This window comes from Copidosoma floridanum, unplaced genomic scaffold (genome assembly GCF_036245765.1).
Source record: "Copidosoma floridanum isolate Cflo_tuat_1 unplaced genomic scaffold, Cflo_Japanese_pri ptg000020l, whole genome shotgun sequence".
Classification (NCBI taxonomy): Eukaryota; Metazoa; Arthropoda; class Insecta; order Hymenoptera; family Encyrtidae; genus Copidosoma; species Copidosoma floridanum.
In genome coordinates this window covers 4,012,343-4,084,431 of record NW_028321897.1, presented here as the reverse complement: position 1 = coordinate 4,084,431, position 72,089 = coordinate 4,012,343, and the positions used below count along the sequence as shown (strand labels likewise).

The following is a 72,089-nucleotide window of genomic DNA, read 5'->3' as shown; positions in this document are numbered from 1 at the left end:
GGTGGCTCAGTCGGCTAGGTCGTGGATTGGCACGCAGAAGACCGTGGTTTGGTTCCCGGCCAGTGCGAATTTTTCGGGCAAGTACCTCTGTGTATTTTCACATGTGCTTTTTCACCACGCAATGCTCCTCGAGGAGGGTTTTGGGCAACCTTCTCGCAGCAATAATTGCCTAATTTCCCCCTACCTCCTCCCAGTAATTGGGAGGCCTCCCATCCCTCTTCCTTTCCTTCTCCCAAGTGCTAAGTGCCCATAGTAGTGCCCTTATCAAAGGAGCCGGACGTAGTAGAGCACTATAATATAAAAGAAAAATATATATATATATATGGGCACTTAGCACTTTGGAGAAGGAAGGGAAGAGGGATGGGAGGCCTCCCATTACTGGGAGGGGGGTAGGGGGAAATTAGGCAATTATGCTGCGAGGAGGTCGCCTAAACCCTCCTCGAGGAGCATTGCGTGGTGAAAAAGCACATGTGAAAGACACAGAGGTACTTGCCCGAAAAGTCGCACTGGCCGGGAATCGAACCACGGTCGCCCGCGTGCCAATCCACGACATAGCCGACTGAGCCACCACGCGCTCAAAATATATATATATAGCAACTAAGATCCGTCAATATCCAGATCGGCTGTCTTGCCGTACTTGCCATGATGTATCTACTAAATGGCGAAAAACAACAGACCATCAGTTTTATGTCATCCAGTAGATATACAGCAAGTACGCTCGGACAGTTTCCGCATAGGCTGTCTGACCGTATTTGACATGAATCTACTAAATGACGTAAATCATGACAGACCATCAGTTTTATGCCATCCAGTAGATATATAGCAAGTACGCTCAGACAGTGTCCACGTTGACCGTCTGACCATTGTTGATATGTATCTACTTAATGGCGTAAGACATCACAATCAGTTTTATGACACTCAGTAGATATATAGAAAGTACGGCCAGGCAGCGTTCGCATCCACTGTCTTACACTACTTGCCATAAATCTACTAAATGGCTTAAAAATTTTTAATCTGGCGTGGTGCTTTAATAGTGCTGTTTTTGTATGAAACTATGTTTTTGATATGTCTAGCTGGAGTACTTTTAATTTTTTTTAACAATTTGAATAATATTATTGCTCGTCACTGAAGACCTGTTCGTTTCTATGAAATTTTTTATACTCTTGGTTATATATAAAGAGCAAAAACTCTAATTAAAACTAAAATTCACCAACCTCAACATTACAAAGAGTAATTTATCACTAATCGAGTTTTCAGATAACATTTTTTTTTTCTTGCCTGGCGTAGATACAAAACAAAGCATACGACGCTCGAAATGAAGAAAGTTTTTCCGCTAGCTTTTTCCATCCTTATAACGAGATTCAAATTAGTTATGCAAGCGCCAATACGTTAAGAAACACAGGATTTATAATCATAGACCAAAATATTGGTTTCAGCCAGAATATCTTGTTATCAACACGAAAAATTTTCAACTTAAGACTATAACTGGTCAGAGTTTAGAATGAAAATACGCAAATGAAAAAAGTTTGATATATGGCTGCTGTATTTAAATTACATAATATTTCGAAGAGATTGAAACTTTCTATTGATAAAAGGTATGTAATAAATTTAAATATCACATGAGATTGCTAACTCTGGACGCTGTCACGACCCGTATTGAATATTTATTGACCCCAACGATACATTTTCTTTACTCTGTAAGTTTAATGCAGAGGAATAATTTGCACGTATTTCAATAAAAAATTTTAATTTTGATATTATCTGGTTATCTCAATCACCGGCTTAGGGTTGATGGTGTTGCAATAATAGACAAATTCATAATTAGTCAGCGATGAATTACACGCACAATCGTCAACAATTGTCTATTCAAACGAAGCATTTAACTATTATATTGTATTTTCAATTAGATGCAATAATGAACCAAACCATCAAAAAGTATAGTATATTTAGAATATATATATATATATATATATATATATATATATATATATATATATATATATATAAGTTCAAATACACCATCAAACGCATTGTTGAAATCTAGCGGCTTCATCATTCAAACTCCATCCAACAAAACTATACCATACACTGTACATTGAATCCAATAAAGATTCACCTTACCATCGCCCATAACCACGCACAGTAGCACCGTTTCATTACGTATTCTCCTTGCCATCGTTCCATAACACTCAAGTGCTTGCTTGTCTACGGAAAGCCCGTGTAAAATCAGGGCAGTGCCAAATACAGATCCATGAACGCGCGCACCGACCAGCAGCCCAATGTGGTTTATAAGGTCCGTTTGGAAAGTTCGGAGGAGGAGGAGGAAGAAAAGAGCTGCTCCCTCGCTATTGCGTGACTACGTCGTTATCACTCCTGCGAACATGTAATATCGACTAATATGCGTTTGCCAGCTTTCTCGTTTACGTAAAGGCTACTGATGATAAGAGCGTTTATATATACCCACGTCACAGCTAGGACACTGCTCTAACGTCATATTTATGTCCATGCAGAGATTTACGATTTCGGAACGGACAGCAGGACCACTTGGTTCGTTTTTTTTTGTTGTTGTTTATACGGCATTCTATGTTTTCTTTTCCTTTTTCTTCGGGGATATCATTGGCTTTGACATATTTGTCACTCGTTTACGGGTGGAATCATTACCTTTTCCTGGAACAGCTGATCCCAAACAATAATTAGCTCCGCGATGATCCTAACCTACCACCGTCTCGAGAACCAAATCGGAGAAATTGGTGGGTGCAAAAGAAGATGAAGAAACACCAGCACCTGATAAAGAGATGCTCTCGATTTCTCGTTGGCACGTAACTGCTCGTCGTCGGGGTGTCTCAATTTCCTCAAGCCAGCAGGTGCTCCCGTCAATTTCTCCGTATATACTTACCAGGTCGGTGGCGTGGGCGCGATCATCGTTTTCATACACTCGACGTATGCATGCACACTTTACGTAAGCGCCCACACGCGTTTCGTGTTTACGGCCCATTATGACCACACAACCAACTGTTATGTGGAACGGTTCTGCTTGTTTCCGCGTGATCGGCTTACGTCAGTTGTGCGAATGCTCCCTCTCGCGTGCGCACACAGTCGAGAGGCGTCCTTTTTTTTCGTCGGGTGTTGTTAATTCATTGGTGTACCCAAATTACTATTAAATGCGTCTTTTGCCTCAAGTATAGATCGTTAATTACGCATAGCTGGCTGGATCGGGGTGTCAGTGGTAAGTACACGCTTTGTACAGCCACTGGATTCCGCTCTTTTCTTAACAGCCTTCGTCCCCACGATAAAAGGATAATTACCCGCGGAGCACCATCGGATGATGAAAAAAAAGGATGTGGTTTTTGTTTTTTGTTTACTATCAAAAATATATTTGCATCATTGTATAATATACATCAATATTACACCAGAGTATACATGTATGATAATGATTTCGGTAGGTACGATTGCGTATGTAAAGTGTGAGGATTAAAAAAAAGAAAAGAAAAAAAAAACAATGATCTGCTTCGTGCTGCCTATACGTGCGTGCGGAGCTCGTATACTCCGGTCGGAGTCGTTCTTGCGTACCTTTCTGCGTCTTATCCATTAGGTATACACTTACATGCCAGAAACTTCCGAATTCCCGAAGAGCTGCTGATGATAGAGAGCGACCGGGAGGATGGAGGGGGAAAAAACAGTCTTGGAGCTAAAATATAGTACACGCTAAAGAAGAAGAAGAAGGAAAAGGGGCATCATCAGCAGCCACGTGTCATCGGCGACGGCTCGTTGCACCCCACGACAGCAGAAAGCGGGAAAATCGGGCTCATGAGGATGGAAAAGGGGGACTCGGGTGTAACACGTGTGTTTGTACGTGTGCGGGGTGACGGATAAAATTACAAGAGAAGGGAGGGGGGCAGTGATTTTGCAACGACGGACTCGTCCTGTCGCGTAACGAGCGGCTAATAGCTCGTTGTCGTAGGTGCGGCCTCCCCCACCAGTCGGGCGTCTCAGTAGTGAGGATAGGCGATCTCGGGCCCGTGATGGCTGACCTTGGACAGCTCCTCGGCGTAGGCGTGGAAGTGCGCGGCCTTGGCGTGGGCGACCTCGGGGGTGTCGACTACGCGGCCGTCGTGGGCGAGGGGAGCCGGTGGGCCGTGGTAAGCGTGGTGCTCGGGCTCGGGGTGGTGGTAGCTGGCCACAGGGTGGTGAACCGGCTCGTAATGGGCCTCGGGAGCGGCCGGGCCGTGGTGGGCGGTCTTGGACAGCTCGTCGGCGTAGGCGTGGAAGTGCGCTGCTTTGGCGTGGGCGACCTCGGGGGTGTCTACCACGCGGCCGTCGTGGGCGAGAGGCGCCAGGGGGCCGTGGTACGGGGCGAAGGCGTGCACCTCCGGGCCGTGGTGGTAGCCTGGCCGGGCGAAGACGGCCACTGCGAGGGTCGAGATGACGATCTGCAAGTGGAGTGCGTTTTTGGTGTTGGTTGGATAAGAGGGTTTTTGGAGTGTATAAGAGTTGTTGGGTTACTATTTTTCATCCTGAATTCTAAGATTACGAAGATTAGCTAAGTATTTAGATGAACTCCAATGTACAAAGTTATTTGTAAAAAAAGACTGTCATTTTCTTCATATAAAACTTATTAGTCAAAATCGTGCATAGCTTGAGATTCAGAAATTCACGAATACATGAACTTGCTTTTGCTGTGCAACGAATGAACAAGTGAACTTCCTTGTTCAAATTAATTTAAAATCTACCATGACAATAGCTGATATGGTCGTAAAAAATAATAAAAGAATATAAACTGTTTTACAACAAAGTAGTTTACAATCATTATTAGGGTCATATATTGTGATTTTTAAGTTCGCGAGAAAATTGTTGTCCTTCAAGTCAATATGTCACGTAATTATAAAGGGCAACGAAAAAAAGTTGGTAGAGACTGCACTATATATAGATGCTAGATATTTTTCTTAAATATCTTTTAGTACAAGTTCAAAGCTCAACTGGCTCTATTACATCACAAATTTGTATGCCTTCTAAAGCGAAGATTTATAATTTTGTAGCTTTACATTTGAAAAAAGCAGCCCTTTGTGTCTAGCTGCCAAAAAACATTTATTACTTCTTCTTGCGATACGTATGTTTTTTAAAAAGTTTGAAGCCACTGGTTGAAAAAAAGTTTCTTTTTTCTATTAGAAAATTTATTAATATTAAATTTAAAAAAAATCTCATTTAAAAGTAAATTTCAGCACTGAGAGTTTGAGCTTTAACCATAAATCAATTATCTTTAATAAAAGATCTTACTTTTTGATCTATTACGGTAAAAAAGATATATCAGAACTACTAGATTTATATTCATGAGTAATAAGTTTTAAAGTATTCAGTTGTTAATGTCATACGTGACAACAGTTACTTTGTTCATAAAATTTGATGCAGTTCGAGAAATAAAAGTATACATGAAATAATATCGAATCCACCACTCTCATGACATAAAATTTACCATCACATTAATAATATCTGTTGCATTCCCGATGCCATAAACTGTTGGCTAAAAGAGAAAAAAAAAAAATTCTGTTTCGAGTAAAAGTGACTTTTATCGCCCTACAAAAAGGCCTACGATCATTTGTTTGCTGTAATAGCCCATTAAGCCCATTGTTAGAGCCTACGTGAGCCTGACAAAGGAGGGTCTGCTGTATATAATCTACGTTGCTCAACACTGACATTCAGTCTTCGTTTCATCCAATGGGTGTTGGTACGGGGTTCCCACCTTCTCTAGCTTTTTTATCCATATAAATGAAAAGTTCAAAAAAATTTTGACTCCAATAAAAGGGCTTGATACTCTATACCACTCGACTCGATGGAAAGTACGAATACATGCAACGTAAATTATTGAGCAACTGTACTTATTGGAAAAATAAAATGTTTCGTGATTGTAACTCGAGCTTTTTGTGGGATACACGAAAGTTTCGACGATTGTTGATTTCATACAATGAAAATTCACTTGATTCTACTTGAAAAAGTATTTCTCGTCCCAGATTGCCTTTCAATACGTTCCTTGTACCAAGCGACAAACGAATACGCGATTTTAGCGCTCAACTTTCACCAGTAAAAAAATAGTGTGACCACTAATTGAAATAAAAATATTTGCACAAAGATGCATCGAAAAATCAAAGATAACGTTGGAGAAAAATTACGGCAGAGGCTAAATTTCACACGCTACTATCAAACTGACTTATCTCTTATTACGATTTAACGCTCGTGAGCAACGTGTGCAGGTACAGGACGCCAACCGTGACTCGTGCTTCTTTACACCCACGTAATTCGATATTACGCACGCTTGCTTCAATTCGTAACACAAGAGCCCCAAATACTCTATTAATGAAAGGAATATGAAAGCAAATGATGGTGCATTATGTAATTTTCTACCTGCATTCTTAGCTTTAGGAACAACTGGTTTTCGGTCGGTTTTTTTTTCTTCTAAATTAATTTATTAATTTTTTATTACTACAGCTAAATATAACACAAGCTTCGCACATTTTTATTTCCACCTTCATTACGAAATTATTATTTATGCTTACTTGCAAGTACTTAATGAATTATTATCAATCTATAATTATTAAAATGCACTATTTAAAATATAAAAAAATCGATGTTAATTTATGCAGAAAAAAGCTCATTTCGTTTATCAAGATCTTTTCCACGATTTTCACGTACAAGTGTAAGCTATTAAAATATTTTAATAGGAGGTGCCAACTTCATCTCACGAACATTTTCATTGGAGATTGAAAGAAAAAACGTTGGATTTTTATTTCATAAATCTCTATACTTTTAATCTTCCACCGAATAGAATTTTTATTTTTCAATGCTTAAATTATTTAATGATAAAACAAAAAATTTAATAAAGAAAGTTTATAATAAAACAAATATGTACACTGAAAAAAAGTATATAAGATTTAAGAAATTAAATATTTACTACAATAGTTTCAAGTGAATAATATCTTGAAAAAAAATAATATTATCTTGCTTGCAGGAAATATCCATTAAATGATGAAATTTTCTTCACGTAAAAAAGTATAATTTTATCTTAATAAAATATTTACTTAAACTTTATCTAGTCAATATATGAGCAAGCAATTTCTTTGAAACGAAAAAATTATACGTTCAATATTTTTTTTATTAAAAAAAATAATTTGTAAAAAATGATATTACATTTTTTTATGTAGCTATTAAAAGAAACTTTTCTTATTTTATTAAAAACATTAATTTTATGGAATAAAATATATTTTTTAATTAACTTAAATTTCTTTTTTTGAAAAAAAAATATTGAACGGAATAAGGGTAAAAAATTATTTTCTTGTTTCAAACTAATCAAGTGCTTATTGATACTTTCTTGATTCTAAAAAATGTTTTTTTCAATGTAAAAGATGCTTCATTAACTTGGAAAAATTTTTTTTTTTAAATTACAAGTTAAATAACTTTTAAGCGCTGCATAATAATTTTTCAAGGAAAACAAAAATTCTTCAAATTTGACGAAACTTTCCCAAATTACAAGCACTCGTAAATTGTGCTAAATTAAGAAAATTATTTTTTTCCAAATTACAACTGAGTTTCACTATACCTATCATCATCCCAAAACATCATACACGATCAAACAACTGAGACCAACGATAAGTAATACGTATACCGTCCAAACGCACGCTAGAGCCCCAGATCAGACGCCAAAACGCACGTGGCGCTGAGTTGAGGAAAAACAAAAAAATAAATAAAATAAAGTAAAAAAAATGCACACCCAACACTCAACGAACGAAGATATGATAAAAAGGTACTCACGAGGAGCCTCATGTTTACTGTTTCTCGTTCAAAAGCTACGGGCTTCCGTTTGCTAGTGCTGCAGTACCTGCGTTTGTCCCAGCTGTCTCGGACCCAGCCTTATATAGTCCAGCAAACAATAAGTCCTCGCTAAACCCCCCCATGTTACGAAGCGCGAGCGCGCGCAACCTACTCCTTGCATGCACGTGCACACAACCTGTGCCTTTCCCTCCTCCTCCTCTCCTTCCACCTCCTCCCGGCCCCCTTCGCAACACCCTGCTAAACGTCCGCGAAAGGTTTGCGGTTGTTGTTCTCTTATCGCGGCCCTCTCTTTCACTCCGAGCGAAAGAGGGACCGCCAATAAGGCCCCTCCGCTGCACTTGCACTGATTTTGTAGATCCCTCTGCGTTGGATCATTCGACACGTGGTCCTTATGCGGGGGCGCCCTCCACTTATTTTGAGCTCTTCTCTGGGTGCTATTATGTACACAGAGGCTCTGGAAAATCGGGTAACAGGGATATTAGAGCTGCAGATCTTGTGTGTCCGATCAACTGTGATTAGAAGGAGGACGAGTGTAGCTCATTGTTTTACGTGCGCCTAGAGAGTCGTGAGGATATTTTTTTTTTTTTTTCTTTTCATGTCATTGTCGTGCATAAGGTCTATTTTGAACGAAATTTTTTCCCCCTCGAGTGTGATGAGCCTAGTCTGTAATTGTTACGTTGCTTCGAGGAAAATAGAGAAATTTGTTCTTTGATCGTATATTTTTACAATTCGACGGAGAAAAAGGAGCATTGCGTATCGAAATTGGTGCACCATTGGGAAAGTCCTTGCGCAAAACGAGCTGTGGTTGCGCCCACAGAGACACCGGGAGTTTGGACTTGCGTGTACAATCGTGCGTTAGCGAGGGGGAGTGTGAGGGAGGTGTGAAAATGAGGCGAATGGGGGTCGGAAATTTAGAGCAAAAACCAATGAAAAACGTATGTGTAAGTGTATTGCGCGATAAAAATTTATACGTTTAGGAAACGTCCGAGACTTTTTTAGAAATATCAATGGCAAAGGACCATTTATCGTTAAAACTAGTCAAACAATAAAGGAAAATCTTGCGCACTTTTTGACCTTAGATACAAATTGGGAGTAACCATATTTTTTTGGCGTCCACTTTTGAAACTTGGGGTTGAAATAAATTTAAGCGACTAGAGTGAATTTATTAGTTTTGCGTGACCTGGATCACTCATACGTGACCCACAAGCTATTGAAACATTATCAATGATTTAGAATTTGTACAAAACAAAAAAAAGCATATAGTTAAATGTTTACCTTGAGATGAATTATGTTCTTGTTATGTAGAACGCACGAGTGGGTTTTTCAAATCCATAAATCTTATTCTCAGTGGAGTCAGAAATTGACTGCAGATGAATGTTTGCCCTAAAGAAATCCTTGCATCCATTAAATTGTCGGTCAAAACGGAACAAACCGTCCACACCCTTGTTAAGTCTGAAATTCCTCGGATTTTGATATTATTTGCGATTTGTTAGTATAAGACATGTTTCATTAGTCCAAATTTGGACTAATTCAACTGGATTTTGTTCATCTAAACGCAACATTCGCATCCGATCGATATCTCGTGTATAACAACAAAGTACAAAATTAGTCGTGTAACAGGTACTGTTAACCACCTCATTCCAAACGCGGATTTGTAAAATAATGGATTGCGAAACACATTTTCCTCGAATGCATGGGCACAATCGAGTCCCGTATAATAGGAGCTAATGTGAAAGAATGTAGATTTTGTTATTCGCCATCAGGAATAAATTATTTTTTAACTGTACATAAAACTGCCATCAATTTGATCGAGTCCGTATAATCCTTTGATTATAGTGTAAAACGCATTTCACCGAGACGAGTGCAAGCAAATCAATGCTCGCAGTGATAATTGTTGAAGGACAAACATTTTTATTGCTCCATCACAACTCTGAGCATTTAAAACTCATTGGTATTATTAGACAATAAATGTTACCATATTTTCAATGAGATGTTTCACCGGATTGGCTGGGGTGTCTATGAAGATTTTCTCCTCCCCGCTCCATCAAAACAAAAAAAAAAAAAAAAAAAAAGTTTCACCACATGTGTCGAAACGCCAAAAAGCCAATAGGTTCTTCCATTAGAAGAATTACTCGCCCACCTTGGATCTATACGAATATTACATCCAAATTAGAGGGATAGGAAAAAAAAGGTGTCCACAAGCAGGTGAAATTGGCGGTTCGTCATGTGATGCAAAAATAGTCAGATCGACACAAAAAAAGGACCTGAAACAGCCTTGCCTCTTAATCTGGAATCGCGCGCGGGTATATCTATAATAATACACAAAGCAGCAGGTCGCGGAATTACATCGCGGGCGGTATATGTCCAGTAAAGTGGCCAACGGGGCTTGTTAATGTGTGTATATTTCGTGCGCGTGGGCATGATTTTCAAACTATGTGGAGTATGTAACAGCAAGGAAATACGTATGTAGCCAAGTGGAATGTCGAGATGTAGGAAAAAAAGGGGTGCGTGTGCGCGAGCCAAGAGAGTGTGGGAGTGACTTTTTTTTATTGTTTTATACTGACAAAAAAGTTCGATAGTTGCGCGACGTCGTTTTGTGGTTCCTTTTTTTTTTTTTTATTATGTCTTTATGCGTACGCGGTGTATTACGCGCGTGAAATTTTTTTGGCGGTGTGTCATGATTGTACTGGCGATTTTTACCAACTGTTGTTCCAATTGAGACATACTTTCGTTGAGAAATTTTCCCCCTTTTTTTTCGCTATTTCTAATTTGTTCTAGGGGTAGTGGGTTTCAAGTACAATAATTGAATGGGTAAACAATACAAAAATATTGAGAAAATACAGTTTGTTGGAAAAAAATTTGATCAAAAAATTCACTGGAATAATAAGAGAACTTTGAATGATGTAAAATTGATTTTATTAAAAAGTAATACAACTGTATAATTAAGGTGACTTAAGGATACTTGAAATAAATTTTTGTTAAAGTAGCCAAAATTTATAATATTTAGGTGTCCATATAAAAATCCATGCCTTTGAGAGCAGCATCTCGTTTTGAAGTTGTGTAATTTATGTTCTTTAATAAGCTTTGGATTGCTGTCACTTAATGTTTGGATACTGAATATTGGTAAAAAAAAAGAAAAACATGTAATTTTTGGTACGAAATTTCTCAAAGTTTTATTATCTTTTTGTTATTTTCGGTTTAAAATATTCCTACTTGAGAACTAGAGAAGTTAACAGAACTCATAATTTGGTCTAAGTTACAAGTTACTGTCACATAATTAAAATATCCATTAATATAACTCATATGAACAAATTTTAATATCCTTAATTTCTAAAGATATTTAAAATACCTAAAAATATCTTTTATCAATGGAACAGCAAGGGATGAAATAACGCGAAAATGATATATAGTGACTAGTGTAAAACATATCTACATATTTTGAGTTTCCAATTGCACTTTAACTACCTCAATATAGTTGTTCAGGCTGTAACTCTTCAAGAATAATAGAAGAGTATTTTAATTCATCTGTACCATGTAAGTAAGTAATTGCAAAAAAAATTTCTTTTGTTGAACAGAAAAATCATTAGTAAAAAATTAAAACAAAAATTTTACAAGTAAACGTAAGTTTTTTTTATTTTTGAGCCACGATAAATAAGCAAGAGCTACCACTTCTTAGACTTACTAATGTTCAAACAAAATTTTTTTATGTTCTTCATCATAAGACACAGAATTTATAACAAAACTGGATTAATTGACCTTTATGAGAAAACAGCTATTACACGCTATAAAAGAGCACTCGGTAGATCATCTCAAACTCGAAAACTAAGCGTCAACCTTTATTACGTCACGGATACAACCAAACCCATTAATTAAAGTCCCAAGCTAATTGTCCACAAAAGTTTTTGCGATAACTTGTTAATGACCTATATTTAAAAAAACATTGACACAGAAAAAACGTGTCATTACGAGGAAACGCCAGTAAACATATCCATCACCAAGTGTTCTGTAAGACACCCATTGCGTTACGTACCACGGAAGTTTGTGTCACCGACCTGATGTGCGAATGATAAAAATTGAACAGCTAATAAAATCTTTTCTCACCCAAGCAAAGTACAGTTATTTTTTACCTATATCGAATTGGAAAAAAAAATCTCGTAAGGTTCTCGTGTAATGTCGATTTTTCATAGAACATACATATATACACACAGAGGCACATGTAACGGAACGTGCGGATAACAGGGAGATGGTGCGCAAAAATTCCAGAACTGAGGCACGCTATTAGCAAATTATCGATTCCTTCGTATACGCTTATTATACATACCAAGTGCCAAACTGCGTTTATTATTATTTTTTTCCCCTGCACAAGTACCTGCATATATATATACTTGCGCTGGTGCAATTAACTAAAAAGTTTATATAACCGGGATCGCGAGGGCCATTAAATTCACGTCGATGGTCTAGAAATGCCTTTACCAACGCCGTGCGTATGTAATACGTAATACGCGCGGGCTCGCGGGTGCGTGTGTACGTACACACATTGTACGCACCGAGAGAGAAGCAACATTAATTTCCCTCTCGATAAACTGTAATGAAGCCGTAAGAGGTTCTGCTCTTGAAAGTGAAACTTGAATGGTTTTTTCGATACGTGTCAAGTTTAAGCTCGCACGGGTTGCCCCCCCCCCTGCTTTTCTCTTTTTTTTCTTCCTTCTTTGATTAATTTTATTATCCAACGCAAATATGTTAATTGCGCCCGGGAGTATTATAGAGGTACGCGTTGTCCATCGATGAATGGGAAAAAAGTGGGCTTGGGCCTCTCTGTGCTGTGTGTGGCAATTACGCGAGCAATTAGTTGGGCTGAATCTTTGGAATGGTTTGGTAGACATGTACGGTACAAAAAAATAATCGAGTCGCTATTTTTAGGAGGTAATTATTATCATGGGAGCACGAAAATGTTTTTGTCTGTTGATAAACTGTATCAGGCGCCTTTCGAGCTTTTTTTTATGACAATAATAAAGATGAATGCTGTTTTATTTTGAACATCATCCCAACCAAATTCAGTGCTAATTGTATAAATTTTAGAATATTAATTGGTGCACTCGTGAATCATGAGTAGCACTAATGTCAAAGTAATGAAACTGCAGAATATTTTTTTATCTTGGTTTTTTTTTTTTTATGCTCCACTAGAATCATCTATCGGTATAAACCTAACAACCTCTATTCTACCGTTTTTTTTATAACTAGTGTATTAACAAAAAATTTAATTCGTTTGTTACTCAGCTAATAATATTTCTTGATAATGTCGTGAAGTATTTCTACAAAAGGAATAAACAAATTTAATGTGCTAGCTTGTAATTTTAGATTAATTCAGTAAAATTTTATGTTCAAAATACAATGTTTAAATTGAGTTACACTTATTAAAACTCAAGCTGATAAGTTATCAATTTAAATATTAATCGTTCTTACGAGTGTTCTTGCATTTTAATATTTTTTAACAGCAATACTCTAATTTTGGACAATGTGTAATGTTTACAAAATATTTATCTCTTGTTTTTTATCAACGAATTTTGACATTTTCACGGTTCAGTTATTGAAATTTAACACTCACACTGACATTCTAAAAAATGATGAGTTAGCAGTTCATACAACATAAAGAATGTAAATTGTATTTAAAAAAAGGGTATCGGAATTATAATATTTGGGTAGGGTCCAAGCCTACACGAGACAACTCTACACACCACACTTTTTTTATATCCGTATACAACATGGGCGTCTAGAGTTTTCACGTGTAGATTTGGGCCCTCCCCACGATATTTCTGTTTAAAATGTATATCTTCAAGCAGTACTTATTGAACTTAATGTTTATGAATGTTAACGAGCGTTAGAACAATTTAATTTTCAGTTAAGGTTCGTTAATTTTATCACATGATTTCGTTAAGTATTGTAAGCGTCTCTATAAAATTTATAGTTTTATGCATTAAATTATTTGTAAGTAACTAAGTTATGAAACTTGAGGTACAAGTGTCTCTTAAATATCTTTCAAAATTAAGAATTTTTTTAACAGTGATACCTTCTGAATAATACTATTAAACGACAACATTTTTATGCTGTACTAAAAAAAAAAAATAGTAATAACTTTATTTATTAGCGTATACATTTTTAAAAATTCTTATTCAAACTCTTGTTTCCTTATTTAATTAACAAAAGCCAATCAAGCAATCCGATTAATTTTTAATAAAGTAAATTTGATGCGTAATCCACTTATTGATTGTATAGTATTAGAAGCTTTGGTTTTCACACGTACAGCAAAAAAAAAAAAAAAAAAAAACAAAAAGAACATTCATTAACAATAAGCTGCATTTTTTTTAACAGAGGTAAGAATCCCCAGCGCAGCAGACGAATCTCTTATAACCGCTCACTTATTCGCCAAATGACATTACGTTCATAAGTAAGTGCCGCTGCTGCTGTTTGAGCCCCCACTGGCCGCATAGACACAGACAGAGTTGCGCAACCGTGTCCGCACCAAAACCAAAAGGAAGCCCACGAGCCGCACTCGACCCCTGCCATTATCGAGATAACGTTTAGAATGTCTGGACGCGGTGCGCCCGAGTCTCTTTTATTCTCTTTCTCTCTCTCCCGATAGGCCGGCCCGTGATTTTAATTCATTTAAATAAATCTTTGGGCAACAGCTCGTTATCCTGTATATGCGTATACTAAATTTAATTACGTCACGTTATGAACGTATACCCCACACATACGTAATGATTAACATCCGGCGCAGGACACACACAATCATAACAGGAGTTGTTGTTGTTGTTGTTGGTAAAATTAATCGTTTCGCATGGAGGTTGTTTGAGGTGTTACTAGTAGTGAATTCGCAATGCGTTTAAGAGTGGCAAATTGCTCGATGACAAATTCAATGTGGGCTAATGAGCGCGAAATACACACAGATGTATGGTGAACGGGGACTTGATGTGTGAGAAAAAAAGCTGGGCCATTGTGTGTACGATTCCCTCGTAATTCACGGCACTGATTCGCATCTAATTAGTCGGGGGATATGGGAGGGAATAAAATGTGAGTTGATCTTGTTCTCTCCTTCCTTAGAAAGAGCGTGTACTCACGTACGAGTGCATACTTGTTGAGATTAATAGTTTCTTTGACTGTCTAGAAGTGCGTATATTATTAGGTGTCTGTTGTTTGGAAGGCAGCTTTAATATTTTGTTTTAAAAACTTCGTTTTCATGTACTTGTTTCAGGTTGTTTTCTTTCATATAAAAACAATGCAAAGTAGAGAAAAAACAGAACTATTGAACCCTGAAATTTATCAAAAGTGTGTGGCTATTTATAGGATGTTGTTTTAAATTTCTAGGATGATATTGATTACGTCTTGGGTTACAGTGCCATTTTCCTTTTTTTCTGCTTTTAGATGATTTGATTTTTGATGTAAAAGCCAATTGGTAAAAAAAAGTACTAAAATAGATGGTATTCCAGTGAGAATATGCATTTTGATATTTTTCAATGGGGGGAGGAATCATTCTTACATTGAGAATATAAAATTATTAATTAAAAATTACTTTGCTAAAATCGTCATTTACGGACTTTTTATGAAGTAAAAATTATAGTCAAGCAATAAAAAGGGCACAAACTAGGTTGCCAAGCGTAAAAAGTTACCAGACGACGGAATGATACTAGATTATCATTCTAGAACAGGAATTCGTCCAATTTTTTTTCTCAGTGTGTATATTATATCTGCAGATATAGACATGTATTTTATAAGAACGCAATTTTTTTATCATCACCTCACTTTATTTGATACATGTATTTTACTGTTATTTTGATTAAAGAATAATGGCTTGTCCTTATCGAGTCTACGATACTTGATTTAAAAACGTATATTTAAATTGATTGACTTGGAGAGAAAAATTTGAAAAATCTTGCATTTGCTGTCTTTGGACGTTTGATCCTAAGTGTTTTAATGGTCTTTAAGTAGTCAAGCATACAAATAAGTCTCTCTCATTTAATTACAAGGCATAGATAGAAGGTAGCTACTGCTTCTACGATGACGTTAAACAAATAGTAACTAGTTCCTTTCATGTCTATTTTGATAATCTCAAAAGCTTCTTTAGAGCTACTAGTGATACTAATAGGAAGTTTGGTCCAAATTTCTTTCATTGTTATTTTTCTTTTTAATATCATTGTTATATTTCTTTCATCCTACTGTATTGGTACGTAATGAAGTTATATCTTTCCCAGTGCATACGAATTGACCGTAATGTTTCCTTGTGCTAGTCGTATCTTTAAGAGTACTTTGCTGGAAACTTGAGTAAACTATCCAACACAACTCCGAGGGGCTGCGCACTCTTGAAGTCATTAAAAAAAACTTCGTAAGTCATTCTAAGTCTTTTGAAGATCTCGGAAGTCTCTAAAAGACTTCAGGCTTTTTACCAAGACTTTAAGAGTGCATATAGCTTAGAGTCATTAAAATAGACTTCAAGTCATCAAAAGCTCCTCGCACAACTCCTACTTGTTTTATACTCACAGGCACTACTCCTAACACGATCACAGGATCTCAGTATTTATAGTATTTGACAAGTAAAGTAGCTGTAGCTCCATCACTGGCATTAGGGTTATAGTTATTTATCTGTGGTTATTAGCCCACAGCTTCTTATTTCCCGGGGTCCCGCTTCATAATCTCTTTTCTCTTGCTATTTCGCACATGTATCTCACTCCAACTCTGCCCCTCGCTCTCTCTTTTTATCTCCATCATTTTTTCTCACTCTTAGGTGTTCCCCTGCTCTCTTATACATTCAGAAACATCTCATCTCTCATTGTCCCTTTATCTCTTTGTTCTGCTCTTCTCTCATCAACTCTCCCTCTTTTTACTCTGTGGACGACTTTATAATCGTATTCGTGTTGTTTGACTTTCCAACACGTGACTTGCCAAGTTGCACCTTATTGGCTGTGTATGGAGGCCGACTATCAGTTGTTAGGGCAAACTTTTTCTTTTTTTACAAATGAGGTCGTAAATTGCAAGGATCACAGATAATATTTCCTTTTCCATGGTTGTGCATCTCGTTCAAGGGAATTTCAACCACATAAAGTGAGGATGACAGATAAATCATTACCAAGTTTTTCGATGGCGACATTAACGGTGCTTGTCGTTGTTAAGGACATTGTAAAGGCAAAACACAAAGTTATCTGAAGTTGAAAAAATGAGTAACTTTTCATGTTTGACTTTGAAATAATTTTACAACCTGATGTATTCGGGCACCCCAGGACATCAAAGTGAAATCTCATCTATGAGGACGATCCAACTGAGCAAGCGCATTGGTAAACGTGCATTGTGAGCCTCTTGCCCAATACGTTCTAAAAAAACGCAGCCTCTCGCTCTATAGATCCAGCTAAGCCATTGAGTTGATCTAAGCGTTTATTCAGCCCGTAAATGTAGTCAATAGTTAGAAAAAATACATTATTAGCGAAATAAGTAAGCTTCTTTTTCGACTCGAGATGAGCTGGTTCTTTCATTTTTTTAAATTTTTTATGTGCATTCTCATTAATTACATCAGGTGCGTCGAAGATGGCATGATTGAGCGATCCATTATGTCTAAATCATATGTGGAAGCGTCGTTTGATTTGCGTTTTAGCGATTGAAAAGACAAGCAATGGAAATAAATTTTTCGGTATTTCACACTCTGCGCAAGCCGACAATCCATTTCATAATAAATAGCCACTCGCACTCGCGTATCGTTTCGTTCGTTAATTTTAAATGAACTCAATTTTTTTTTTTTTTTTTTTTTGTACTCATCGACACGACACGTATTGCATCGAAATACTCCACTCGTTGGGCTACCGAGCGAGTTGGGGGGAGAAAAAAAAGCTGCTTACATAATATTACAATTGAAGAAAAACACGTGAAGAAATTACCACGAGCGCGCTCATTCTTCTCTACTTTCGAGCCCGTTACTTTGAGAAGGACTCGAAGGATTTCGTCAATGTCCGGGTTAATGAAGCGCGACTCAATTTTGCAAAAACCTTGGCTCTTACGGCGATACCCCGGTACAATGGAAACCGTTGCGGGCAGCGTCCGTTCGCTTCAAAAATAGAAATTGGAATTCTCGGGGAAAAAGTGCCTCTGACTCAATACGAGAGCGCATAGTTGATCGACACGCGAAAAAAAAGTTTTACTCCAGCTCCTCGACGATATTGAAGTTAATTCAACGAGAAATCGATAACGATGAGACTCACACTCAGCGATAAACTACGCGGCTTTGCACAAAAAAACTAAAGATGAGTCGGTCGGTCATATCTGCTGCGTAATATTATTAAATTTCACCTTCGCATTTATCCACATGATTTTCCGTACTAGTGTAAAAAAAAGCATCACCTACAATCACTGGAATATCGCATTTAGAGCATGACGTGCTCGATTTCCCGGGAGTCTTTGCGAAATAAAGAAGCACCTGAGGCTCACGCGTCGTGTGGTTAAAGTGCGTCGAAACGCACCCCTGTGCTCGAGCCTCAATTTATTGAGCAAGGCCGCGAGAGCCTAGGACGCTTTTTGCCGTCGACGCCCCACTTGTTCATTTAATCACTACTTCTGCGTACAAGGCACTTCTTTTTTTCACTGCTATTACATGTGTATCGTAACGCGATCTGTTTCGGCGCTGATTTGTTTTGACGAAATTTCGATGATAAGTGTACAAAGAGCTACTTAGAAAGTTTTTCCGAGAGTTATTAATCGTGCAACTGCATCGCTGGATTGGATTCAACACTTTCCGCGTTTTCACGGGAAAGTGGGTTAGCTCATGTGAGTTGGTAATCATCACGATCATCGCACATCGGTATACTGACCATTTTTTAAATATTATTGGCTATTTTAAAAAATATGTACTTCGAGATGATACCAAACAAAAAATTTTTCTTAAAGTGTATACGATATTTCATTTAATGCCATGAATGTCGGTATTTACAAACTCTGTGAAAAAAATTCTTTCTTCAGATCCCACAATCAACTTTCGAACACCACAATTGAACCATCTCGTATCATGGAGTAGTCAAGTACATTTTTAGTTTTTTTGAAAACTAAAATTCAAATATAACTAAAATATAGCCAAAAAAAAATCGTCGTCAATAAGGTCTTACCCGGGAACTTTACATAATCGATTCCATTTTTGCAACTCAATGGCGTTACCAAATACTCATTTGAGTCTCTAGAACTGCCATTTTTATAACCGTGTGACCCTCGTTTGAAGCATATTGAAAAATAAGCTTGACTTAACATGAACTTCTTGAAAATGGCACGAGACCAAATGGTACCAAAGTTCGGACCTCTGATAAATTGCAGGAAAAATTCTACTTTATACTTAAAAATACTGCATTATTCGCGAAACGATCCATCCGTATGCAAAAGTTAAATGCAAAACACAGTTACGATCTCAAACGATCAGCATCATGTTCGTCAAAACCACAGCCCATAACGGACCAACTGGTTTATCTACAAATATCTCGTATACCCCATTGACCCATGCACTGCACGGCTAGCACCGTGGGTAGGGACCGTTCGCTACCCGAACAATCGATATACGTGCGACCCTCGATGCATTTTTTTCTCGTTTTATTTGTTAATTATTTCTTTTCCATCAAACCCCGTTTCAGCAACCATCAACTCATGCACGAGATAAATGGCCCTGCGATCATTACCCACGTAGCGTTATTAAACGGAAAGATAAGAGACCTCCGGATCAGGAGATCGGCAATACACGTGGGTTGGATATCGTTATGCCGGCTCGATCGTTGCGCAATATCGTGTCTTGGTCGCGTGCCCGCGTTACATTGGCTCCATCAGGAGAAAGAGAGAGGGATCGCGTAAAAAAGGCTTTTGCGTACGGACAGACATCTACAGCGGTTGTTTGGTCAGGACAATCTTTCGTGAATTATGAATGAAGTCCCACAACCAAAACCTGGGAAAAAGGTTAACGTGCCGATTTCGCGAGGAAAAAAATACGACATCCAGTCAACCGTGCACCCTTAGAGTGCCTTTACATATCCTCTCGTGGTGTCAAAAAAACTGTGAACGTTACCACCCACTTACAGCACTCGGAGAAGCGTGAAGAATTAACGACGGTCCCACAGCAAGACTGCGAAATCCCGGCTAATTCTGTGGCGCACCATTGTTGTAAAAGGCTATCCGGTCCATTGGGCTGACGTGGGGGACCGAAGAGACAACGAAGGGGCCATTGGGCAACGGCTGCACATGGATTTATATATAAAGCCGATGTTCGACGCTATTCCGACACACCGAGTTTTGACAGCTGGACAAGTCTCGTGCGCCATATCCGATCGGTCATCGATTATGGAGTTTTTCGTGAGTGACTTTCCTTGTTTGGGAGACTTTTTTTCGTTTTGGTACTTAGGGTTTTGCTTTTTTTTTTTTTCTTTTTTTTTTTTTAATTTGGAGTGCGTTTCGAGTACCACTGCGTGTGATCGGTAATGCGATCTTACTCACCAGGGAATCGGTTGCTCGTGGTATGCAGATACGTTTGTGTATCAGTTCGCTCAATTAGACATTCGCGTTGAGGTATACAAACACGCAATTGAAACCCATACGCTTCGCGGGTTGTGTGACGTTGATTCTACGCGCGCTGGTATAAAATGTTGTTTGCGCGTGTAAATCCACTGCTTCCAAGTGACGCTGACGGACAACAAAATGATTTTTGCACTTGTTTACGGCTTACAGATCACTTTGAATCTCTTAAAGTTGAAAATGGCAATTCTTGTACTATTGGTGCGGATGCGGTTATTAAGAATTAAATATCAGACATGAAAAATAAAACGTATGATGTTATATATTCACGAAAAAAAATAATTTGAAATGAACAGCTTTTCTAGTAGTATTAATATTGACACACTTTATATAAATGTATGTTTTCAATATTTTTGATAAATTAACTAGACCATGTTTATGAATTTGAACAAATTCGTGCTTAAATCCTTGTAATGTTTTATCATTCCTTAAAAATAGAAGAAGGATCTTTCTCAAGTGGCAGCCACGTAGTAAAGTTGCCAAACAATCTTACCAACAGTTTACAACTTTTACAATTATTTGGAAACCTTAGAAAAATTCTTTCACGAAGGCAATGGTTGCATTTGGAAATTCACACCTAATTACAAAATCCAACCGAGAAAACAGACACTGAATTTCACGAATTGCGTGTACCCAAAGTGTTGTATTACGTCCGATTGGCCGCAAAAATTTTAGCGTGAAAAAGCTGTTCTACTGATTCAATGATTCGATAACCATGACTCGATGTTTTCCGATAAGGGGAAGTTGCAGGCCAAAAAAAACTAAAATTATAAAAACGAAAATCTCAGGGGTCTAAAATTGTTTTTATATTTTAAATTTCATCTCGTTTGACATTTTTTTTCCGAACTGGAAAGAAAAATTCGTAAAATGATATTTTGGTATTCTTAGGTATAATTATCAAATTTATCAGCCCACTTAATTGATTAAAATCTTAAAATAAATATACCTACTTATCATATTGTCCATTATCAAAAATTTAAAATTAGCAGCAAATAACTTTATTAGTATTTTTTATGATTTCAATTTAACATGAGAAATAAAAAGCATAGATTTGTATTAAAAAAATATTTTTCATCTGAACCCAAACTATGGTAAAACTTCCAGCTACTGGTACTGTCGGCGCTGCCACTCTGGGCCGCAGCTACGCCGGTAAGACACAATGCTCAGACCAAGGCCACACATCTCACGGGCTTTTCGGGGTCTCCGACGCAGCATTACCCTAACGCAGCTCTCAACACTGCAGCCGAAGTCCAGGGGCCCGTGGGTGCTTACTCCAATCCAGGCTTTTACAGCAGCAGCGTCCAACACGGGCCTTACGGGTATCATGGCCCACCTGCTCCTCTGGCTCACGATGTAAGATAACGCCTTTGTTGTGCTTTTTGGTGTAGGTGTATATAGGCTGTTTTGGTATAGTCTATTGATTTTCGTGTAATGTATCTGGTATGGGGTGATCGTTCGATAATGTGGCAAATACTTTGCATTAAATCTTTTTTTTTTTTTTAACACATAATTCTTCTAACTGAGTAGTGCATTATATTTTGAACAAAAATTGAGAAGAAAAAGTGTCAAGATGTTGGAAAAAAATTTTTCGAAAACTTTTACGTAAACTTTATTCTCTCTTTAAATGCATTGTCTTATTTTTATCAACAAAAATATTTAATTATAAGTAATATTTAACACAATTTGTCGGTTTAAACAATAAATTACATTTTTGTCGGAATTTATTTTTAAACTTTTAAAAATTTACTAAATAATTGATGTGTCAAATCTGGGGGTAGAGTATACGTAGCTAGTACACCATCACTCGAATACTAATAAAAAAAAAATGGATATCACAATTAAATTTATTCACGTGTACAGTAAAATAGACAATTTTATTACAGCAAGGAACTCTCATTTATTAAATGGCAGCGGCGTATCTGTAATAAATATGCAACGATCTAATGAATTCAGTGAGATACGCCCAGAATTTTTTGTGCCATTAGCAATTCGTCAACGCGTAAATTTATTCACCCACCAAAATCGGATCAGTGAACTTTCGGGAGCACTTGATATAATGTATGTGCATACGTACGCGAAATGATTGTCTAATCTGAAGAAGTATTTTTTTTTTTTTTTTTTCTTAACTTTTCGTTGCCTGAAAAATGTGATAATGGTAAAACGCAACTAGATAGAGCACAAATTTTAATGGACTGCAAAAACAGGACCGCCACTTGATTTATGTCCGTAACAATTTTGCTTCGCGCACGAGAACAGATTACATTTCACGCTACTTAATTGCCGGTGTTACACTTTTTTTCGTTAAAAATACTTGCAAGGAATAAAGGAGCTAGAAACCAGGCATGTCGATTTTGCATGGAATTCACTGACCACAGACAGAGTTGGGCCCAGTTGTTACAGATTTTTAAATACTCTAAATGAATTTTTTTTTTTTAATTTAGCAAAGTCATGTTAACTAAAAAAAATTTTATTTCATCACAACGTAGAATATAAAAGTCCACACATTTTTTTTTACTTATAGATAGAAAGAGAATTATTATTATAGATAAAGTTGATTAACAAACAACTTCATACCCTAACAAAAACCTTGTGATAATTGTTCTTACTCTGAACGTTGAATCTATCATTTGGGCTATTCAAAATTTTTGTAAGGTCACGCGTTGTAAGTAATAATTTAAAAAAATTCCCTGTCTCAAGTATAATGTATTGTATTATTAAAAAACAATTACAATGCATGAAAAATTATCCATCCACGACAAAGTTCAACCACGAAAGTACTACCTAAAAAGTAATTGTTTATTAAAATCTCAAACTCATAAAGGTTCAACGTATTGCAAAAAAAAAAATCTACGCTGGAGAGCAACGAAAGACCACATCGTAGATAACAAGTCCAAATGAATCAATTAAACATACCTGTGTTTAGTGCACACGTGTACACACAATATGCGTACTTCTTCCTACCGAATATAATAACACCTTTTCATTTTGCTACTTTTCGCCGTGCGATGGTGCAATTTAAATATATAATCTCCTCCCCCACCATTGCGTAACTGCGGTAATTCTACACCTTTTTTTTATGTAATTATTACCACGATACTACGTACTTGAGGCGAGAAACGATATCAACGCTTTCATAACTCATCGCGTGAGAAAAACGATTATCCAATTCATTTTACAACAATTGAAAGTTTTTCATTTTTTCGAGGAAAGCGACCCTCGTATAGTCTTGTCACTCGAGAATATTTCTCGTCGCGAACATCGAGGTCCCTCACCTTCTTTTTTTTCCTTCACGACACACCGGAGCTATTACTAAATCGACGGAGCAAAAAAAAAGTACAACATTGGCGTTATAGGCTTCGCTTTGAGTTATGCGCGAGCCGAGTTATGTGTTTTTTTCTACATGACCAATGGCGCGGAAATTAAATTGCTGTACGGCCACTCTTACTCTGCTCAAGCTTTATAAATCCATTGTTTTTCACACGTTAATATTGTTGAAAAAAAAAAAAAAAAAAATTTGTATTTTCAACTGCAATCGCCACATACCTTGAATAATATTGTACAAAGCCACGCGTGCATAACGGAGTAGCGAGAAATGAGCCGCCGTATCCACTTGTAGCTCCTAGATTATGAGCCGCGCTCACTTTTCACTAAATCACTCGCGAATTATCAGATTGGCACTTAACGAGACCAAAGCCGCGTACTTGAATTTCCTATGTGTACGTGTAGGTATATAAACTGTACTCAGGGGGGTAACGTGCCTTTTTTCTCCTCATCGTCGTCGTTGTCGACATGCCCAAGTCGAGCATTTGTCGTTACTGCGGAGCGCAAAAACTGTTGTTACTCAATACGTAACACATGGCTTGAAACTTGCGCTGCGTGATAAAATGACGCGGGGGCGCGCATTCTCTTCGGGACAGTACATAAGCACGGCTAAATATCCGCCGTTTACGTTTCAACTGTACTTGTTTGCTCTCGATTGTTTGTTTTCACACCAATTTCATGCTATTTTTTTTTCATTTTCATCGCTGTTCTGTTTACACGAGACAAATTGATGTATGTCCTTTTTCTGCATCGCGTCTGTGTTTTTATTGGTTTTCGAGTAAACGGTGTGCAACGCTGCACCACGACGATGGTGTTTTTTTTATGGAATCGTTAATGATCCCTTAAACGCTTGAGTGGGGTTTTTGCGAGTGTAAATTTAATGGCCTCCCTGAAAGACCATTATCCGTTGGAATGGGCTATTTGGTCGAGAAACGATACGTTGTTTATCTTTATGACATTATGTATATCACTACTGTTAGACTTAAACACGATTATTTTGTGTATTTTTAAACATTTAAAAAGAAAATTTGTTTTTCTGAGTAAAGTACATTTTTTTCGTTTGACATAATTTTTTTTTCACTACTACAACAATACAGTAATGAGAAGAAAAAAATTTTTTTTCCAAAGAAGTTAACTACGTTTCAATTGCAATTAAACATTTCAACACATTTTTAAATAATGTAACTTTTTTTTCTTATTGTAATTCATTGTATTGCGGGAGAATTTAGTTATAAACAGTATTTTAGAAAAATTCTTGCATTGCTCTTTTAGAAAAAAATTACAAAGCCAAAACAAAATTTGAAAAGCAACGAGATAATCAAAAATTATTTCACTCTTAAACACTGCGTTACACCTTTTGCTGATTGTTCTAAGCGATTTGTGATTAGATATAAGTTTTCTTGTAAATACAAATCGAAAAAGCCGCAACTAAAGTCATTAGCCATTCTTGTATTTTCCAATACTTACCTTGAAACGGCATTGCATTCCGAATGTTTCATGGTACATTGAGAACACAAATATTTCGCTAAACACGCGCCCACCACAACCGTAGAGGGTAACCCACACATTACTCCTCGTGACAGCATTTTCTTTTGTTCCCTTCATCTCCGACACTCGCATTCCCCGTTCGTCAAATGATATGTATAAATAACAGCAGCGTCCTGTCACGCAATTACTCACCCGATGAATCAATCACCGCGCCATACTTACTTATGCAAAAACACCCGTAGTGACATTTATAAATACGAACGAACACACAAATTAACACCTATAGAACAATAAACTTGCCGTCTTGGCGAAAGTCATTCAATAATACAGCTTGCAAATGTAATGCATCATCCTCTGGCATATGTAATGAATTGTGTTACCCACACCGTAACGCGGTAGCCGAGTCTGGCGTATACGCGTCAATAGGTGCATATAATTCAAAAGACGTGAGTATACACGCAGTCAAAGGTGGCCAATAAATCATATTTATGCAACGCGTACATGGGTCATTTCACAAAAACTGCGATATTTTCACGCCCTAGCCGAGATTTTTTAATGTTCAGAATTGTTTCATTCTTTTTTCAAAGTTATGTGAGGTCCAAAAAAGTTGAAAACTTTTGGATCTGACGTTACGGTCATTTTTTGACAACCTATGTTATTTTTATTGTAATTTTTTTTTTTTAATTTAAAAGAGTGCTACTTTTTTTTGCAATAGTGAACTCCAAGGAGAAAATTTTCAACGAAACTTAGTTAGCCAGATCTGCTCTTCAGAAACCTTCGTACACTATAGTTATCTAGTCATTCTAATCCCTTCGAGATAAGGGACGTTGCGGTAATGATCACTTGTTTTACTGGAAAAAACGTTCTGCATTTGAGAAGACATTACAAATAGCCATATTCAGATGTGGGTCTGAAAAAAAATTGACAATATTCTCGTATAGTCAAAGTGCAAAATGTTCAATTTTCAGTCTCTATAAATTAATCATTTCGCCAAATTAAATAATTTGTAGCGCGTAATTCAAAAGTGTCAAAAGTAGGCTTCACAAATAAAACGTCCCGTACTTGAAATCAAAATTGTTTTCGGTTCTAAAACTTTTTAATTATATAAATCTTTAAAAAATTGAAAAATTAACGTCGAGGCACCAGAAGCCGCAAAAAATAAAATTTTTAAATTCTTCGCGTTACGGTAATGACATTTTGGACCATTTTTTCAATCTTACGGCCACGCAAAAAATTCTTTCAACTCGATCTCGAAAACGTATTTAGGAAACATTAATTAACACCGTTCAAAAAAAGTTCCAACTTGAAACGATTAAATCCGTCATATTTAAACGTAGGCTCCATGAAATATGGCACTTTTTGAGAAATGACCCATACTTATGCACTACTGTATTTTTTTAAGGGCCGAGTGCTGGAAACCCCTGAAGTAGCCCAGGCCAGAGCAGCGCACTTGGCTGCCTTCAACAAAGCGGCGTCCCGATCCAATGTCTACGATGCTCCGTCTGTAAACACGTACGGCAGCAACAGCGCGAGTGCCGAGGGCGACGACGACAGCGAGTACCACCCGTACTCATCCGACGACGAAGATGACAGCGGTAGTGCCGAAGGGTACGATGACAACCAACAGTACCAGGGACCATTCGCGCCACTAGCCGAGGACGGGAGAGTCATCGATACACCGGATGTCGCGAGGGCCAAGGCGGCGCATTTGGCTGCCGTCGAGAGGGCTAGCCAAGGGCGGTATCAGCACCAACCGCACTCGGGGGGGTATTATCGAGATTATTAAGACTACGCGTAGTCACTTAGTTTGTGTGCGTTATTTTTTTTAATTACTATCATTGTATCGGCATGTGGATGATTGGAGGTTCGTCAAGTGCTTTGTTTTGGTGTCTTTCAAAAATTAAAAGTAAAAGAGACGTTGAAGGATGATTTTCAACCGGAAGCTTGAAGTCATGAATAAGCTTTTTACTTTGATAAATGAAATATACTTCGTACGTGATGAGAAGACTTGTTTCTTTAGGGATAAACATTGGCTGTTTATCTTTATAAGTAACTAAAAATTTACAATAAACAATGTTATTTTTAATAAAACAAATTAATACCCAAATTTGTATTAAAGTTAATTATGTATCTACCCATTATGTACGGTTGATTAAGGGGGGCTGGTGAATAGCTCCCCACAGTTCCCTACGCCCCCCATTCAATAAGGAAAAATATGTTTTATGCCTCTGTTGCTAAAGCCAATAAAATTTGGATTAACAGCCCCCCTCCCCTCCGCTCACTAATGTATGTATATATATATATATATTGTTTAGTATTATTACGGACAAAAAATTAAACATCCATAAAACAAGTGATAAACACATTTTTTTTAATGCAGGGTCGAAGATCACGTAGACTACTTACTCTGGTGAAAATGTCTAACTGTGAATGTGTAGTTGTAATCACTTGTATTTTTATTTATAAAGCTTTCTTTTTGTTGCAAGATCCGTTAAAAAAATGAGTAGCTTTGTTTTATTATCTTAAAAAACTTTATTTTATTGACTTTTCAATATTAATTTTTTTGAAAAAAATTTATTTTTATGCTATTAAATAGTGTTTTAGCACTATTGAGTATCAAAAATCTGAAATATTCACAAATTTTTACAAAATAACGTAATAAGATAAAAACACAAAAATCTTGAGCGAGTATGTGTTTATAAATAGTTATATCTCAGAATTTTCTCAAGGAGGTTCTGGCAAAAAATGTAAAAAGTTGAATAACCCTGAAAAAAAAATTACGTTCTTTTTAAGAATATTATGTGTGCGTACAAGTTTTTAAAGATTATTTTCTTCCAGACGCATTTAAAAAAGAAATTTAATTCTACTATTTAACATACACTTTTATGGGGGTCAGTAATTAAATTGTATTCTAACTACTATTTTAACCGATTAAAATTTTTTATAAATTTTTCCTCGTTAAAAATAAGTTAATAAAAAATGAATTTAACTGTCTTATAAAAAGGAAAAAAACAAATGAAAAAAAAAATTATATGAAAACTCATGAAAAATTGTTTCTAATGAAATTCAATTAGTGATCCCTATTAGAGCCTATACTATAAAATGAAATGTTTTTTTTTTTTTTTTTTTTTTTTTAAATAAATATGGAAAAAAATATTTAAAAAATTCATACTCACGTATGAAGTTTTTAAGAAGAATGTAATTTTTTTTTCAGCGTCACCTAATAATTTTTATTTTTTGTCGAAACTAGCTTTTAAAACATTTTTTAAATATTTTATCTACATCATCCTCATTCTAAGACCCTTATCCATTGACAATTAACTTAAACTCACTGTCCTTACAATTAATAAACTAAATAATTTTTGCTTATAAAGAAACGGAAATACGAAATAATCGATTTTTTCATAAATTTTTATGATTAAGTAGAGTCAACTTTTTGGCAGTCACCCACATAAGCAAATCGTGACAAATTATGAATGAAGTAGATTTGATCTTGTCAGAATCTCAAACACTCAAAATCTCCTGTCAGTTGTTTTATATATAATTATGTCAGTGAAAATTTTTTAACCTCTTTCTTAGAAAGTTCTGCAATGATAAAATAAAGATAGAGAAGTTGATCAAAAACTCTTTATTTATTTTTTTTTGTATGCTATAAGCCAACCAAACATAATGTTATATTCATTATCACGATCGCACTATCAATTTCCGGGTACAAGCTCCACCGGGTCATAATTAATTATCCATGTGGAATTTTCTCGATTATTAAATCTATTTTTTACCCAATGTACCCACTCTATTTACTTTTCCACAAAAACGTCATCAAAAGCAATTGATATCCACAGATCACGCGTGTGCGGGTACAGATAAATCTCAAAAAACTATAGCACCTGCAGCTGCCCCGCTACAGGTAATTACTCTCATGGAAACAACAAACAAGCACTACCTACCCAACAACACACCAAATATCCCGCGCAGGACACCTTCGAACACACGTACAAATAAATCGATCTCCTACTCGACTCGTTACGCGCCCACCTATAATGGATAGCTTTTATCGATATCTCTGTGCCATTTTTCCTGAAAAAAAAAAAAAAAAAAAAAAAATACACTTGCCCACCAACGAGCTTTCCTTCCTTTTCACCGTCTCTATCTCCCAACCTTACCATATATAACGCCCATACCAATTCCAACTGATCCTTACGACTTCCGCCCTGAACACACATGCACATATTCACCAGACGCTCGAGCTATTTTTCACTCCCAGCCCTCTTTTCACGTAATACTCCACAAGAGTATAGACACGCGTGTTACATGACATTCGCGGACCTACGTAAGTACACGCGTGGTACACCTATGCATGAGAAATTACACCACCACACGTTCCAGATAAGCATCTGCATAGGACAATTAGCCACAGGCTGGACCTACATGATTCTCATTGTACTGCGTACTGTAGCATTCAAGTGGAGGTTTGATACGAGACATGGGAGTGCGAGGAGTGATGGGTGTATCCCGCACATACCTACGATACACGCGTATGCATGCAAATTAATGTTTACTTGCGTCATCGTCGACGCCTATCGGGCTCTCTTTGCCTCGCAAGATGTGGCATAATGCCAATTGTATCCATGCACGGGTAACGTGCGCAATGGACGCTTTTATGGCAGTCTTTTGGGATGGGAATTCAAAGTTTTAGCCCAACATTGCTCTTTTTTTCAATCCGCACTTTGGCGTTGGCTGTACTAAAAATAAATGAGGACCAGCCTGATGGGAACGTGAGTGAGAATTGAAAAACGAGTGTCAATTTTTCTTGTACATAGTATCGGTGGAAGGGTTGGTCATCTTTTCACGAGTACCTATACATCTGCGCGAACGGTGGTTAGGAAATTGGCGTGAGTTTTATCATTTCTGCCGTGCGTCGGGGAATGTGCCTTACTGGTGAAAGTACTTAGTAGGTGTTAGCTTGAATTTTTTACCACTGATTTTTTTTACGAGTCAGTGCGACTTTTTTTATTATGCGATATATTTTAATTTTCTTAGGAAAATTTTAAATTGTCTCTTTTATCAGGTGATCATAAATTATGGTGGCGGATGGTTTTACGTTGCAGCGTACATTGAACATGATCTAGGTATTTCTGAAATTATTCAGCTGGAATCGATAGATCCATCGAGGCGCAATGAACTACTTTACCTCTTAATTGGAAATAAGTAGTTCTGATATTTTTTATCCCTTTTGAGCTGGAATCGACAAATTAAATTTTCCTGACGCGCCAGTTTCTTTACCCCAGTATTTATTTTCCTCAACGATTAACAGCACACCTCAAATACATTGTATTAATATTACCTTGTATCCTTATTTGGTATAACAGGAAGCCATTTACAGCCAATCTGTAACTCGAAACGCAATTTACGTAAGTCTATAATGAACAGTGTCGTGCAACTTTTTGACTTGACTGTCAATCGGTTATTATCACAGCTCAGTTTTATCGTCGACGACCTCGAGTTCCGGATGTTGGACGGTTGTGAGAGATTTTTCCCTCAGTATTTCTTCCTTTATCCAATTGTGGAAGGTTTGCTCTTTGCACTGCTATTTCATACGCTGGAGTAGTAAATCCAGACCAAGTGAATGCCATTTTACTGGAAAGAAATACTTTCAATGTTTCTGGAGACATAGAAAACACACTTGAATAGAAAAGCAAAAACAATCGGTGCTGCAAGTACGTCACAATTGTTTGGGTACAGCCGTAACTATATGTAACATAGCTCCGGCTCGGGTGGTACTTTTCCTGCGCGCATTGGAAATACGTGTCCGTGTATGCAGACACGACCGAGTGTATATCAATTATTCAAAAAAGGCAAGTGTACACGCGCGCCGAAGGGAGACGTGGGTCATATATGCGCGAGCAAAATAAGAGAGAAGAAAAGAGCTGCACCGAATGTCATTACGCGATTACAGGAGAGCAATACATAATCTCTTTCTCTCTCTCTCTCTGTGTGTGTCCTGTTGGGTGTTGGGACGTTGTGGAAAATGCGGTACGATCGGTCAGTGGTATAATTATGATAAACTGATTTGACCATAATCGATGCATTCTTTTTTTTTGTATTAAAATATTTATCAGCTCTTTGCGGATGGAAAAAAGTTTACATGATTATTGCGCAACAGTGTATTTGCTCTATAATTTTAGAAAAAATTGTTTTCTCTAATTACAAATAGAAGCAAACTACGTTTTTTATTCGTCTCAATATTTTGTTTAAACATCCCTCAGATGAAATCTGAACTTTGAAAAAAAATTATTAGAATTTAGTTTAATTATTATATTTGTTTAAAAATTAATTTATGGTTGAAATATTTTTATCATTAAAATTCAAAACCTCGTCCCAACGTTTCGTGTCGTTTCATATCTAATATAAAGAAATGGATTGCATATCTTGTAAGAGATATTTAGTTTGTTTACCAGCTAATTTACTTTTAAAATATTTTTATCATTAAAATTTAATACCTTTTGACCCAAACCTCGCCCCAACGTTTCGTGTCGTTTAATATCTAATACAGAAAAATTGATGCATATCTAGTAAAAGATATTTAATTAACTATGAGTTTATTTACTTAAAAAAAAGTTTTGAATTATAATTATTTAATTATTTATTTTGAATGATATTTGTATATTAATATTAATCTTTATTATTATTAAATTTAACAACAACAATATTTATGTAATAATTATATTATTATATTTCATTATTTAATTTTAATTAATTTTGTAAAAATATTAAAAATTATTACATTAAATTTATTATAAATTTAAAATTAAACTTTAATAAATTGTTTTTCAAAAAATCAATTCACTTATTAAATTTTTAATTTATAGTTAAAAATTTTTATTTCTATTCTATTTAACATAATTAATTATACATTAATTTATTAATTAAAATAATTTGTTTGGATATAGTTTAGTAAATTCCCGATAAATATTATAAATGTAAATTTATCATTAATAAAATATTTATTTATTTAGAATAAATGTTAAATATTAAAAATTCATAAATCTAAAAAAATAGTAATTAAATATCTATTGCTAAAAAAATATTTAATATATTTTAAACACTTAAATTTTTAATTATGTATATATATATAAACTAATGTTTTTACGCCTGAGATTTTTTTTTACTTCCATTTTACTGCTTATTTCAAGAGCGCTACAATATTTGTCGTAAACCTGTTGATTTTTAATTATAGTCTTATGAATTACGTGCATGAATAATCTATAAATCGTTTAAGTAGTTAATGAGTATGAGAAAATATAACGTTTATACAGCAGAAAAATTTAAGTATACGATCAGTTTTTTTTTTTTTTCGTAAAAATTAGTGTAGGAAGTAACATGTAACTGTAAACAACGGTTTTTTTTAAAGTAAAAGTTATAATTTCCAACAAAAGTTCTACAAACATTTAATATTGTAAGATTTTTAAAGCTCAACATGATTATATTTATGTTTTTGTTAATTGGAAAACCCAACTGGACCAAATAAAATAAATATGCCAAAAAACAAACAAACAATTTTAATAAAACGCATACCAAGTGCTACAAAAATAATATTACTTATTATTGTGGACTACAAACTGTAGTGAGTCTAATGCACGATAAATTATTGCGTGTTTACATGGGTAATATCTTAAAAAAAATACAAAAACAAACCTCCGTTTCACTATTACTTTTATCAAGAGTATGTCGATCTGAAGGATCGAGTTTCTTTGTTCTTGAACTGAAAAAAAAAGTTTTTTAGATCGCACATCAACCTTCGGATGATAAAAGAAAATTCGCCGTTGTAAGACTTACGTAACGAGGAGCGATAGTATCTTTTCTCTTCAGGAAATGTAAAGTAAAAATTTTAATGCAAAAGTATTTTAGCCGCAATATTTTCAGTCAACGAGTCCGGTTTACTATCTAGTTATGCCAATATCGAACTGTAAAGATGAATACGTAATAGATTTTATCCGACGGATCAAGTGCACTATTTTTCACGGATAAAAAAGAAAAAGAAATAAATAAATTAAAAATAACAATTAATGGTGCCCGTGTGATTAAAATAAGGTAAATGTCCGAATTATTGCTCACTCGAACAGACGAAATGTCCCAAATATTGGTCACTTTCTAATTTTTTTTTTTTTTACAGGCTTCATATATATTTTCAATGAATAACAATGTGGATTTGCATAAAAAAAATGATTTTTTGGCACCTCTATAATAATTTGTTCATGTTTGAAAAAGTTTATTTTAACATACAAAGAAAAATGATCATTAATTGGTACATTCACCTTACGGGTAAGAATCGTGGTACTTCTTTTACGAATAAATTTTTCTTGCCAACAAGCGTCGCGTACACTTCATAAGGAAGATGTATAAAAAAAAAAACATAAGTTCTCCCAAAAATAGGGAGAATTAAATTTGGAATCCAAGGTATGCACTCAATCAGCGTCATCGCGATAAATCAGTTTCACGCCCGTAACAATCAGGTCCAAACGATCGTATAGGTATGTCAACGCAAACACCGCGCGCTTGCACCGGCTCTTGATCCTATTCCTTCCACCCGCTGGAAAAAGAGTACAGTGACATAATCGTCTTTGACAAAGAGAAGAGAAAGAATGGCACCGTCCAAGTATCGACGGGAAAATAAAAGATCAAAGGCCCCCTGTGCTCGGCGCAAAGAGAACGAATCAACGAGGGAGCTATTTTCGCAACGACCGCGAAAGGCCGTGCCGATAATAAATCGCGCGACATGGCTATTTCTCGCGCCCCGCGAGCCAGCCAGGGGGAGGGGGGAGGGAATAATCTCTTTGGGTACTTTTTTCCCTTCTCCTTTTGTTGAGAGCGCGGCAGCGGCATTTGTTCGACAAGATAAGTGCGGCCGGGAGTTCCAGCTGTATAATGTTTTGGGATATTATGCAGCGAGTCGACCACGGGATCTGGCTGGGACTCGAATTTGGAGTTTACGAGAGATTAGCTCGTTGGTGTGGTTAGTCGGGGAATGTTTGTAATTTCTTTCCTGTGAAAAACTATCTTTCTAAAAAGTACTCCAAAAGCAAAGTCAATACAAGGAATTTGTCATTGCATTCGGATAATTTTTTAAAATTTTATCGATTCTCGCAGTATTGAAGAAAGTTACCAATGTTTTTGTATACATGTATTTTTAGTTTTATATTACAATATTATTTGTGAATCAATGTCACATTGTTCCGATTACATTACTGACAATATCTTCATTTAAGGTATTGTAAAAATTGCATAACTTTAATGATTAGTGAAGATTTTTTTTTTTTTTTATGTACTTAAACGCTATAGTCAGCTGATTTCCAGTGAAAATGCGCTATGATAAATTTGTTTGATTCCTTGAACTCTGTTGCAGAATAGATGATTAATTAATTTCAAACGAACGCATGAATACGAGAATGTGTACATGCATATACTCACATACATATTTCGTTGTGTCTGAAAGAAAAAAATAGATGCAATTATCAACATTGCGTGTAGAGGGCCTCTGATACAAACATAATAATTTTTTCTTTGACATTACAGTTATTGAGAATTAATTGAAAAAAAATTTTTTTTTACTGTCAATTGAGTGTGATTAAAACAACCAGTCAAAATTTTAACACTTACTCACACATGTTTTACAAGAGTATTCGAATCTAAATTAAAAGTCATTTTTGTTCTCGTAATAAAGAAAACTCACCCATTTATTATAAACTAAATTTTTTTCTGTATCTTTTTTTATTTTGAGATTATGATACTTTTTCTTTAATACACGTGAATATATCAACTACTGATCAATGCGTGGTTTATTTTGTTTAATCCTCGTACATAACTCGTTAAAAAATTGAATCATTTCTGTTGGCAATTTTTTTGGCTTACATTTTTGCCACCCCACGAATACAAGTTGTATTTCGTATGCAATAATACAGCCACAGTATTACGTATAGATAACTATTTTTATTGCAATTCATACTTCAAATTTTTTGTCGTACGCAAATCATACGTACATTTGCCAAAAGTTGTTTTGTTGATGCACACCTCATTTGAATGAATCAGAGATACTTTTACCTTTTAAGAACCTGCAGAAATAATCTGTAAGTTTTATGACTGGAAATCCAAACTATACTATCCTTCGAACGGCGTTGTTTTCAAAGTTAGCACGTCAACCACGGTGCTAACGACCGCTCTTTTTATATAACACGTTTATACTTTTGGCCGATTATCGACATCTGGCAGTGCTTAAAATTAAATTAGGTTTCATTATAGAATGCTTTGGAAATTTGGAAAAAAAACTCTTACTAATATACAATCAATTTTTTTATGATATCATAAACTATTGTAATCGATACCTATTAACTTCCCACGCTTGACAGTTATATTACACCTGAAACTCTCTCACGTGCATTGTAAACTGTAGTTACAACGTCTGTTATTACCAATACGTACACACATAAGAAAAACACACGTAAGAATTATGTCATTTAGCCATTGTAACGCCACAAAAGAGTAATGGAATAGCACCATAACATGAATACAAATGAGCCGAGGTGTCTTGAATATTTAATGCGCAGCAGTACAGCGACAAAGGAAACCATGGTAATGTCTTTTTTTTTTTTTTTTTTTTCTTGTTTATTATCAATCATAAGTGAATTTTTTCCGTCACGAATGAAAAAATCAGCAGTTCACGAGAAGATAAAATTGTGGAAAATTATGTACACAGATCCCATAAATATCCCAGATAATCGTATTTTCACGTTCAAAGGGATCAGTGAAAGAGCAGTTTTGATAGAATAATCACTTACGAGAACTCCCCGTGTTTCAGGAATCAATGATTTTCTATCACGGATATCGGGAGACATACTAAAGGAGAGGAAAAAAAAATAGCTCTCTGGCACGCAGCTCAAAAAAAAAAATAAGCTTCGATCTCATTACAGCCGCCTTCTGTTGAGGGAAAATAATAATCAAGCGAAATTCCACGTAAGCCGGGGCAAAGCAAACGCCCGACCCTCTCTCCTTTTCTCTCTTTTTTATCATAGAGCGCGTATCTAGCGTCCGCAAATTGCCGGCCAGCTGCATTAACCTAAATTTAAATGATGCCCGTGTAACGACTGAGAAAACAATAAGAAATTTAATTGTGCAGCACCGGGTATGCAAATGCAAGGGTATATATACTGCCGCTGTTGGTCTCGCGGACAAAAGATGGACTGCCAAGAGAGAGAGAGAAAGGAGAGATGAAAAATGCGCGATAAAATCGATCGAGAATCTAAAAAAAATCATCAAGAGCCGAGGTGTGTGCGCGGGGGATGTCTTCCGTTCACCATTGTTCGGCAAAAGAGTGTGTGTATATCAATTAGCGTTGATCTATTGTTGGAGAGAAGAAAAAGAAACAAAAAAAGTCTACAAAAATCAACGGGATACCCAGTCGTTGCGATAATAATAATGTTGTACGTGGTATAAAAGCGTTTGAAAAGTGCGTGTCAATGTATATACACCTATACGCGCGTGTGCACAGCCAAGAGGGTCGTTTTTTTATAGTGCACTCGCACGCGCGCGCACAACAGCCCTGGAATTCGATGGTTTCTAATGGAGTTATTATGTTTTGCTTGGACAAAGATAAATTGCTGCGCGCCCCGGCAGTTACGTAATGGCAGTGCTTTTCGGCCGATAAATCGGTCCGTGTTGTGGTACGTGTAGCCGGTACACCTTTTCTCCGCGTCCTTCGGAAATATTCGACGTAATAATAAACTTTCAGCAAAGCGCTCGAGTTCTCGCCATTGATGCTGGTCCCACTCGGTGTGGTTGACTTTTATTGGATAATACATTGTAATGCTCTTATTGTTTTTGCTTAAATAGTTATACGTATACGGGCTTTGGGAAAATATATATGGATACACACGGATTCCCATCGGAACTTTCATTTGGATTTCGATTTAGTATCCGAAGTATAGTAAAAAGAACACAAGTTTGGAAAAAAAGTTCTGTGTACGTGGCACCAAACCTCCAGGAGTAGTAAAAATAATATCATTTTCTGTTGTTTTTTTTCTTTTTTTAACATAAGCTGAAAAAGTATATTGTTGAGTTATTTGGTGTAGCTTAGTTTTTGTCCAGACCCCCCACGCTCCCCACAAGCCCCCAGTGACCCCCACCGCCCTCCACTTAATTTTTCCGAACAAAACTATTTTACTCGAGCTGTAACCAACTTCAAGTGGTAAGACCTACCCTACATCGTTTTGTGGAAGTTATCCTGGACCAAAATCGCAAGATTGCAACAAACTACAGCAACCTTAGCATCAAAACATTGACGATTTCCAATCGAGTCAGGAGACACAACGCACTGGTAAGTTTTGAGTCTAGTAGATTTAAATCCAAGTGATAGTACTCATTGTATTGTTTTCTATTTTCAGTTGTCGGCCAATGCACAATGGGAGTTGAACTTCAAATTACTTTGGGAAAATTTTTGGACCAAGTTTTTCCCTACGGAAGCCAAACCAATCATCGAACAATCTTAAACGACCAGCTTTTTAAGCTCCGTAAGTAAAGTTTCACTATTCATATTTTTTATTAAGTACACCCTCAGGGAGATATATTTATAAAATCATACATTTGTACTTATGTACCATTGTCACGGTGATCTTGTACGGTGTGAGCATTTTTTGTATGAATTTAATCCGCCGTTGCATCCTCCGACTTCAAGGAGAAATAATGCAAGAAATACTTTTGTGCTTGTATAATTTTATTTTGACACGATGTACTTCCCTCATGGTATAGTTGACGTATTTTAAACCACATTTGTATGTTGGTATCATTTTGAAACTCTCAACGGACGTTCTTTCAATCAAGGATATCTGAAAATCCCGCAAAAAGGCCGAAACTTTCCTCCATTCGCACTTTTGTTTGGTCGAACCAGTCTCTACTTCTTCTTCTTCTACTTCCTCTACTTCTACTTGTTTAAAAATTCATAAATCTAAGTTCCTGTTGCCGATTGTTCTCTTCAGCTCGGGACACTCACACGTCGGATTAATTTCATAGTTTATTTAAACATCTTTTACGTTTAGGACTGGTCATGGTAACGTAGCATCTGAGGTGTTTCCGCTTTATGAAATTAGTCATATAGTAATAAATCAGTATTAAATAGTATTATAAGTATTAAAATAGTCGGTAAAATGGCACACCACTAAACAACCCACAGAAAACCCACAAAATTGAAAAAAAGAGCATTGCAACAATAAGCCTCAAAAACGCACGGATTTTCTTGTTCATTCGCAAAGATAAGAAAAAAAAAAAAAAAACATACCCAACAGACAGTTCATGCCGAGCGCAATTATATTACTGCGTTCGGTGACGCAATGCCAACGATACGATTTTTCGCGATGAGAAAGGCTCGCATTTTCATACCGCAGTGGCCATGCCTATAATATCGCAATAGCGCCATATAACAGCGAAGGCGCGCGTGCGTGACATTATGACGTTGCGTGATGCCCCGGTGCTGATAAGCGCACTCTTTCAGGTAAGGTCCGCATGCTGCTGTTGGGAAAAGTGGTCATGTGTACAGTGTGCAATGAAAATGGCCCATACTTGTGAGTGCAAGTGTGTTTTTTAGGATCTTTTGTATCTGACGGAAGAAATGCCAATGTACAGATACTTTTTTTACAAGTCGAGTATTTCGGATCGATGGTTTGACACAATGTAGCTTCGATGTTTGATTAAGCAAACGAGTACTTGTTTCATTTTGTTTTTTTTCATGTTTTCAATTCAACTTTTTGCCCGTTTGGCAAAAATTTTTAAGAGATACTTTCTCTTTTTCTATAAAAAACAGTCCATCATAATTATAACTCTGCAACTGAACCAAACAAATGAATACATGTTATTAGGTAAACATCACAACAGTTACTTGGTTTAATAAAAAAATTTAATTATTTATTCTACTAATACCACAAATTAATGCAATAATATAACGGAAGTTGACTTTTTAATTTATGGGCTGGATATACTATGATTTCTTTGAGAAATAGAGATAAAGAATATCATCTATTTATATTATTTTACATTTTCCAACGTTTTTCAATAAAAAGTTCAGTTCTGTAAGAAAATTTCGCAGTTTCCAACAGTAAAACTTGCACTATAGTTTTGCCAGATCTTTCAATTATACATTAAAAAACACCACATGCTATTTATATTGCTCAAACTATCAATGTACACCCATCGTCAAACAATTAAAAAATGCGCCATTTAAACCAAATATTGTTATAGTGATGCGTACGCACTAATACGTATCAACCTGGAAAAAAAACTATCCTTATATACCCTTCAAATTATTATCCATAATTGCAAGACACAGAAATAAAAAAATTATTAAATCATCATCGCACGTACACGTGAGACGGTCAAAATGAGTGTGGAGAGTTTGCCCGAAAAAAAAAGTAATCGACCCTCCTTTCAATTAACCCCGCGAGAACCGACCAAACGAGCAGGTGGATTGTATACATGCTGCCTTGCGCAAGTTAAGCGCGAAGAGGCGAAACAACGGCGGCCACGCTTCCCCAACCACGATCACTCGATCGATGCATACCTACATACCGATTCGGAGATGCTTTTCTCTTTCGCTGGCCCGAACAAAAGTCCCGCTACTTACATGCGTTCACCTGCGCTATTGTTGATCGGTATGTACGTGTTAAAACTTCTGCCGATACAAGCGAGTCCTGCGCGAAAGTGTTGCCGCTGTAGAGATCGGCAATCGTGAGCCGATCGGTAATTCACGGTTGTTTGCTTACCGGCTGCTTTGGAGTGGTTTTTTTATGCTTTGTTAGATTCAAGAGAGAATCCTAAATCAGTGGGTTCGTTTACTGCTCACTTGCTGTGCCAACTTCCAAATTTTCATAGTGCCCGTTTTTTTTTTTTTTTTTTTTTTTTTTTTTTTTAATGCATGATTTTTGGAATCAAATAAAACATAGGGCGATATTGTAGGACAAAAAAATTTTTATTGTTATATTGTTGAGTCTAAAAATAAACAATTCCTTGTAATGTCTCACCATCTCGTATCATTTTTAGACTCACTCAATTTTATAATACTATTCGTAGTATCATAATTTTCTCAACCAATCTGTGCGACTCCAAATAAAAAATCTTCAATCACGTAACAATTAATCTTACATTAAAGATTATTATTCGAGGTACTTTGAAGGGTGTTACTGATCTTTAGAAATATTTTTTTCTAATAGCAGTTTTTTATTTCTGCCACTAATATTGGAATACTTTCCATAGGTTGAAAAAAATAGAAAATGACAGTTCTTGATGAGAAATGATGATGAAAATTCAATTTGAAACATTTTCTCCCTATTTTTTGAAATTGTTCCTTATATTTCAAAAACTAAAAAGTAACACGAATATTTCTAGTTTTCTAGTGATCAGGGCTTATGATGTAGTAATAAAGAGCATGATAAATTTTTCACCTCCTCCAATTCAAAATCAGTATACTATGAGATCATTGTTATTGAGGTGTAGTGAGTCTCAAGTTGAAATGAAATTCTCACCGCTACTTACAAAATACAATGCAATGCTACCAGTTCGCAATGTTCTAGCCCAAAATTACTTTGAACTTTATGACTTTACAGTCAATAACAATACACTTTCTAATCTTAAAAATTTTTGAGTTTCGGGCAGTTTATCATATTTGTGTTATGCTATTACTAAACATTTTTCATGTACCGTAAACGTCACGATAAAATTTCAACTCCTTTACTATTTTATTATTTTTAGCTTTGAGCATTAAAACACCCGTATCGTCTTGATCAATGTCTAATACAGTCAATCGGCTCATCGTTTCGTTACGGAAAATTCTTACGTCTGTCGAGTAGGGACGGATTGTGTATACACGGGACAGGTTATAACCTCGAGGGTGAGTCCTGAAATTTTAATATTTTTCAATAAAACTGCAAGAGAATAAATAAATTTATTATGCACATCAATGCAATAAAAAGGACTGAAAATATATTAATTACCACTCCAAAGTTGGTATTGGACATGCATCAACAAGAGCCAAGAAAGTCACCGATTTACCATCCTGTGAGTGTATTTTCAAACTGTTTGATGTTAAATTGATGTATGATTCGTTGGATTCTATAAATAAAAATTTGTCAGAATATTCAGTGCTCGTTTTTTGACGTACTGCCGATTGAAAAAAAATAGGGAACGTGTATTGATGACTTACTAAATAAGCAAACGTAAGTACGAAGACTTTCCTCTTCATAGATCGAAGATCTCAGTTTACAAGTGTAATTGCCTTTGTCTTCGTTTGTAACATTATTTATAATGAGCTCAGAAGTTATAATATTAACTAAGCCACGTTCTCCTTTATCTTTTTCTTGAATTGTATTTAAAACTTTTCTAGAAGTCTAATTAACATTCGCACTTTAGTAGTGAAGCATCGCATTAATACAACAAATGACACATATATAAAGAAATTATAAAAAAAAAAAAAACCAATATTAAGGTAGCATTAATGTTGAATATTACCACGGTACTTGGAGTCGCCCAGGAGATAGTGTAAAGAGCTTCTCTTCTAACTTCAGCTCTGCATTAAAGATTCAGTTTCGAACCTACGGGGACGGTTTTTTCACTCACTATTTTCAAAATACTCATACATGGAAGCAGCTCAGGGCTCTGAGCCGTTATTTGTATGAATTTAAAAAGTTTTTTTCATTAACTATGCAAGTAAATACACTTTTCCAATATCAATGAGCTTCTTTTATAATAAAACCAATTTTTGGATCAAAAGTTATCTTTTCACTGATTTTGAGTACCTAAAATACATGGAAATGTATGGAAAATTTTTAATATTTTACGAATATGCATGTAATTGAATAAAAATGTATTACATTTCCGTTTCTCTTAAGAGTTACTTTGAATTCAGGAGATGTCGTCTAGCATGGTAATGAAGTATGCTGATAACGAATGGAAGCCAGTAAATGATTGCCATTTTCAGTTGTATGTACAAATGGTCTTTTATAAGCTGCACATATAAATAAATTTTTTTTTTTTTTCATAGAGATAAGATTTTTAAATAAAAATATCGTAGTTTTGAAATAAAATTCAGTTTATAAAAAAGAAAGAGCTAAAACGTGTAATGTTCTTACATTTTACATAAACGTACGTCCAACTGATCCTCGGATCATTAAAGTTTTTGTAAGTCATGTTGGTTATTTTTTTTTTTTTTTCATCAGCACAACCATACCAGCCAGTGTCACCAAAAACAGTTGAGGATCTTATAAATGTCTTATTGGTGCTTCTGCCTTTTGGTATTATGTCGGATTGAGAGGTCGTCTTTTTTTAAATGCAAAAATTAGTGGCAACCATTTATTTGACAGTTTTTTTCTGCTGCAACCAATACGCACGAGTGTACATACACACACACACACAAAGTAGTAGTCATTCTACTTACCCAACTCCTGGTATTACTGTTGGGATAATAAAAATTAACGTAGGCTTTGCTTATGCACGTAATGTTTAGAGTCCCTCCTTCATTTATTTCTAACTTAGTCACATTTGGATACAGTTAAGGCTTAAATCCATGGCAACCTATAAATTTTAAAATTGAACCCATTACAAGAAGTGAAATAACTCAAGTAAGAGGTAGATTAAGAGGTGTTGGCTGTGATTTTTATCAGCACTAATCCTCCTGATGCAGTACCATCAATTATTCTACTACAAACTGAGTTTTTTGACATATTGCGTTACCGAACGGTTTTATTTTTCTACCAGCACATAGAGTAACTCTGATCAGAACGTAATCACTGATGTACTTCGATTTTTTTTTAAGTGAAAACTTCTTATGGCGCGTTAAGCATTCTTGTGGGTGAGCATTTTCAGCCGTTCTCGCGACAGACGAGATTTTACACAGATATACGCCGCGTGTATATGTATAATACATGTATACTATACGAGCTCTTTGCATGGGCATTTGTTCGTGCTCTTGCGACAGACGAGATTACATACGTATATGTATGCTCAGAGTGTATAGGTATGCGAGAGCGCTGCATGCTATATGCAGCAGCGTATTATTCCCATAGAGATAAATCTCTATGATTATTCCACACTCACAGTTCATGCTTGATCGCACATAGCGCTGCTGCCTGGATCTTACCGCGAACTACTTGGCGCGAAAATTCAGATTCAAAATTGTATGATTTTTTCAGCAGACAGTAGGCGCAGAAATTCAAATTCGAAATCTTTGTATGTATTGGCTAATTAATGCCTAAAAATATTGGATAATGTTGTATGATTACATACATAAATAGTATACCAAGAATGTGAGCGTGGAATAATGCTCAGACCAACGCTGATACTCAGTCTTTGCATGGGCATTCGTTCGTGCCCTCGTGACAGAGGAGATTGAGAGTTTTTTATATTTATTTTATAAATGAATATTAAACGGAAGATGTATTTATTTAAATATTTCATTTTACTCGTGTTGCTGCTATGGTATTGTGTTAAAAAAATTGATAAATTTTGTATTTACTATTTACTAATATTTACTCATTTAAATAAAATCACTTCCTTCGAATATATTTTCTATATTAGTATACTTCATGTCCATTCAAAAAGTGCCCACATTGCTTTGATAAACTTGATTTTTTATGTACAATTTCTCATGTCGCGAGCGCACCTAAAAATGCTTACCCAAAAAAGTGCCCAACGCGCCATAAGTTAGAGTTTTCACTTCTGCCTGCACTCCCGGAGTGCTACTTGTACTTGGTTTTTTGTAAGGAATAAGAAAATTCAAACATTGGTATAAAACATTAGTCAGCGAATCCAATCAATAGAAGCAGTGAAAAACTTACATGGAACTTCAATAATTTGTGAAAAAAGCCAGGATGTAGCTCATCAATGTTATTCGATTGCTGAAAGATTTGAGGTGGCTTCAGGGTTCGGAGCCATATGAGGTTAAGAACATTGCACTGCATAGTATTAAATTCAACTTATTTAGACTTGCATTGTTCTTAATACATCATTACCAAAAAATCATGAACCATTATAACTTTTACTTGCAAAAACTGTATCGATTTAATAATCAGAAGTGTATTGCAAATTATTAAAAAAATCAAATTTATTCATAAGTTATTGTACCTCTTGATCATGTCTATTCAAAATGTTCGATTAAAATATTGGGTAGAAAATGTAAAAATATACATGCCTGAAAGTGCAACTAAAAAAAACAGTAGCTTTGAATACTGAAAATAAGGTGGCGGATCCGTCCAACCTCGAGTGCTCGACATCATTAACTGTAGATATGTTCGAGTAGTTGCGATTAAAGTAAATAATTGAGGCTAAAAAAATGTAGACTTTGGTCCAATTATTTTTGAAAGTATATCGATGCAAGTAACGTCTGAAAAATACATGACTAGAAAATGTACGGCTTATTAAAGTAGAGCCTTTGTACCTCACTGCAGTGGTCAAACGTAAAATGGGAAAGCGATACACTTATTTGACAGAGAAGGGAGGTGACTACGTCTTATCAAAAATGTTGACGCTTTAAGTCAATCGAATTATTGACTATCATACGTGGAGCAACTGACACAAATTTTGCCATGGTTGATAGTAAAGAAAAGGAAAACAAAATCAACAGCAAGAACAATTTTCTTAACTGATGAAAAGAAGTTGACTTTATTTGTTTTACCTTTCGAAAGGTCGCGAATAATGTAGTTGCCTGGCTGCTCGCAAAACACACCCCTTCTATCTCTTCTTAGTGAGTTTACAAAATACCTGCGCTGTGTCACTAATCTCGCTCGCAAATGTTGAGGTGAGACGAAGGCCTTGTATTGACGAAGAAAAAAACGATGTATTTGTCGGTACCTCCAAAAGGCTGCTCGTTGCTGATGAAGTCCACGGCAATTGATAAGTTGTAGATTTGTAGCTCTCTCGAATCTCCAAGTTTGAAAAAGAGTCGACTCCGTGGCTGCCCAGTCGCTTGCTCCGGCCGAACAGACCAAAAAACTGAACTCGAATAAGCCTCGCACCATCGACTACCTCAAGAAATTTTCCACCACGCATAAGGAAAAGCGAGCTATCCTTGTCTAGTTAATACCTAACAACAAACAGACTCACACAGAGAGAGCATACCTACAACTCAAATTACAAACTTACTCTCTACTCTTACAGCTCTCTCTCTCTCTATCTTTCTCATACATTCGAAGACCCATTGTTCACAGCTGTGTCGTTGTGATTAGTTACAGCAATTAGGCTAATTCTCGCTTTCAATCACCTGTCTTTGTCTTAATTGAAAACTTCTTTTGCAGCCTCCCTTTCCTCCTGTTACTAAGCTTAACCTTTTGACATTTTGGAACCTTAATTACTGTGCGTTTAAGTATTTAATGACGTTTGTAATAATTTTAAAAATGTACTGCTGTTAATAAAACTAAGTTAGCAGACTTAGGATAGCCCTCTACAACAAAATAGGACAAGTAATTAAGCAAATTAGCTGTTTTTTTTTGTTATCATTTGCTTTCTGAAGAGTTGCTGTGTAGTCGTGCAAAAATCCTACCAACATTAAAATGCCTTCCATAGGTTAAGAGAATGACAATTCTTCATAAAAAGTGACATTAAAAACATAATTTTTTAACATTTACATTTTTCATTAGTTGTATCTTGTTTTTAAAAGAATAACTAAAAAAAAATTTTAATGCTTCTAATTTCTCAGTAACCAGATTTCATGATGTAATAAAAAAGGGCACAATCAATTGCTCGCCTTTTTACACTCTAAACTAGAATTGTGAGATAATCATTATTCAACTGCCGAGAGTCTGGAGTTGAAATGAAACTTTCACCGTGACTTGCAAAGTACAAAATAATGCTATATCTACTATTTCTACTAAAAATAATCAACTTTCCTTACTCTTGAATTTTTGCATCTCGTTTGGTTTAAAATATTTATGTCATGCGAATACACAATAGTTTTCATGTACTGTGTGAGCTTCACATATATTTTTAGCTCTTTTACTATTCTATCATTTTCAACTTTAACAGTCAAAACCGCAAACCATTTGTATCCCTATTTGATATAGTCAATCGGCTTATCGTTCTCTTTTAAAAAATATCATGCCTGTTCAATGAGGACAAATAATATAATTCAAGAAAAAATCCAGAAATATAAAAAATTTTACAAAAAAACCTAGAAAAAAAAATACTTTCTGTGTAGCAAAGCAAAAAAAAAAAACTAAACATATTACTACTCCAAAGTTAGTATTAGACATCCATCAACAAGAACCACAAAAGTTACTGATTTGTCATCATCTGAAAATACATTTGGATTGTAAGAGATTAAATTTGGAAAGAGTCTGTTGACTGCAATAAACAAAAATTCATCAGAATATACATAGTTTAATTCATAGCGCAGTGCTGATAAAAAGAAAATAATAATAATAATAAAAAAACCAAAATAAAATGTATAAATAATACATGTTATGAAACTGTCTCATCTGGTTTAAAAATGTTAAATAATTATAGAACTCTTTAAAAAACATAAAATTTTCATAAGGTAATCATTTATTTTTTCTGGATAAAGATATTTGCTATTTACTTTTAAAGTTCAAGTCATTAAGTAATCAAATATTTTTAATATTAGTTACAGTAATACCATCAAACACGTTTATATAAGATGGACTTGCGATTTCGGGTAAAGTGTTTACGTAGTTATGCTGGGTCGGTCGAAATATTATATCGTCTGAAGTTGAAGTAAGGTTTTCTTTTTTGTAATCTAACTGTCGTTCCCTATTACAATTTTCATACGTATGATAGAGTTTTAGAAAACGTATTTTGATATCATCTTGTAAAAAATTTTTAATACTTTCAACCAGCATTGTAAAAGACGGCCTTAATGTCGGCTCTTCCTCCCAGCAATCGAGCATAATATTGTAACTAAAAAAAGATAAGCAATGTAGAGTGACAGTTTTATGGAAATGGACTTTTCACAAAAACATTTATTTACATGTCATCAGTGGCATAAGGAGGCTGAGCCATTCTGTATCCCCTGACTAATTTCTGATACATTACTTCGAACCTTACACCTGCGTAAGGTATTTCTGCAAGGGTGAAAAGTTCCCATAGAACTACACCAAATGACCACACATCTGACATAGTTGAAAAGACTCCGTCCCTAATGGACTCAATGGCCATCCACTTTACAGGCAACTTGCCACCGCATTGCTTCTTATAGTTTTCGTCTTTGTACAATGTCTTTGCCAGACCAAAATCGCATATCTTAATAATGTTATTTTCTGCCAATAATATATTTCTCGTGGCTAAGTCACAATGTAACACCTAAATATAAAACGAGTAGCAAACACCCAAAGTTAGTTAATATAAAGTTAAAATCAAGTAACATGAAAAATTGTACACAGATAGGTGCTTGCCTTTCTTTGGGAAAGGTACTCCATACCATTTGCTACTTGATAAGCCCATAAAAAAAGATCCTCAGTGCAGAGAAACGCAACATCTTCATTCTCGTAGTCCCCTTTGTAATTAGAACGCCAACCTGGCTGGGAATCATCGTCGTCAAAATCATCACTAAATTCCATTGGGCCAGCAAATGACTGATCCTCTGAGCAGTAAATGCTAGTCTCATTGCTTGGATTACTGCCGTTTAAAACCACACTGAAATCATTAAATATCTTGTATTTTGTCATATTAGCCAAAAAAATTAAATTTATGTGTTATGTCTATGAGAATTATTTTGTGTTATGTCTATGTAAGGATACAAGAAAATTTTGAGTATTTTTGATTTAGTAGAAGTGTTTTTTTTTGTAGATGTAAAAACTTAATTCTTTCTGTATAAACTCTGTAGCAAAATGACTAAGTGCTTCATCGATAAAAATCTGAATTGACGAACGGTAACATTAATTTAAACTTGGACCATAATCAGTATATGGACTTTAAGTATTTAAATAAGTATTCAAGATAAGTATTAATTAACGCATGTATGTCCTTAAAACCAATAATCCTACTAACATTCTGTTTTACAAACTATGCTATCATCTACAGTTTTAACTCTTTTAAGTAGTACAACTAGAATTAAGATTACGAGTCAAGTTGTACATTTAAAGGAATAACAATCTTAAGATGGAAAACAGTTTTCTTGAATCCAAAATGTTCATCGTACTGAAGACAACGTTTCGGAAATTTAACTCCATTGCTACTTGATACTAGTATACTGCTTAATGACATCTTTTTAACCTAATTATATAATTTATTTTAAATCGTCAGATACGAAATTTAATATCAACAGTGGTGCTTTATGACTCATAATTTAAAGACAGAAAGAATAATGATATCACTATGGATGAGAATTTTGTTAAGTTCTTGACTCTATTCTTCTCTATACATGCAAACGATACTGATCAAACTCAGGCTTGCCCTCCATAACTCTTTCTGACACGTGATCATATTTATTTAGTTTTTTTAACTATAAGATTTTGGAAGAGATGCTAAGTAGTAACACCAAAACTCTTGCATATTTTCGAAAAATTTTTGTATTGTCATCAATTGTGTCTATCATTTGTCTTCAAAACTAAGATAAAAATCAATGCTTCTTGTATTTCATATTAAATAAAATAATTTTAAATAAACGTATCGATAGAAAAATACATGTATTTCCTTTGTACTTGGTCTACTTACCGTATAATTGCTTGAGAATTAAAAAAAGTACAATCAGTAAAATTATCACCTGTTTGATGTTTTTCTAATACAAGGGCCGATTTCACCTTTATCTGATTCAATTTGATTAATAAAAGTTTGTCGATGATACAAGAGGTAATTTTGCAGATTTCCAAATTTGCAAAGCTCAACAATCACCAAAAGTTCACCTGAAATGTAAAATAATTTTGTCCAATAAATACACTTTCTTTTATATGTAATTGATCATAGTGTTACGTGAATGCTTACGTTTGGCTATATTTTTTGTACAAGCTCCCAAAAGACTTGTAATATTCAAATGTTGTCCCAAATAAATCATAATTTTAAGCTCCTTCGCCAATGCAGTAATATACATTGGATCTGCATTTTTGCGTACTGTTTTTACAGCTACAGTTGTCTTAGATTTTTTAGCAAATATTTCATAAGCTGCGGCCTTATACACGACTCCAAAAGCTCCACTTCCTAATTTTTTGCCTTGATGTGATGGAATAGTAATATATTTAACGTTAATATTAATCAAATTAATCTTATACTTTTTTAAAATATATTTTTAACTCTTACCTAATTTTATTTTTTCCCTGGGAAACTCCCACCTTATATCGTAAGGAAGGAGTTCTGCCTGCTCATCTACTGTAAGTTCTGGATTCATTAAATCAAGTTCCCCTTCCGTAAACTGGGTACGACTAGATTCTAATAAAATTTTTTCTTTAAACTAGAAAAGATTGTTTATTTAAAATGTAATTCATCTAAATCGTTAAGTTTTTTGATTTTATATGTGTGTGTGTTGATAATAATCATATTTTCTTATTTACCTTTCCATGTTGTACTTGTAAGTATAAGTAAATTGATATAAAAGTAAGGATTGCGATGAACCATACTACTATTCCAGTATAAAAAATAGTATTTGGATTTCCTACAACGAAAATTGATTGCTTTTATCAAAGAACTTTTTACTTCTCTTAATATTAAATTTTATTCAAGTCTCTTATACTTAAATTTACAAAAATAAATCATCATAACAAAATCAGAATCTAGCTTTCTTCGTTCTGATCTACAAATCTGAAGAGATATAGTTCCAAAAATAAAAAATCAGATGTACCATCTTTTTTCACAATATTAAAAATGACAATCCGAAACTTCCAAAAAATAATTTTTACTTTAACGAGTTCTACAAGTATTGTTACAAAATAGCCTTAAGTAACTAAAGAAACTAAACTGACACGAGGCTATCCTGACATATCTCAAATAAAGTGCATCAAGCAGTTTTTTTTTGCGCTGATTATTTAAGAAACTTCCTATCGATGGCTTGACCTTTTTTGACAAAAGTATTTTTTTCAATACATCCTGCAAGATAGAAGACGATTATATCATTTTAGAATTTTCTTTTAGACTCGCTTTCGGCTCACAAGATAATTAATAGTAGTATACATCGAAGTAAGTTACTGTTATGTTGTAGTAAAAACTCATACATTTATATAATTTCCATGATCTTGATAAGAATTAATTAATTAAGTAAGTGTAGCGAACGGTAAATTTTTCTTATGCACGAAATTTTAAATACTTCAAGTTCATAGGGTAAAAAAGCCCAGTTATAATAATTGAATTGCTATCAGTATACAACTTCTGTTGATAGAATCCTGTTGATACTACTAACATCTACTCAGATGTACATTATTTTTTCTCATTTTTTACGTTATTACATTTTACACAAAAAAATTCTGATCTTATTCACGTGGGGACACCAAAGTTTAAGTACATTTTTTGTACATACATTAACTGAAGTACACACACCAGAAAACAGAATTTTTTTTAAATGTAAGTGAATGACTTCTTTTTTGTGTAAGACTCTGTAGCAAGTTTTTTGATCTCCATTGATTAGAGTTCCTATCGTAACGTACCATTAAACAAAAATATTGGTTTTTTAAAAGTTGGCAAGTCAACACAAGAGCAGAAAAAAATAACACAAAACTTTATTCCTCAGTAACTGGTGACCAAACAGAAGTAAATATTGGTTATGTAAATCCTAGGATATAACTAATTAAATGCATACACACATGTAAACAAATACATGCAGACAGATACTATAACTAAAGTACCCGACTTTGATTACATAAATTCAGAAAACTAGTTAAAATTATGTTCCTTGAAAGGGTTGTTTTTTACGTCTCTGTAAAATAGAACAAAAAGCAATAAAATTTTCGAATACATAATGTTGAGCCCCTAGAGTAAGTAAGGCATGAGGTTACCAACTTTTGCGTTGAACAATCGATGTTTTTACGGAAATTATAAACAGCCTTTTTTAAAACTATGGACTCTTTATATCTTTACATTTGGGCTACGAAAAATAACATCGAATGCATTATATATGCATCTATTGCTGAAGGCTTATTACACCGATCTTGTTTTCTATTACAGAGAAAGCATGACCTCATAAGCTTTACTATTTAAAAAATTTTTCAAGTGTATTTATAGTTGACTGCTCGGCATTACATGAATTTTTGTTAGTCAAACTCTTTTCTGTTACTATTTAAAACGATTTATATTTTGTTCAATATTCAGTACTTTATTCTTAAAAAGTCAATAATGCCTTACATAGTTTTCGATAGTATAATCAAATGTAAAATGTACTGTACTTTTGTATAGTACAGACTAATTTTATTCGTTAAAGTTTGTTTTCGAAAAATGAAAAAGGAATTAAAGGAGTGCGTCATTACTATTGGCAGTGATATTTGTTACCTTTCACGACAATAATTTGGGATTGTTCCACTGTTCCGTAATCGTTCTGAGCATGGCATGAATAATTACCAGCATCTTTTTCAAAAAAGTATCTTATAGTTAATTTTTGATTGTTGTCCTCAAAAGTATACTGTGATGACATCTTCAGAGGTACATTGTTTTTTGACCACGTAATGTTAGGGGTTGGAATCCCTCCAACATAACATAATAATGTCAGGGGATTCTCAAAATCTCTCGCCATCACTGTTCTCTCTGTAGCGTTCAAATTTACAAGGGTAAAAGAAGGTGGATCCATACAACAAAAATACCATCAACGGAGTAAAAATAGTTGAGATTTATAAAAGATAATATACATCATAACTGTTTCTTATTCTTACTATTGATGTTAATGAAGTATAACTCTGTAAGTATTTTGCGCGAAGGATTTCTAACAAGTCCGTAGTATCTTTCTGTCCCTTTGCAATAGTACTTCCTTCTATCTGATTCACTCACGTTATTGATCGTGAGAATGGCTTGGTAAGTAAATTCGGTTACCTTCGATGTAACGTGTATTCTTTCTATACATATTGAAAAACATGTATTATTTGTAAAACTGTACTAAAAAACTCGACTCATAACACTTGAAAAACAAATTTAGAACTAACCGGAATCCACTACCACCTGACCATTATCATCATACCATACGACGCTGTAAAAATCATTAATTATAGCAGCACATATTAAAGAAACATTGTCACCTTTCTGAAAACTTCTATTTGGTTGTATGATTCCAAAAGATGCATTAGCTACGCCATCTAAAAATAAAAAAATTATTCATGCACCGTAAACTCACGACAAAAAGTGCAAGATGTATAAAAATTAAGATTAAACACTATTATTGAGATCTATGTACCTGTTATGCGAATTTTCTTTGACGCATAGGTACATCCATAGCTATTGCAAGCCTCGCATGTTATTACACTAAAAGTTACAAGCTGTTTCAATTCTACCGTTGACTTTTGTTTGGAATTGCTATTTTGCACATCTGTTTTTATTCTCTGGAAAAATTAATTAACGTTCAGAAAATGTAATATCTACTATAACATTCAAACAACTGTCCGAACCTTCGAATGCAGATAAACAAACTATTTTTTATAGTAACCAACTAACCTGTAAGTTATGTAGTTTATTGTAAATTAACGTTTTCGTTACGATCCAAGATATATTCGACTTAGGATAACGGTTGACAAGGCAAACAAACTTGGCAGTTTTATTAAAACTGTAGTAAGATTGAAGGTAAGTTTTGTCAAACTCGACCGTTGGCTTACCTGCAAGAAAAAAAAAAATCAAATGCTTCACATGAAGTTCCAGAACAAAAAACGTCATACACAATTAGAATTTCATGATAATCAAAAAAAAAAAAAAAACAAAAAAAAATTGTGAATTCGCAGAGTTTCAGTCGCAACTTCATCAACAAATTTTGAGTTTCTCACTTTACTGAAAAAAAACTGAATTTATGTAAAAGCTTTGCGATTTTTGAATAGAATCAGTCATTAACATAAAAGAGGTGGAAACCTTGATTGTCATTTTACCATTTTTAAAATTTTTAGAGGGTTTTATGGTCATAATGTTCACAAAAATAAAACTATTCCGACTAAATTGGTGGATCGAAAGTACTAATTTTGAGCCCAAGCAAGTATACATTGACTAACATTCATTTAATGTAGAATATCAAAGCCATACTAAAAATAACTATTATTTTATTTATTCAAAAATTATGCAATTGCAGTCCATTGTTCTTCTGAATGTCTTATAAAATATTTTTGGACGAATGGGCTACTCAGTTTTCGACGAATAGGCTTGATAGGTCTTATTTGTCTCTTTCCGTAACTATTGCGAAAAAAGCTAATCTGAACTTAAATTAACTTCTAATTTGGGATATTAATGAATTATAAGTGTAGACAGTTGCAATTTTCATTAACATAAAAGTATACACATAAGTTGGGTACACAATTTTTGACACAGTGTTGTAGTTGCATGTATGAAAAATATATTTGTAAATTGATGCATCTTTATATTGAGTGTAAAAGTAGAAGCAACATTCATGACTGATACAGTTTACGATACACATTTATCTGCGTCATAATAACTTTCTCCCAAGCCCACTTAACTATAATTAGAAAGTGCCCTTTATCTAAAAATTGTAAGAGTACGTAAGCAATGGTTTCTTGTTACTAATGTCAGTAACTAAATGTCATCATGTATTGGTGAAGAAAATAACCTAGTGACAGGTCTTAATGAAAGGCTATGTTTTTTTCCTTGTAATCGGAGCACATATAAAATAAAAATTTACCCCTTGCAACTCAAAACTAGCACGAGATCATTAATGCTCGGGAGCAGCAAGTGTAAAGTTCAAATAACAATTTTACCACTGCCTACAAACTACTGTTAGTTTTGATAATATTGAACTAAAAAACTCAGAAAAAAACTACATGATTAAACTGTAAAAAATGATTGACTCTCTGATACTTTTTAATAGTCTGTCTCGTTCCGTTCAAAATATGTATGTTATGCGAGTATCCAACATTTTTTATGTACCATAAACTTCAAGATAAAATTCCAACTCCTTTACTATTTCATCATGTTTAGCTTTAAGCGTAAAAGTTCCCGTGGCATATTTATCGATGTTTAATAGAGTCAATTGGCTCATCGTTCCGTAATCGGACATTATTACATCTGAATAGTAGGGACGAATTATATAACCTTGAGGGTGAGTCCTGAAATGGAAAATAATGTTTAATAGGACTAAAAAGAAATGAAAAAATTTATGTACACTAAAGCACTACTAAAGATTAAACATATTACCACTCCAAAGTTGGTATTGGACATGCATCAACAAAAGCTAAAAAAGTCACTGATTTACCATCCTCTGAGACTACATATGGATTGCCAGAAGATAGATTGATGTATGGTTTGTTAGTATCTACAAAATCAAATTTATAGAGTTTCATTTTTTACGTAGTACTGTAAAAAAAAGATAGTAATCATAATGATAACAATAATAATAAACGAAAAAAAATTTAACAATCACTCACCAAACACGCAAACGTGAGTATCAAGACTCTCTTCTTCATCAAACGAAGATCTTATTTTACAAGTGTAGTTACCTCTATCATCGTGAGTAACATTGTCAATAATAAGCTCAGACGTTACAAGATTGACTAAATTATGAATTCCTTTTTCTTCTACTCTTACGGTATTTGAAACTTTTCTAGAAGTCTTATAAGCACACGTTTTTCATTAATTGAACATCACATTAAAAATATCTAATATTTCATATTTTAAAACATGAAACAAAAACTGCATATTAAATTCTAGCTGTGTTCAATTTACCACGTTGTGTGGAATCTCCCAGAAGATAGTGTAAAGGGATTCTCTTCTTATTTGAACTTTGCATGTAAGATTCAATCTCGAACCTATTGATACAGCTTTTTCACCGTCTATTCTTAAGATACTCATACATGGAGAGAAGGTAGTACTCTGAGCTTTTATTTTAATTGCATGTGACAAGTTTTTATTTTCAACAGTACAAGTATATACACTGTCCGTACCCCAATTTGCTTCTTTAATGACAAAACCAGTTTTGGAGTCGAAAGTGATCTTTTCGCTCAGTCCAAAAACCTAAGAAAATTAAAAATATTAAAAAGTTTGCGTCGTTTTCTGTATAAGTTTGTATCATGCATAAAGTATGTTTTACATGTCCATTTCTTTGAAGAGTCACTTTAAATTCAGGGGATGTCGTTTGACATGGTAAGATAAGGTGTTGAGAACATCCCAAAGCCAGTAAATAATAATTATCATTATTATTTATATGTACGAATGAACTTTTAGTGGCTGCGCATGAAAATAAACCATTTTTCAATAAGCGTTATATTAAGTATTATTAAAGTTTTTAAATAAAATTTAGTTTACAAAAAGATAAATCCAAAATGCGCATTACTCTTACATTTTACATAAACGTACACCCAACTGATACTTAGGTCGCTGTAGTTTTTATACGTCATACTTGTTATTTGTTTGCTTTCATCAGCACAACCATACCAGCCAGTATCTCCAAAAACGGTGGATAATCTTATGAATGTCTTGTGGGTACTCCAGACTTCTGGTGTTATAAGAGGCTGAGAGGTGGTCTTTTTTTTTAAATGCAAAAATTAGTGGTTATTATTTCTTTGAAGTATTTTTTTTCTACAACTCATCAAACACGAAATGGTAGAGTCATTCAACTTACCCTACCCTTTCTATCACTTGTAGGGAAATAAAAATTAACATAGCTGTTGCTTGTGCACGTTATGTTTAAAGTTTCTCCTTCATTTATCTTTAACTCAGTCACATTTGGATACAGTTGAGGCTTAAGTCCATGGCAGCCTAAAAATTTTGAATTTATATCCATGATTAAAAAGTAAGAAATCTTGTCTCGATTTGCCTCTATGAGAAAACTTACATACTATCTAGTAAAACATGGAAATTCTAATAGTTATTTACGTAACGAATGCAAAAAAGACGACTTCCCGAATGAGTCGTAATTAACTCGCACGAGTTACCATCACCGGCCACGAGTGCGAGTCTATCACACGCTAGCGGGAAATCGTCGGGCACGAGTTGCGTACAAGTTTTTTCGCAATAAGTGTGCGGAAAATAGGTGTTTTCCGCACACTTATTAAGAAAAAAAACAACCAGTCCTAAATCAAGGGAGAAGAAGGCTAATAGGTATGTTTGTAGCACTGAGCCTCCTAAAATAGTAAAATTAGATATTCTCATGCAAACTCAGCTTTTAGCGGTACTACCTTACAAGACAGTTTCATTTTTTTAAAGAACAGTAAGAGTAACTTCTTATTCATCGGCTATTCAAAGTACAAAAATAAATTCTCAACCTTTTAATAACTTCAATGTAAGAAGTTCAATGTAATCTACACTTTTAAGTGTTAGTAAACTAAGTACTAATCTAACAAAATCTTATTATTTAGTATAATAACTGTTGAAATATATTAGAGAATTAATGATGAAGTATAAAATAAGAAATTCTCTATAACAGTCTTTTTCTAATTTTATGATAAGAAATGTTTTGTTTGAGTACAAATAATGTGTACATGCTTTCTTTGATTATTTAGAGTAATATTGCTTACGAATGATACAGATTTCTAACTTTAAATAGAAATTTTAATTGTGAAATAGAGTTAATAATAGAACAACGTGCATCATTTGACTATTCTTAAGAACAAAATATATACTATAGTTAAGATATCTGAGATTAAATCTTGAATTAAGGGTTCTTTATTTTACTTGAAAGGGAACTTGTTAAAAACAAAATGTGAAAAAACTATACCAAAATTCAAAAATTTCATAAACTTGTAAAATTAATATTCTCACTCTCTCATTGGTATAAAAACTTTGTGTTAGTAACAGTTATTAACAAGCTATACACTATTGGCACAACGTAACAAAATTTCTGATCATCCAAATTTCGTCATGTGATTTTCTAAATACAGTCTAATGAAAAAAAACTAATAATCGTCGGACTCTGTTAGTCAGTCAACATACTCTATATAATCGGTAAACTTATTAATATTTGTATGTTAATGACTACTTAGGAGTGATCAACTACATCACAATTTTGTATTGATTTTCAAACGAAGTGAAATCCTTAACAGGAATATTTAATTAAGGAGTACATCAGGCCAGTTACTAGTTTTCAAAAAAGTTTTATTACATGGCACTACAACGATTTTTTTTATACGTAAGTTTCAAAACATTTTGCACAATGAGTGGATTAGGCTTCACAACAGCACAACAGACCAATAATAAAGATAATAGTTTAGTGTGTTTCAACAAAATTTCTTAAATAAATTTTGTCATAGTCTTCAGTCAAAATTATCTTGTTCTGTTTTATATTATCTTTATTTTGTCTTATCATTCAAAGAAAAAAAATTCAAGTTACACTTACAAAGTGTTGGTGATAGAAAATAATGGTAATTAGTAATAATAAACAAGACGATATCAATATAACTCTTGACTCTTCTAAGGTCCTGGTGATACAGTAGTAAGAACATTGCTGAGACTAATTTATTAAATTCATGATCTCCTAAAATTCTTTACATAATTTTTTTATTTGCACTTAATATTGATGTGCTTCAATTTATTTTGAATGAATTTTAAAAAACCAACTAATTATTCGCACCGTTGGTCAGCCAATCTATTCAAGATAAGCTGTAAATCAAATGACAATTCTTTTTTAATAACTGCTTAAGCACGAGCAACTACAGCATTATTTCATAATTATTTTCGAACGGAAAAATGTACTTGATTACAAAATTTAATTAAACAATATATCTTCTAAATTACTAACATTTAAAAAGGTTTTTTTTTCTTAGCATTACAAAAGATTCTTCTAATCATTACAAATTCGAAAAAAGTCTACATAGCTACTAATAAGATTGTTTCGAATTGCACTTAATTTAGATTTAAAAGTAAATGGAGAAGTTAGGTTTTCCATTAACCACGGATCTCTTAAGTTATAATTTAAGCGCTTTTTAAATACGGTCCAACAAAAAATTTTCAATATGCCACTTTCTAATTAATTAAAGTTATCTGACTGATCAAAGATTTGAGGTATTTTTAGAGGGTAGCGTAAATTTTCTATACACTATACTTAGTTATATAATTTTGTATGTATGTTCTTAAAAAGTAATGTAAGAAAAACATACAAAAACTGTAAGGTTTTTGAAAATGTACTTTAAGCTTTTGTTGAAAAGGGGCCCTTATTTGTTACCATCGGTCCAAAGAACAACTGCCGCTTCGTGCTCTCGGGTAACACATTACGCCTTTGTAATCACTTTTGACCTAACGGCAAAAAGTTTTTTGCACCCTCCGAGCCCAAGCACGCCTCTGACTAGGGCCCAAAATGTACCCACGAGCGCAAAATGGCACTTTGCACCCTCGATGAGAAAAACAAAATGTACGACTTGGGCCCAAACATACAATAACCACACCCTTCGAGTGCTCATTTGTTTGTAATTTATGCCCTAATGACGTAATGTACTGTTAAGTTTCTACAAAAACTATAATCAAAAAAAATTTACTGCGCAAAGCTTTACCAACAGTTTAATTTGGCAATACTCGCTAGAGCTTCTATACGTGTACATTAATGATTATTTTTTGGTTTTCGATCTCATCATTGATTTGTAAGTGGAAACAACCTTTCAAAATTTGACCTTTGAGCATACGTATTATTGTTTTAAGTTTAAATTTTTTAAATTTATGAATAGGCCAAATAAAACAGAGAACCGTGGGACCCGTAGAGTCCAAGCTCTCTTTTTTTGTATTTCAGCACTACCTCGTCAATTGGTTCGATTAATCTATCTCTAAAACTATGGTGCAAGAAGAATAAATCATAGAATGAGACCAAAAATCTTAAATGGGGCACTGGTAGATACCCTACTTTTTGCAGTTACTATCAATAATTTTAATTTATGCTTTCAAATTGTGCTGTTCATACAACCAGAGCGTTACTTATAAATTAAAAGTGTGTGCTTTAATGAATACATACCTGAAAGTGCAATAAGAAAACACAGTAGCTTTGACCACTGAAAAAAAGTCGGCAGATCCTTCCAACCTCGAGTGTTTGACATCATTAACTGTAGATATGCTTGAGTAGTTACGATTAAAGTAAATAATTGAGGCTAAAAAGTTGTAGACTTTGGTGCAATTATTTTTAAAAGTAGATCGATGCAAGTAATGTCTGAAAAATACACGACTAGTAGATATAACGCTTATTGAAGTAGAGCCTTTGGACCTCACTGCAGTGGTCAAACGTAAAATGGGAAAGCTTTTTCGACAGAGAAGGGAGGTTACTACGCCTTATCACCCATTGTTCATAGCTGTGTCGTTGTGATTAGTTGTACAGCAATTAGGCTAATTCTCGCTTTCAATCACCTGTCTTTGTCTTAATTGAAAACTTCTTTTGCAGGCCCCCTTTCCTCCTGTTACTAAGCTTAACCTTTTGACATTTTGGAACCTTAATTACGGTGTGTTTAAGTATTTAATGACGTTTGTAATAATTGTAAAAATGTACTGCTGTTAATAAAACTAAGTTAGCAAACTTAGGATAGCCCTCCACAACAATAAAGGACAAGTAATTAAGCAAATTCACTGTTTTTCCTTTGTTATCACTTGCTTTCTGAAGAGTTGCTGTGTAGTCGTGCAAAAATCCTACCAACATTAAAATGCCTTCCATAGGTTAAGAGAATGACAATTCTTCACAAAAAGTGACATTAAAAACATAATTTTTTAACATTTACATTTTTCATTAGTTGTATCTTGTTTTTAAAAGAATAACTAAAAAATAATTTAAATGCTTCTAATTTCTCAGTAACCAGATTTCATGATGTAATAAAAAAGAGCACGATCAACTGCTCGCCTTTTTACACTCGAAACTAGAATTGTGAGATCATCATTATTTAACTGTCGAGAGTCTGGAGTTGAAATAAAACTTTTACCGTGACTTGCAAAATACAATATAATGAATGAAAATTTCCTCTGAAAATATATTTGGATTGTAAGAGATTGAATTTGGAAATAGTCTGTTGAATGCAATAAAAAAAAATTTGTTAAAATATACAGAGTTTAATTCATAACGCACTGCTAATGAAAAAACATAAAATAATAATAATAATAATAAGAAACTAAAGTAAAATGTATAAAACAATACATGTATTGAAACTGTCTTATCTGGTTTAAAAATTTAGAATAATTATGGAACTCTTTAAAAAACATAAAATTTTCATAAGATAATCATATATTTTTTCTGGATAAACTTGCTATTTGCTATTTGCTTTTAAAGTTCTAGTCATGAAGTGGTCAAATATTTTTAATATTAGTGACAGTTATACCATCAAACACGTTTATATAAGATGGACTTGCGATTTCAGGTAAAGTGTTTACGTAGATATGCTGGCTTGGTCGAATTATTATATCGTCTGATGATGAAGTAAGGTTTTCTTTTTTGTAATCTAACTGTCGTTCCCCATTACAATTTTCATACGTATGATAGAGTTTCAGAAAACGTATTTTGATATCATCTTGTAAAAAATTTTTAATACTTTCAACCAGCATTGTAAAAGACGGCCTTAATGTCGGCTCTTCCTCCCAGCAATCGAGCATTATATCGTAACTAAAAAAAGGTAAGCAATGTAGAGTGACAGTTTTATGGAAATGGATTTTAAACAAAAACATTTATTTACATGTCATCAGTGGCATAAGGAGGCTGAGCCATTCTGTATCCCCTGACTAATTTCTGATACATTACTTCGAACCCTACACCTGCGTAAGGTATTTCTGCAAGGGTGAAGAGTTCCCATAGAACTACACCAAATGACCACACATCTGACATAGTTGAAAAGACTCCGTCCCTAATGGACTCAATGGCCATCCACTTTACAGGCAACTTGCCACCGCATTGCTTCTTATAGTTTTCGTCTTTGTACAATGTCTTTGCCAGACCAAAATCGCATATCTTGATAATGTTATTTTCCGCCAGTAATATATTTCTCGTGGCTAAGTCACAATGTAACACCTAAAAATAAAACAGGTAGTAAACACCTAAAGTTAGTTAATATGTTACAATCCAGCAACATGAATAATTGTATACAGATAAGTGCTTGCCTTTCTTTGGGAAAGGTACTCCATTCCATTTGCTACTTGATAAGCCCATAACAACAGATCCTCAGTGCAGAGAAATGTAATATCTTCATTCGCGTAGTCCCCTTTGTAATTAGAACGCCAACCTGGCTGGGAATCATCGTCATCAAAATCATCACTAAATTCCATTGGGCCATCAAATGTCCGATTCTCTGAGCCGTAAATGCTGGTCTCATTGCTTGGATTACTGTTGCTCGAAACCATACTAAATTCACTAAAGATCTTGTATTTTGTCTTACTGTTAAAAAAAATACAACGTATGTGTTATGTCTATGAGATTTACGATTTATAAGGATACAAAAAAAATTTCGATTATTTTTGATTGAGTAAAAGTGTTTTTTTTATAGATGTAAAAACTTAATTATTTTTGTAAAAACTCTGTTGCCAAATTACTAGGTGCTTTATCGATAAAAATCTGAATTGACGAACGGTAACATTAATTTAAACTTAGACCAAAATCAGTATATGGACTTGAAATACTCAAATAAGTATTCAAGATAAGTATTAATTAACGCAAGTATGTCCTCAAAACCAACGATCCTACTAATAATCTATTTTACAAACTATGCTATCATCAACAGTTTTAACTGTTTTAAGTAGTACATCTGTGATTGTGATTTCAAATCAAGTCGTTCATTTAAAGGAATAATAATCTTAAAATGGAAAACAGTTTTCTTGAATCCAAAATGTTCGTCGTACTGAAGACAACGTTTTTGAATTTCAATTCCATCGCTACTTGATACTAGTATACTACTTAATGACATTTTTTTAAATTAAGTTATATAATTTATTTGAATTGTTGTATACAAAATTAGATATTAATATCAATGCCTTATGACTCATAATTTAAAGACATAAAGTATAATGATAACGCTATGAATGAAAACTCTTTCAAGTTCTTTGCCTTATTCTTCTCTACATGCTAACGTTACTGATCAAACTCGGGCTTGCCCTCCATAACTTGCTCTGACACGTGATTATATTTATTTAGTTCTTTAACTATGAGATTTTGGAAGAGATGCTTAGTAATAACACAAAAACTCTTGCATGTTTTCATAAAATTTTTCTATCTTCATTAATTATATCTTTAATTTTCCTTCAAAACTATGATAAAAATCAATGTTCTTGTATTTTATATTAAAAAAATAAGTTTGAGTTAACGTATCGATGGAAAAATACAAGTATTTCCTTTGTCCTTGGTCTACTAAACGTATAATTGCTTCAGAATCAAAAAAAGTACAATCAGTAAAATTATTACCTATTTGATGTTTTCGTAATACAAGGGCCGATTTTACTTTTATCTAATTTAATTTGGTTAATAAAAGTTTGTCGATGATACAAGAGATAATTTTGCAGATTTCCAAATTTGCAAAGCTCAACAATCACCAAAAGCTCACCTAAGATGTAAAATAATTTTGTCTAATAAATACACTTTCTTTTATATGTGATTGCTCATAGTATTACGCGAATGCTTACGTTTGGCAATATTTTTTGTACAAGCTCCCAAAAGACTTGTAATATTCAAGTGTTGTCCCAGATAAATCATAATTTTAAGTTCCTTTGCCAATGCAGTAATATACATTGGATCTGCATTTTTGCGAACTGTTTTTACAGCTACAGTTGTCTTAGAGTTTTTAGCAAATATTTCATAACCAACGGCCTTATACACGACTCCAAAAGCTCCACTTCCTAATTTTTTATCTTTATGTGATGGAAGAGAAATATATTTAACGTTAGTATTAATCAAATTAGTCTTATACTTTTTAAAAATATATTTATAATCTCTTACCTAATTTTATTTTTTCTCTGGGAATCTCCCACCTTATATCGTACGGAAGAAGTTCTGCCTGCTCATCTACCGTAAGTTCTGGATTCATTAAATCAAGTTCCCCTTCCGTAAACTGGGTAAGACTAGATTCTAATAAAAGTTTTTCTTTAAACTGGAAAAGATTATTTACTTAAAATGTAATTAATCTATATAATTAAGTTTTTTGAGTTGATATGTACGTGTGTTGATAATAATCATATTTTTTTAATTACCTTTCCATGTTGTACTTGTAAGTATAAGTAAATTGATATAAAAGTAAGTATTGCGATGAACCATACTACTATTCCAGTATAAAAATTAGTATTTGGATTTCCTACAACAAAAATTGATTGCTTTTATCAAAGAACTTTTTCCTGATTTTAACATTAAATTCGGTCCATGCAATCAAATCGTTCATACTCAAATTTTTGAAGATAAATCATTATAACACAATCAGAATTTAGCTTTATACGTTAAAAGAAATTTTTTTTTTTTTAGTCCGATCTAAAGTTCTGAAGAAATATAGTTTAAAAAACAAAGAATTAGATGTTTAATCTTTAACCACAATATTTAAAATAATAACTTGTATCTTCTAGAAAAAATTTATACATTAACAAGTTATAGAAGTACTATTACAAAATAGCCTTAAGCTACTAAAGAAAATAAACTGCCATGACGCTATCCTGACATATCTTAAATAAAGTGCATCAAGCAGTTTTCAATTTCATTGATTATTTAAGAAATTTCCTGTCAATGGCTTGACCTTTTTTACGATAATTTTTTTTTATATTACATCCTGCAATACACAAGACAATCAAATCGTCTTTTAAATAAAAATATTCGTTTGTGTTAGCGCGTCTTTGGCCCACAAGACAGTCAATAGTTGTACATGACATATAGTATACGCCATAGAAAATTACTGATATGATGGATTAAGAACTCATACATTTATACAATTTCCATGATCTTGATAAGAGTTAATTAAGTAAGTGTAGCGAACGTGAAATTTTACATATGCATGAAATTTGAAATACTTTAAGGTTATAGGGTAGAAAAGCCCAATTTCGATAATTGAGTTGCTATTAATATACAACTCCTGTTGATAGAATTCGATAGATACTATTTACATACACTTAAGTGTACATCCATTTTTCTCATTTTCTACCTTATCACATTTTACGCAAGAAAATTCTGATCTTATTTACGTGGAATTATTCACTTACATACATCAACACATACATCACACACCGGAAAACCGATTTTTTTTTAAATGTAAGTGAATAAATTCTTTTTTGTGTAAGACTTTATGGCAAGCTTTCTGATCTTCATCGATTAGAGTTTCCATTGCAAAAAACCATCAAACAAACAAATTGATTTTTGGAAAATGGCAAGATCAAAATAAGACCGAGAAAAAATAACAAAATTTTAATTCTGAGTAGTTGGTATTCAAATAAGTGTAATTAATAAGAGTGATTTACAAACGAACAAGAATAATTTTAGTTAGTCAAAACTCATCGATTTAAACCTGAAATTTCTGACGGTATAAATACAACCTACATCCAAAACAATTTACATAATTTGTTTTTTTACTTTAAAAACATTTCTTAACAGAAAGCTATAAAATTCGATTAAATTCTAAATTTCTATTATTAATATATCCTGCGCAACAACGATGAAAACTAAGAATCGTAAATTTTCCAAGAATTATCGTTCTACAATTGATGAAATATATATATATATATAGTAAAAAATAGTAAAATTGAGTTTTTTCCAGCAAAAACAAACAAACACGCATTATTGAAGTTGGATACGGAAATCCTAGGACGTAACTAATTAAACGCATACACACATGCAAACAAATACATGCACGCACATACAAATAGATAATGTTACTGAACTTCGATTATATAAATTTGGAAAACAAGTTTAAATCATGTTCTTTGAGGAGATGTTTGTTTCTTTTTTGTAAAGTTTCTGGTACGAAAAGCAACAACATATTCGGATACATTAGGTGAAGCTCCTAGAGTAAGTAAGGCATGAGTTAACCAATTTTTTGCATTTAATAATCGATGCTTCTGCAGAAATTATAGACAACTTTTTTTTTAAACCATAAATTCTTCATCTCTTTACGTGTGTGCAACGAAAAAAAACCTAGAATGCATTATATATGTTTCTATAGGTTCAGCCTTATTACACCCATCTTTTTTTCTATTATAGAGAAAGCATGACCTAATGAGCTCTACTATTTCAAAAATTTGTCGAGTGTATTTATATTTGACTGCTCGGCATTACATGAAATTTTGTTAATCAAACTCTTTTCTGTGACTAATTAAAACGATTTATATTTTGTGCAATGTTCAGTACTTTATTCTTTAGAACTCAATAATGCCTTACATAGTTTTCGATAGTATAATCAAATGTAAAATGTACTGTACTTTTGTAAAGTACAGACTAATTTTACTCGTTCAAATTTGTTTTCGAAAAATAAAAAAGGGAGTAAAGGGACATATAATTACTATTGGCAATGAAATTTGCTACCTTTCACAGTAATAATTTGTGATTGTTCCACTGTTCCGTAATCGTTCTTAGCATGGCATGAATAATTACCAGCATCTTTTTCAAAAAAATATCTTATAACTAATTTTTGATTGCTGTCTTCGAAAGTATACTGTGATGATCTCTTCAGAGGTACATTGTTTTTTGACCACGTAATGTTAGGGGTGGGAATCCCTCTAACATGGCATAATAAAGTCAGGGGATTCTCAAAATCCCTTGCTATCACTGTTCTCTCTGTAGCGTTTAAATTCACAAGGGTAAAAGAAGGTGGATCTATACAACAAAATTACCATCAATGGAGTAAAAATAGTTGAGATTTATAAATGATAATGTACATCATAACTGTGTCTCATTCTTACTATTAATGTTAAGGAAGAATGATTCTGTAAGTATTTTGCGCAAAGGATAACCGTCGAATTCGTAGTATCTTTTCGTCCCTTTGCAATAGTACTTCCTTCTATCTGATTCACTCACGTTATTGATCGTGAGAATGGCTTGGTAAGTAAATTCAGTTACCTTCGATGTAACGTGTATTCTTTCTATGCGTATTAGAAAACATGTATAATTGGTCAAACTATACTAAAAAACTTGACTCATAACACTTAAACAATAAATTTAGAACTTACCGGAGCTCACTACTACTTGACGATTATCATCATACCACTCGACAATGGACAAATCATTAATTACAGCAGCACATATTAAAGAAATATTGTCACCTTTCTGAAAACTTCTTTTTGGTTGTATGATTCCAAAAGATGCATTAGCTACCCCATCTGAAGAAAAAAAAATTATCTATACAATAGTAACTCACGAAAAAAAGTAAAAGATGGATAAAAATCCAAGTTGAACAATAGATATTATTTAGATCTATGTACCTGTTAAGCGAATTTCCTTTGACGCAGAGGCACATCCATAGCTATTGCAAGCCTTGCATTTTATTACACCAGATGTTACTAGCTGTTTCAGTTCTACCGTTGACTTTTGTTTGAAATTGCTATTTTGCACATCTGTTTCCATTCCCTGGAAAAATTAATTAACGTTCAGAAAATGTTATTTCTATAGTTACATTCCAATATTAGTCTGAACGTAAGAATGCAGATAAGCAAATTATTTTTTATGGTAAGTAACAAACCTGTAAGTTATGTTCTGTTAGGTCAAATGTCAACGTTTCCGTCCAATAGTTAATTTTGGTCCAGGATATATTCGACTTAGGATGGCGATCGACAAGGCAAACAAACTTGGCAGTTTTATTAAAACTGTAGTAAGATTGAAGGTAAGTTTTGTCAAACTCGACCGTTGGCTTACCTGCAAGAAAAAAAAAATCAAATGCTTGACATAAAGTTCCAGAAAAAAAAAACAATGTACACATTGAGAATTTTATGGTAATGAAAAAAAAAAACAAACAAAAATTGTGAATTCGCAAAGTTTCAGTCACAAGTCTACCAACAAATTTTGAGTTTTTTACTTTACTGAACAAAAACTTAATTTATGTATAAGTTTTGCGATTTTTAAATAGAATCAGTCATTAACAGGAAAGAGTTAAAAACCTTAAATGTCGTATTTCCATTTTTAAAGAGTTTCGTAGTCATAATGTTTACAAAAATAGAACTATTTTATCTAAATTGGTAGATCGAAAGTACTCAATTTGAGCTCAATCAAGTATACATTGACTAACATTCATTTGATGTCAAATATCGAAGCTATACTAAAAAGTAGTATTATTTCATACTTTATTTATTCAAAAATTATGCAATGGCAGTCCATTATTCTTGTATATGTCTTATGGATTATTTTTTGACGAATAGGCTACTCAGATTTAGACGAATGGGCTTGATAGGTCTTATTTGTCTCTTTCTGTAACTGATGCAAAAAAAGCTAATCTGAACTTAAATTAACTTCTAATTTGGAACATTAATGAATCATAAGTGTAGACAGTGGCAACTTTCTTGACATAAAAGTATACACATAAGTTTGATACACAATTTTTAACACAGTGTTGTAGTTGCATGTATTAAAAATACAATTGTAAATTGATGCATCTTTATATTGAGTGTAAAAGTGGAAGCAACATTAGTGACTGATACAGTCTACGAAGCACATTTATCTGCATCATAATAACTTTTTCCAAAGCCTACTAAACTATAATTAGAAAGTGCCCATTTTTTAAAAATTGTAAAAGTAAGTTAGAAATAGTTTCTTATTACTAATGTCAGTAAATAAATATCATCATGTATAGGTAAAGAAAATAACCTAGTGACAGGTCTTAATAAAAGGCGATGTTTTTTTCCTTGTAATCGGAGCACATATAAATCAAAAATTTACCCCTTGCAACTCAAAACTAGCACGAGATCATTAATGCTTGGGAGCAGCAAGTGTAAAGTTCAAATAACAATTTTACCACTGCCTACAAACTACTGTTAGTTTTGATAATATTGAACTAAAAATACTCAGAAAAAAACTACATGATTAAACTGTAAAAAATGATTGACTCTCTGATATTTTTTAATAGTCTGTCTCGTTCCGTTCAAAATATGTATGTTATACGAGTATCTAACATTATTTATGTACCATAAACTTCAAGATAATATTTCAACTCCTTTACTATTTTATCATGTTTAGCTCTAAGCGTAAAAAATCCCGTGGCATATTTATCGATGTTTAATAGAGTCAATCGGCTCATCGTTCCGTAATTAAACATTCTTACGTCCGAATTGTAGGGACGAATTATATAACCTCGAGGGTGAGTCCTAAAATGGAAAATAATGTTTAATAGTACTAAAAAGAAATGAATAAATTTATGTACACTGAAGCACTACTAAGGATTAAACATATTACCACTCCAAAGTTGGTATTGGACATGCATCAACAAAAGCGAAAAAAGTCACTGATTTACCATCCTCTGAGACTACATATAGATTGCCAGAAGATAGATTGATGTATGGTTTGTTAGCATCTACAAAATCAAATTTACAGAGTTTTATTTTTTACGTAGTACGCTGAAGCAAAAAAAATAAGAATAATAATGATAACAATAATAATAAACGAAAAAAAATTATCAACCACTCACCAAACACGCAAAAGTGAGTATCAAGACTCTTATCTTCATAAATTAAGGATCTTATTTTACAAGTGTAGTAACCTTTATCATCGTGAGTAACATTTTCAATAATAAGCTCAGACGTTACGAGATTGACTAAATTATGAATTCCTTTTTCTTCTACTCGAACGGTATTTGAAACTTTTCTAGAAGTCTTATAATCACACGTTTTTTATTAACTGAACATTTAATTAAAAATATCTAACTATTTATATTTTAAGACATAAAACAAAAACTGCACATTAAATTCTAGCAGTGTTCAATTTACCACGTTGTGTGGAATCTCCCAGAAGATAGTGTAAAGGGATTCTCTTCTTATTTGAACTTTGCATGTAAGATTCAATCTCGAACCTGTTGATACAGCTTTTTCACCGTCTATTCTTAAGATACTCATACATGGAGAGAAGGTAGTTTTCTGAGCTCTTATTTTTATTGCATGTGAAAAGTTTTTATTTTCAACAGTACAAATATATATACTGCCCATACCCCAATTTGCTTCTTTAATGACAAAACCAGTTTTAGAGTCGAAAGTGATCTTTTCGCTCAGTCCAAAAACCTAAGAAAATTAAAAATATTAAAAAGTTTGCGTCGTTTTCTGTATAAGTTTGTATCATGCGTGAAGTATGTTTTACATGTCCATTCCTTCGAAGAGTCACTTTCAATTCAGGGGATGTCGTTTCACATGGTAAGATAAGATGTTGAAAACATCCCGAAGCGAGTAAATAATAATTATCATCCTTATTTGTACGTACGAATGAACTTTTATTGGCTGCACATGGAAATAAATCATTTTTCAGTGAGCATTATATTTAGTATTATTAAAGTTTTTAATTAAAATTTAGTTTAAAAAAAAAAATTTCAAAATGCGCATTACTCTTACATTTTACATAAACGTACACCCAACTGATACTTAGGTCGCTGTAGTTTTTGTACGTCAAACTTGTTATTTGTTTGCTTTCATCAGCACAACCATACCAGCCAGTATCTCCAAAAACGGTTGATAATCTTGTGAATGTCTTGTGGGTACTCCTGACTTCTGGTGTTATAAGAGGCTGAGAGGTGGACTTTTTTTTTAAATGCAAAAATTAGTGGTTATTATTTCTTTGAAGTATTTTTTTTCTACAACTCATCAAACACGAAATGGTAGAGTCATTTAACTTACCCTACCCCTTCTATCACTTGTAGGGAAATAAAAATTAACATAGCTATTGCTTGTGCACGTGATGTTTAGAGTTTCTCCTTCATTTATTTCTAACTCAGTCACATTTGGATACAGTAGAGGCTTAAGTCCATGGCAGCCTAAGAATTTTGAATTTATATCCGTGATTAAAAAGTAAATAAGCTTGTCTCGATTGGCCTCTATGAGAAAACTTACATACTATTTAGTAAAACACGGAAATTCTAATAGTTATTTTTGTAGCAAGTGCGGAAAAGACGATTTCCCGCATAAGTCGTAATTGACTCGCTCGAATGGCCGGAGTTGACGGGAACAAGGCTAATTGAGCACACGAGTGCGTAGAACAAGTGTAATCGCACGGCAGAAGTTACCGTCACCGGCCACGAGTGCGAATCTATCACACGATAGCAGGAAATCGTCCCGCTCGAGTTGCGTACAAGTTTGTTCGCTATAAGTGTGCGGAAAATAGGTGTTTTTTGCACACTTATTGGGAAAAAAAACAAACAGTAAATTAAGGGAGAAGAAGGCTAATAGGTATGTTTGTAGCACTGAGCCTCCTAAAATAGTAAAATTAATTATTCTCATGCAAACTAAGCTTTTAGCGGTACTACCTTACCAGAGAGTTTTATTTTTTAATAGAACAGTAAGAGTAACTTCTTATTTATCGGCTATTCAAAGTATGGGAATAAATTCTCAACCTTTCAACAACTTGAATGTAAGAAGTTCAACGTAATTTACACTTTTAAGTGTGTTAGTAAACTAAGTACTATTCTAACAAAATCTTATTATTTAGTATAATAACTGTAGAAATGTATTAGAGAATTAATGATGAAGTATAAAATAAGAAATTCTCTATAACAGTCTTTTTCTAATTTTATGATAAGAAATGTTTTGTTTGAGTACAAATAATGTGTACATGCTTTCTTCAATTATTTAAAATAATATTGCTTACGAATGATACACATTTCTAACTTCAAAATGAAATTTTAATTGTGAAATAGAGTTATTAATAGAACAAAGTGCATCATTTTACTAATCATAAGAACAAAAAATATACAATAGTTAAGGCATCTGAGATTAAATTTTAAATTAAGGGTCCTTAATTTTACTTATAAGGGAACTTGTTAAAAACAAAATGTGAAAAAACTGTACAAAAATACATGTGTTTCATAAACCTCTTAACTTAATGTTTTCACTCTCTGATTGGTATAAAAACTTTTTGTTAATAACAATTATTAACAAGATGTATACTATTGTCACAACGTAACAAAATTTTTGATCATCCAAATTTCGTTATGTAATTTTCTAAATACAGTCTAATGAAAAAAAACTATTAATCGGCAGACTCTGTTAATTAGTTATCATAATCAAGATTATCAGTAAACTTTATGATTTTTGTATGTTGATGAATACTTAGGAGTGATCAACTGCATCAAAATTTTATAATAATTTTCAAACGAAGTAAAATCTTCAACTGAAATATTTCATTCAGAAGTACATCAGTACATTTTGAAATAAGATTTATTGAATGGCACTATAATGTTTTTTTCAAACGTAAGTTTTAAAACAATTTGCACAATTAGTAGATAAGGCTTCACAACAGCACAACAAACCAAAAATAATGATAATAGTTTAGTGTGTTTCAACAAAATTTTTTAAATAAATTCAACAAAATTTTTTTAATAAATTTTGTCATAGTCTTGAGTCAAAATGATCTTGTTCTGTTTTATATTATTTTTATTTTGTCTTATAATTCAAAGAAAAAAAATTCAAGTTACACTTACATAGTATTGGTGAAAGAAAATAATGGTAATAAGTATTAATAAACAAGACGATATCAATATAACTCTTGACTCTTCTAAGGCCCTAGTGATACAGTAGTAAAATTGTAACTTTTTATTAAATGTAAAAACGTATAATCCAAAATGAATAACATTCAAGATAAACATTACTGAGACTAATTTATAAAATTTATGATCTCTTAAATTTTTTTACATAATATTTCAAATACACTTATTATTGATGTGCTTGAATTAATTTAAAAGGAATTAAAAAACAAC

The 72,089-nt window shown here is 33.8% G+C and overlaps 3 protein-coding genes across 3 annotated transcripts; all 3 read right to left on the bottom strand.

Moving 5' to 3' along the window:
* Positions 1–3,799: 3,799 nt before the first annotated feature.
* LOC106645077 (uncharacterized) lies at positions 3,800–10,545 on the bottom strand. The gene is made up of 3 exons (XM_089594021.1): positions 10,522–10,545; positions 7,997–8,275; positions 3,800–4,475 (listed from the first exon to the last, which is right to left on the bottom strand). The coding sequence occupies exons 1-3, from the start codon at positions 10,543–10,545 to the stop codon at positions 3,990–3,992; spliced, it is 789 nt and encodes a 262-aa protein (XP_089450147.1). The 3' UTR covers positions 3,800–3,989.
* A 19,071-nt stretch (positions 10,546–29,616) lies between these two features.
* On the bottom strand, positions 29,617–54,364 carry LOC106641332 (vascular endothelial growth factor receptor 1-like). The gene is made up of 12 exons (XM_089594020.1): positions 54,235–54,364; positions 52,807–52,964; positions 52,550–52,694; positions 52,302–52,451; positions 52,150–52,214; positions 49,483–49,633; positions 49,171–49,395; positions 48,953–49,091; positions 47,643–47,883; positions 47,219–47,550; positions 47,020–47,148; positions 29,617–29,731 (listed from the first exon to the last, which is right to left on the bottom strand). The coding sequence occupies exons 1-12, from the start codon at positions 54,362–54,364 to the stop codon at positions 29,617–29,619; spliced, it is 1,980 nt and encodes a 659-aa protein (XP_089450146.1).
* A 133-nt stretch (positions 54,365–54,497) lies between these two features.
* LOC149374329 (vascular endothelial growth factor receptor 1-like) lies at positions 54,498–61,593 on the bottom strand. Its single transcript, XM_089594019.1, has 5 exons — positions 61,354–61,593; positions 60,933–61,264; positions 60,734–60,862; positions 54,732–54,907; positions 54,498–54,619 (listed from the first exon to the last, which is right to left on the bottom strand). Exons 1-5 carry the CDS (start codon positions 61,591–61,593, stop codon positions 54,498–54,500), a joined length of 999 nt encoding a protein of 332 aa, XP_089450145.1.
* Positions 61,594–72,089: the final 10,496 nt, after the last annotated feature.

Excerpts from the sequence above, each read along its gene's own strand:
- LOC106645077 (XM_089594021.1), bottom strand. The coding sequence starts at position 10,545 with ATGTCTCAATTGGAACAACAGTTG. Across the intron at positions 8,276-10,521 it reads CTCAATTGGAACAACAGTTG|AGCCTCTGTGTACATAATAG; the intron begins GTAAAAATCGCC and ends CCGATTTTCCAG. Across the intron at positions 4,476-7,996 it reads AGGAGGAGGGAAAGGCACAG|AAACCCTCTTATCCAACCAA; the intron begins GTTGTGTGCACG and ends TATACACTCCAA.
- LOC106641332 (XM_089594020.1), bottom strand. The coding sequence starts at position 54,364 with ATGTCCGATTACGGAACGATGAGCCAATTGACTCTATTAAACATCGAT. Across the intron at positions 52,215-52,301 it reads TCAGGTGGTAGTGGATTCCG|AAAGAATACACGTTACATCG; the intron begins GTTAGTTCTAAA and ends CAATATGTATAG. Across the intron at positions 49,092-49,170 it reads TACAAAAAATATAGCCAAAC|GTGAACTTTTGGTGATTGTT; the intron begins GTAAGCATTCAC and ends TTTACATTTCAG.
- LOC149374329 (XM_089594019.1), bottom strand. The coding sequence starts at position 61,593 with ATGGTTTCGAGCAACAGTAATCCAAGCAATGAGACCAGCATTTACGGC. Across the intron at positions 61,265-61,353 it reads AGTACCTTTCCCAAAGAAAG|GTGTTACATTGTGACTTAGC; the intron begins GCAAGCACTTAT and ends TTTTATTTTTAG. Across the intron at positions 54,620-54,731 it reads TACTCACGTTTGCGTGTTTG|ATACTAACAAACCATACATC; the intron begins GTGAGTGATTGT and ends TTGATTTTGTAG.